At 28.6% G+C, this 72089-nt stretch overlaps 1 protein-coding gene and 2 long non-coding RNA genes across 3 annotated transcripts; all 3 read right to left on the bottom strand.

Annotated features, from left to right (window-relative positions):
* Positions 1-4293: 4293 nt before the first annotated feature.
* LOC129969931 (uncharacterized) lies at positions 4294-12575 on the bottom strand. The gene is made up of 3 exons (XR_008784732.1): positions 12406-12575; positions 8573-8762; positions 4294-4623 (listed from the first exon to the last, which is right to left on the bottom strand). It is a non-coding gene; the product is annotated as an uncharacterized LOC129969931 (long non-coding RNA).
* A 16571-nt stretch (positions 12576-29146) lies between these two features.
* LOC129970250 (uncharacterized) lies at positions 29147-33153 on the bottom strand. Its single transcript, XR_008784745.1, has 3 exons — positions 33064-33153; positions 31425-31581; positions 29147-29319 (listed from the first exon to the last, which is right to left on the bottom strand). It is a non-coding gene; the product is annotated as an uncharacterized LOC129970250 (long non-coding RNA).
* A 29066-nt stretch (positions 33154-62219) lies between these two features.
* Positions 62220-70814, bottom strand: LOC129969242 (uncharacterized). Its single transcript, XM_056083744.1, has 3 exons — positions 70607-70814; positions 64753-64946; positions 62220-62438 (listed from the first exon to the last, which is right to left on the bottom strand). Exons 1-3 carry the CDS (start codon positions 70722-70724, stop codon positions 62427-62429), a joined length of 324 nt encoding a protein of 107 aa, XP_055939719.1. The 5' UTR covers positions 70725-70814; the 3' UTR covers positions 62220-62426.
* Positions 70815-72089: the final 1275 nt, after the last annotated feature.

Raw genomic sequence — 72089 nt, forward strand, 5'->3', positions numbered from 1 at the left:
TCTTCCATTAGATTTTAGTTCCAATTAATCGGAAAAAGCGCCACATAAATTGAGAGTACACCTTACTTTTATTTGATAAATCCGACTTTCAATATAAATAACACATTACCGGGAAGTGCAGACATGTTTTTATTTTTACACATAACAAATGGTTTAATTTAGAGTAAAAATAAAGAAAAATCAATCAAAAACTTCTAAATTGAAAAGTTTCAGAAGCATTTTAAATTAACATACGTAGAATTTTGCCTCAAAAAATTGAGAATACACCAATGAAACATTTGCAATATCACACATAGAAACAAAGTGTCACCATTAAGTTGCATGTCTTTTGGCTCTTATAATGGTCTTTAAATGTGATGGTACCGATTCGACCAATTTTTGGTGGCATCTGAAGATATTTTACCCCATTCTTCTTGCAACACTTATTTTAAATGGGTTTTGTTTCTAATTTTGTGGTTTTGAATCACTTTTTAGTATGGCCCATGAGTATTCCATGGCATTGATGTCGGGGTACTGTGGTGGTGTGTGTAACTGCTGTTTACAATGAATAAGACACCATATTTTGACGTTACGTGTATTCGGTTTGTAGTCACTGCTCTGCTGGAAAATGGAATTTCCATATAAACCCAAATTTTTAACACTTTCCTTTAGATTGCTGCGACCATATGGTTCTTCCAACTTGCTGCAGAAACTTCTCAAATCATAGGCAAGTGTAAGTGTTGAAACTATGCGAAATGCCATTAGACAAGCTGGATATAAAAGTCGCATTATTAGAGAGAAACCGTTCATCAGCTTGCAAATTCAGATAACGCATTCAAAGTTTGCAAAAACTCATCAATTGAAGACCAATAACTTTTGAAATAAAGTTATATTTAGTAATGAAAGAAAACTCAATATTTCTGCCAATGACAGCCATCGTACTATATGAAAAAAGCCTAATACTGCTTTGGATCCAAAAAGTTTACGTCCTGCAGTTAAACATGATGGTGACTCCGTCATGATTTGAGGTTGCATGGCTTCATCCGGGGTAGAAAATTTAATTTTTATAGTGGCATTATAAACAATATGGTTTACTTGGATATACTTCGTAGAAATCTAAAGGTTAGTGCTAAAAATGTGGGTTTAGATGGAAATTTTAGTTTCCAGCCCAAACAGAATGCACGTAACGTCAAAATATGATGTCTTTTTCATTTTAAACAGCAGTTATACACACCACCACATTACCCCGACATCAATACCACTGAATATCTGTGGGAACTCGAAGCAGTGATCCAAAAACACAGAATTAAAAACAAAGCCCATTTAAAACAAGTGGTGCCAGAAGAATGGGGTAAAATATCTTCAGATACCACTAAAAATTGGTCGAATCGATACCACGACATTTAGAGGCCATTATAAAAGCCAAAAGACGTGCAACAAAATACTGACATGTTATTTCTATGCGAAGAATTTCATTGGTGTATTCTCAATTTTTTGAGGCAAAATTCTGCATATATTTATTTAAAATGCTTCTAAAACTTTTCAATTTAGAAGCTGTTCTTTGATTTTTCTTTATTTTTACTCTAAATTAAACCATTTGTTACGTGTAAAAATAAAAACATGTTTGCACTTCCCGGCAATGTGTTATTTATATTGAAAGTCGGATTTATGAAGTAAAAGTCAATTTTTTGAGCCACTGTACATATTTGGTATTCTGGTACTTGTGTAGTGAATCTGGTACTAATGATTAATCACCAAAAAAATTCACTAGAGAACATTAATTGGTCGTTTCGAAATCATCGTTTGCCGATGTTATGCTGTTAATAATACGCAAGTAATGATTTTCTTTTCTATAATACGAAGCTCACAACGCTCTTATGTGAAACTCTGAATATAAAAATATAAGCATTTATGAAATTTATGATTTTTCCCCAAATCCGCAATTTTATACTGGAAGATGGGTAACACGTTTATTATGCAGTACTTCAGAAAGTTTCTGAAATGCCCATTGCAAGTCCCACAAGCAAAAGCTCACAGCAAGCGAATCGGACCCATTTCCGCTTGCTATGAAGACAGTTGCACACATCTCATTTTTCCTTATTTCAAAGCAAACATTGTGAACATGTGCAATAAAAACCAACGAAATTTTTTCGCTCCGAAACTTTATCGCATATTCTTCAATAAAGGAGGCCTTATCCCCCTTCTTTCGCATAAAATTGTGGGCCTTGGTCGAACGTCAAATGCTTTGCATGTCATTGGTGAACAAGTTCCTAAATGACCATCTTTGGCGAAAATATAGCAGCTTCATTGCATATGTCGTGATGATATGTATTTTGGGTGTCATTGTTTCAGCAAACTGACATTAAAAGTTTGACACAAAACTACACTTGTTGTCACAAGAAACATACCAAAATCCATTTCATTGCATTTATAGATTACTGGATTTACATGTATGCGAAAGATTAGACCGAAAGATGACTAACTATTTGACGGATTCGGTTCAAAACTGGATAAATATCTATATTTTAGATGTCAAAATAAGGCACCTTTATCCACCTAGCTCTTTCCATTTTGTTGGTACTGAGTGAACCTCTACTCGAACAGCCAGTTAGATAGATTTGCTGTGAATGGGTTTCATTCAAAATTTGATAAAAATCTATAAATTTGATGACAATATCATATACCAAATTTCAACTGTCTTTTGCAAATCATTTTTGAGTTATCACGTACACAGAGATGAAGACATAATGCAAAATATACATTTTTCTTCTCAAAGAGGTCTGAAATGCGCAGATTCGTCAAACACTCGAATTCGGATATCGTCAAGTCTATAGATTTAGCCCAGAATTTGGCATAGGTTACAACAATTAGAGGAATGACACCAATCAGATTTCATTTATTTAACTCATTGGATTTTTCTGTACTCACAAATTTAAAGACCGACAGACGTCATTGCTTTGATGGATGGGATTCAAGATTGATAAAGGTTTATAATGATCAACCGATTTTAATTTGATCTTTTTATCTTTTTTTTAGTCACCGATTTCACACGAATGTGGACGTGAGTACAGACAGATAATGCAAATAGGATTAATACTTTCCCTAACTGATTGCTGCAAATGGATGTTTATAAGAAACTTTTCAATATCAAATTCCTAACATAGCACTCCTTCTGAATATGAATAGCAAAGAATTAAAACGAATTATGATATTTATAGAAAAAGATGAAAATGCGGAAAATTAGGGAACATACATGATGTAATAAAAAATGGCATGCATGCATATGCACCATTTTCCTTCGTCTTTTAGCCAAATAACAGCAATGACTTGATGCATGTGAATAGAGTTGTTGCTCCAGATAAAAATTTCAAGGGAAGGATTTAATCGGCTTTAAAATTGAGACATAGTTTCTCCTTATTACTTTAATATTTTTTCTCATTATTGACATAGTGAAAGACAGAGTATTATAATTGAACTGAGAGGGACACGGTTTTCTTATTATTCCCAGATGAAAATAAGTTCAGTCTTCCTTGGTTTATAAATGCCACTATAGGGAATTATTTGGAAAAAATAAAGTTAGAATATAGATTATGGAAAAATGTTGCATATTATTCATCAATTAATGAGCATTAATGAATGCGTATTGCGAGCAATGATTTCAGTATGCATTCATAATGAATGCATATTGCGCAAATCAATTCAGATGTGCGTAACATTTATTTATTCTCTGCATTTAATTTTTTCAATATAAGTTTATTTGTTTGCAAAGGATATTTTAATTTAGTTAATTTTTTTCATTAGCAGATTTTATTTATTGTGCTTTCTTTAATCAATTCCTGTATTTAATTTTTTTTTTTTTTTTTTTTTGCTTTTCTGTTAGAATGTTTCGGTCATATTAAAAATAATGACGTAAGTGCTTTTCTATGTGTCATTTAAATTGGAACTGAATGATTAAGAGAAAAATTATGCTGTAGCTTAATTACAACATTATTTAATCATCATATGTTTCTTAAATAATTATTATTCTGGAAATCTGATATTTTTACTTTTAAAGTTTTCAATTTAAAAAAAAATGTCTTAAAAAACAATAAGATAATGAAACAGAACACTGAAAAGAACTTATTAAGAATTGTAATGGGATTTGATAACTAATATATATTTTTAATAATGATTGTTTTTCTAGTCTCATATATATATAATGTGGGAAACATTAACTTCAAAAAAACTTTCGGAAAACTCCTATCTAATGTGCTGCCCTATTTCAATGGCAAATAAAAGACAATACATAATTATACTCTTTTAGCAATAAAAAAGTACACTGTTGTAATTTTTTATTTCTTTCTTTAATAATAAAAATAAAAACTTAATAAACATTAATTATTTACAATAAAAGTTTTCATTCGTGTTTTAAATGCAGTTTAAAATATATTCAACTTTACACAATTTAAAAATGAAAGACTTATTTACCCTTTTATTTACAGTAAATGCATTCATTTTTAATGCAGTTTAAAATTTATTAAATTAAATCACATAGAGTCTCCACAGACGTGAATTGGTTTGTAATATCTCTTTGAGAATATTGCCAGGGAATTATCGATTTACTTATTCTTTTAATCACAAGACATCATCATAGGCATCATCGTTCTGCAAAAGAAAAAAAAAGTGAATTATTTCATATTTTCCTAAAAATAGCTAAATTTTTGAACTGCATGAGTAATCTAAAATTGAATAATATCTTTGCGTTGTTCAATATTTTTATTAACAATTTTAATGTATTTAGCATATTAATTTACTTATTATATGATCTAATTATCTTTAATATATAAATTTTGGGGCGATGCCAACATATCGCTATCTATCTCGGCATAAAACGGGATTTAGTGAAAACAGAGAAAGTTTAGTTTAAAAAGCATTTTTGTCTACTATCAGAAGCCGCTTCAAATCAAGCTAATGATTGAGTTGGAAAATAATTACATTCTTTGAGGTTGCAGTCAAGACAAATATATCAGAATGTAAAAGAGATTTTTTTAAAATTTTGTGTCATGACTATAATTTTGAATGCTCTAATTCTAATGTACCTGAAAGTAATATGACCAAACTATCTCAAATTAAAACTAAGACATCTAATAAAGATGAAAATGAAAAAAAAAGCAGATAATTATTACTGCAAGTGTCTAATTGATTTTTTTCTAGTTTTGATTTCCATTTTTATAATTTAATTTACGCAAAACTGAAATCAACATCAACAGCAGATGATTTTTATAAAGTTTTACCAACTGTGTAAGGTACTGAAAGCTAGTGTGCTGACTTGGTGGTTCACCATTAATTTTATCAAAATCAAAGGAAAGAGTTTTTCCAGAAATTTTTCACATATTTTCTAAATAAAGTATTAGTCGCCACCCCTCCCCCGCATAAAATGGTGTGCATTAAGTAAGGTAGTTCATACCACGAGTGCTCAGATTTTTATTTTCAAAATCCCATATATGAGAGATTTTTTGCTTCGTATGTTAGTAAAGAAATCAAAATACTCATGTTTCATGCCGCTTAGTTGATAGAAACGAAATATTTTACACTAATTACAATACTATTTATTAGATCACATGCCATATTTCATATATTTAAGCAATTTTATTTTTGGGTTAACTTGTTTACATCATGTTAAAATGCGGAACGACAAACAGTCAGCATTAACGGATATAGTTCGAAAGGTTCATTTTAGGTGCTATAAGTGCGTAACCAAATTTCATTTACCAATAATAATATTTCGTTATCGCATTTGCAGACATGGAAAAGTATAGATATGCAGAAAGTCAAATTGTGGATGGATTTAGTTCAACATTTTCTAAAAGGCTACATTTTACATGCTATAATTTCATACCAAATTTTGTCATTTCATATTTTTACAATTTGAAGTTTCAAGTTCACAAGCACTTTGACAGTCAAACAGAGAGCCTTCATGTAAATGTATTTCTTTCAAAACTGGTTGGAAATGTACAGCATTAATGTTAGTAATTCATAAAAGTTTTCATTGATCTAGTTAAAACCTCTTTTGCATAAGACATTTTCAGACAAATAAAATCTAAAAATATGGTTTCCGAACTCAGGATGGAACATGGCGATTCGAAAAAATATGGAGTTCAAATTTTTTGACAATTTCGATAGTTTTTCCTTCCGTACTTCATATACGAGAAAATAAAAATGTTCTATTGTCTTGACACAATAGCTAAGAGTATGCTACAGCAGCATGCAGAGTTGGGGAAGTTCAATAATATCATTTGTGGACGACAAAATCATTAATATGTAATTCAGTATTTGTTTTGACATCAAAATTGTTTATCTTGTTTGTTTACATTCTAATTTTTGACGTAATCGATCAAAATAAAGAAAGAAATAATTAAACCTGAAATTTTTAACTAAACTTTTCTTTACTTATGAAAAATGGTGGAAGGGATCAATATAAGTTGAAGGGGGAATTCTACAACCGCTTAGATGAGTTCTTTGTAATCGCTGAAAAATATGTTTTTCAAAGCTGTTCGTTTCTTAGTTAAAGAAATTGAGCTTTACAGTTTCAGTTAGTCACTGTATTTTAGAATTTACAGTTGATAGTTCATCAGCTAAAATATCCTCCATCAGATAACTGAGGAGCTGAATATATATACTCCCAATACTTGTGCCAGTAAATAGAGTATAAGACAAGAAATAGAAGCTTTTATGGCTAAAAGCTGATTCTATAAATGAAATTTATTTCCAGCAGTTCACCTCTAAAATAACTAATAATCTCAATATGATGATCAAAGTTATATTTTTTGTAATTGTTTTACTTGTGCCATATTGAATGCGTCTCATATCCAATCATGAAAAGGCAGGCATATGTCTGAAGGAAATATAACAAAATAATTATATCCGATATATGTATCTGCAAATCTTACCATTCATACAAATGCATAGAAATGACTGAGATTTCAAAAGCCAAGTTTCAATTAATGAACTAAAACACTCATAACGTCATAACGCCAAACAGGCAAACAACAAATAATCATTATGTATTTTTTTGCCAAGAATGTGCAAATATTATTTCAGCTTCTTAAAACTGATTCCCAAAAGTTACTTGGAGTTTTCAAAATTCAAGATTATTTCTTATTATTTCAAGTAGGGCATCTATCAAGGCCAATATGGAATTATAATACAGAACTTCCCTTGCACTTTCAGAAGGAAAATTTAACTTCCATTTCTAAAGGTTTCACTTGAAACGTACAATCATGAATCGCCAAACTGATGCCATAGCCAATACTAACTAGCCACTTATGAAAATCTTTTCAAGGTAGAGTATTATTCTACTTTGGATAATAATTTATTGACAAATTACATAAACTGCCCGAACAGCTTTCTTGGTGCACAATTGATTCGGATATTGTATTTCTTAACCAAAAATTGATCTGATTCATATACGGTTTTGTAATACAGTATCCGATCTGTATTGTGTTTGGTAATATCTGCCAGAAATTTTATTTCAATAATGTTATTATCTGGCATTATTATCATAAATATTTTCTAGAGATTCCGAATTATTGTGCTTGGAGATTAACAGATACTGAATAATTTATTCGCCTGACCTATGATAAATGCGTTTTTATGATTCAGTTCCATAACATACTGAAGAATTTATTATTATAAATCAGAAGGCAGGATTCTGATTAGTAGGAGCCCTTAACTAATGCGAGATTTGGGTTGAAAATAATGATAAATAATGAAACGTTTAGGTGCAGATTATCATAATTAATTTCAACACACACGTATAAAAAGAATTTTAATTTGCAAATAATTTAAAACAAATACTAAACAAATTATAAACTAGTTTAAATGAATCTAAATACTTTAAAACTAAGTTTACCAGAGTTTTTGAGCTTTAATCAAGCGTCCAACTGCAAAAATATTTGAAGCACACCATGAACGAATTCAACGACATAAAAAAAAATACTGAAAATTATGTCTCAAAATTTACAAAATACTTGAATTAATTTTAAATAAGTTCGAATACATGATGCTTATAAATAAAGCGAAAGGGCAAAATTAGATTGGTTTGAAAACGACGTCTTTTAAATTTCTAATCTCATAGCCCGCTTTGCGGGGCCTCTAAGGAATTACTTAATTTCCAGATTATTTGTAGACCTTGCTTGATAAAAAGAAGTGCACAATTTTATCCCTTTAGCAGGGATTCTATAATCATAACATTTAATTTACCCCTCTCCAAGTATCTGATGGAGGCGGCTTGGGATAGCCATACAGAAGCAATATATCATATATGATTTATGGTTAGGCTGGACCCTCTCGCTATTAAACCGGCCCAACCGACCTTACAAGTTTTGTAGTAAAAGGGCCTTTGGAGGCAAATTTCTTTTTGAAGCAAGGAATCCAGAATGTAAAGTGAAATCCTCCTTTTTGATAACTTGCTTTACATCTTGCACCTCTCGTTTCAAGTCCTCCAAAGGACCTATTAATACAGAATTTTCTCGACCGTGTTGGGCTGGAATAGTAATGAAATAGTTAAAAAAGAATTACAAATGGAAATATAGTGTTCGACAAGTATACTTACAAATGTTGTTAAGGACAATCTTGTGGAAGTACGCACTTATGGAAACTTTTGTCAACTGGTATATAACCATCTTTGCAGCCACATCCTACGTAGTCCACATCAGGGCAGTTCTCGGGAGGATTCATTTGATCACATCTTTTTTCACACATAGAATATTCTGAAAATGTTTGATTCTCGTTGCAGTTTACATCTAGAAAAGAAATGATCAATTTATTCAATATATAATGGACATAATAAATATAAAATAATAATTCATCAAATGAAACAATATTATAGTAATCATTTCATTAAAGGATTACAATAATAAATACTTTTATCTTATATTGCGGCTAGAAGAAATCTGAAGATATCCTCTTAAAATGGAAATTCTGATACAAAAATATGAATGAGGTATATTTATTTCTAAGTACTTAGAAGAAAAAATTTGTCACCAGTAAGTGGCATTCTTCATTCTTTTTGTTCTGCAATAAATATGTCAATCACATATTGAACATGGATGCTTTAAAAAATGCTTTTCTGAATGATAAATAGTAAGCATAGTTTTCTGAATTGAAAAAAGATAGATCGATAGATACCATAGATACCATCGATAGATATATCTATAAATGGGCAATTAACTGATGGATTTGATCAAAAACTGACATAGACCTTCATTCTTATAACAAAACTATTTACAGAATTTTATCTTTTTATCACGTTGGAGTTTTGATTTGTGAGAAGATTGGTCAAATTTTCCTGAAAAAAATTATTTAATCATTATCAAAACTTCGCACATGAGTAAAATTAAACCCTTTATATAAATTACATTTCTTTTACAATTATGGTGCATACAATTAAAGTATTTGTGCTCATCTATTAAATATAATTTGACATATTTTGATCTAAATATTCATGCTTGATTAATGATGCGCTCATATTAATATGTTTTTTAAAATTTCAACCTTTAAAGAATTTTATTTCAAGCTTTTATCCTAGCTTTAATTTCAGGAAATTTATCTGTTATTTTACTTAAATTTAAAAATTCATTTTCTCGTTTCCTTTTGAGCCAGCATTTGTTGTTAGTGATTTTCAGAAATAAGAAAGAAAATAAAGAAAAATAATATTTTTCTTTTCCTTATTGATCTTTGATGAATGACTTGTTTTCAATGAAGACAAAACAAATTTTTCAGATTATCAATATATTAAATAGCATTGCGGTCTTAAAAAATGTTTGATATTCAATCTCCTCACATTAAATCAACATAAAAGCGTTGTTGGTGAAAAAACATGACATTATTCGAAACCCGAATATTCAAATAATTAAATTGTAAAAACATAATTATTTTAAAATCTGATGCTGTAGTACGTAACATTTGAACTTACAATATAATTTATAGTTATTTCTTAGATATCTAAGATGTAGTTTAATAATTATGGACTTCGGAATTCAAAAAATAAAATGGGTACTAATTCCAACAACAGTTTATACAACAGTTTTTTTCTTGCGGTGTTATCTTGAACTGAATACATCAGAATGACAGAATCCACGCATACGTCAATATGACCTAACTTTAAAATGTTAATATACTTTTATATAAAGAAAGAATGTTTAAGACTGGAGGCATAAAAAAGAATTTTATTTCGGTACAATAAACATTATTGATTGATTTAGATATTGAAAAAAAGTTGTTTTTTTTGTGGGGGGGCTAAAAAAAGCATAAAGCAACAATCTGATAGTTTAGAGGTTTATCAAATGATTTGCTTAAAATTTTGCAGATAGCTTAAGTTAAGGTTATTTAGTTCCTAAATTAAAAAATAACCTGTACTTCTATCCATTCTTTATATATTGCTTTTCTATTGATAAATAATACGAAATTTTCCTTTTTTTTCATATTGTTAAGCACAAAAAAACACAACCATAAAATATTTCTAAATAAATAGATTATTTATTCTCTAGATCAGGAAGAATAGAAAATTCTGCAGAACCCATTCAGAAATTATTATACCAAATTTAAACAAAAAATATGTATTAAATTTGAATTTTTGAATTTTTTCGTAAGAAAATTCTATTATATTCTATATTCGAGAAAATAGCATCTAAAAATGTAAAAAAGTATTAAAGTGTAAAGGCAAATATAAAAATATGTGTAATTTCCTCAAAAATAGACATTGAAACAAGATTATAACGCTGTTATAAAGAAATCTGCTCAAGCATTAAGAATATTAAATAAAACAATTCATAGTTTCGCAAAAATTCGACTTTTCAACATACTCATATATCTTAAATATGTAATAAATCAGCATTAAATTTCAATTAGAATTTTATTTTAAATCTATTAAGTACAAAATAAAATTAAGTACAAAAAAATCGACTTTTCAACATAGTCATCTGCCTTAAATATGTTATAAATCAGCATTAAATTTCAAGAAGAAAGTTTTTTAAAAAATCAATTAAGTACAAAATTAAATTAAGTACAAACAAATCGACTTTTCAACATAGTATTCTACCTTAAATGTGTAATAAATCAGCATTAAATTTCAAGAAGTTAGTTTTTTTAATCAATTAAGTGCAAAGTAAAATTTTGAAATGTTGCATTTATAACAGAATTTGTTCAAATTCATTTTTAGCCGTTTTCATGCAAAGAAAATATTTTCATATTAAACAATTTTTCGTTCATTTTCATATTTATTGAAATTCTCCCCTTATTAGTAATAAGAAATAATCGCAACGAATCATTTACACTATTTTAGCATGTGACAGATTTCTATTTACACGAGATAATTCAGGTATTTTTATGCGAATCATGCAAGCGAACATGAGTAATATTTAGACTTTATAATGAAAACCTGCATTATATTCCAAGGAGAACCGGAAATGGCTCTGAATGAACATGGATAATGCAAAATTATTCCTTTCCTCTTTTTTTTATCAGCATTTTTTGTGTGTGTTTGTGAGTGTTGGCAATGCATTTTATTTTCTGTTAATAGATTATCATTTTTTCCAATTATTTTTAAAATTATTCTTAAATTGAATGTTATTGAACGTTATATACTCATGGGATGGCGTACTTTTAATACATATAAATATAATTAAGTCTGATTCCTCAAACTATTAAAATATTATTCATATTATTAGCTGTTCCCATTTATGAATTTTGAAATTTTGTGTAGATCGCTAGGCACTAAAAATAGATTTAGTACTCCTGACAGTTTAGTTTCATTCTGTATATATCTGTCAGTATTGTGTATATCAGGAAAATTTTCATTCTTTATTGCCAGAGAATAAATTTAAAATTCGTCTGTAAGTTGAACGGAACGGAATTGTCATGTATGAAATATTATAATGTTGTTTTTTATATTATAATGAAATAAATATGTTATTTAGAAATTTTAATAACGATCTGTTATTTACTCATTCTTTTTTTTAACACTTTCAACGCTACCAACGAGATATCTCGTCTTTCAGATACTTTCAATTACAGTTTAGAAAGGTTGAACTTTCTAATACATATCTGAATAATACCTTTAGTTTTATCGAAACAGGCATAAGAGACAAATTTTAGCCCACAAAAAACCTGCAATTGGAAGTATCTGAAAAACGAGATATCTCGTCGGTAGCGTTAAAAGTGTCAAAATAATTTTACTGTTCGTTTTATAACGATACCCTTTTTTTAAATTAAATAATTTAAAAACAAAATATAATTTGAATATAATTATACTATCGCACACCTTTTTGTGCTTATACATACATACATACATACATATATATATATATATATATATATATATATATATATACAGCTGGAAAAAGCTGATTCACAAAATTTTAAGTACTATTTAAACAAAATACATACCGTATCCAAAATTTTTATAAAAATTTTGATCAATTTTGAAATCATCCTGAGCGTCTATGCTGATCACCAAAAGCACACAACACAAAAAAATTGCAGCCTTCATGATTTCCGTTTCCAATGCAACTAACTGTCAGATGTTTCAAGATAACCGACGATTCCTACACAATATCCGGCTTATAATATATCTTCGGGATCGGTCGTAAAAATCCCATCTTATTTGGATTAGTTATGGTTTTGTCAAATCTTAATGACAGTTGAAATAATTCATTTTTAAGTTGTTTTTGTTCTATAAAATATTTTATGTCTAAATCAAATAAAGAAGTGCTTTCTTAAAAAGTCCTTAGAATAGTCGTTACATCAATGTTTTGTGTATAAAACGTTTAAACGAATTGTTCGAGAGTCGACTTTCTAAAGCAGTATAATTTTTGATATCGAGATGAAATTAGAATCCAATCATCTATAGAATTTTTATAGTATATTGAATCGTAAAACGGAGTTATACACAAAAAACATTCAAACCGCAATGCAGCATCCATAACATAAAGACGAAAATAAATATCTAATAGTAAGTCTATGTTTTACAAGAGGTCTTAACCTCCTTCTTCAGTAAACAAAAGAAAAAGAAAATTTACATAAATCATTTTAAGATTCATTTCTGTATTAATTATATTTCGAATTTCAAAATGTAATTGATTTAAAGATAATAAATTAAATAATAAAAAGTAAACCAAAACAGTTTTGCTCACATTTTGAAATAATCGTTTCAGAAAAAAAATGTATTTATATTTTCACTTATAAGAGCAAACATTTATGTTTTTAATGGTATCGATATATTTGTTACACGTTCCCCCCTTATTTTCAATAAATGTTTTCAAATTAATTGCTAAATCAATCTGTAATGTTGCTTTCTATTGTTTTTTTTTAATTCAATCCAAGACATAATTTTTCATTCTGCTTTTATTATCGTTTTACAAACACCATTTAATTTGCATGCATGCCAAACCAATAACATATAGGTTTTTTTTGTTTAATTTTCATAACGTTTGAATGACTAATCAATATGTAAAGTTATTTAAGATTACCGAGACTTTTTTTCAACATAAGAGGAAAACTTGGAAGGGAAGGATAAAATGCAATGTTCTTTCTTCCACCCCCAGAAATACAAACAGGAACGAGGAATCTACTTCTGTAAAAGAAGAGAACTGTGGAAAGACCTGAATGTCGCAGCCTTTCAAGACTTCCATAAGAAACTCTCAAAGTTCTTATGGTTCTTTTGAAAAATCGACAGTAGTGCGTTTAAAGGAATTCTACGGCTCAAAAATTGAAATATTAGAATTGAATTATACAACTCAGCACTTCCGAACAATGCTAAGCGCCCTCACCATTTTCTACATGTCAAAAACATCACCTTAGCTTTGCCATCTACTTGATTCTGGAACCAATTTTACAGAAATTTATTAGTGTGAAATTTTCTTCTTTATATTCTCCCTTCATATGTTATTATTAATCTTTATTTTTTAAGTAAATCTACAATTTTCTTGAATAATCCCTTACTAAGTGATCTCATTGCCATGCTATTACTCTATTCCCCTTATATGTCCGGAGGTTAAAACCTTTGAGTTCAAACACTCCGTGATACTCCCTTCAAATCGACAAAACTGTATGTGCCGTTCAATGTTGACAAAAGATTGAGAAAAGTCTAGCCCTTAGACGAGGGGTGAGATGACATGGGAGAAGAGGAAAAGTGAGAAAAAGTATTCATCGAAAATAACATTTCTACCTTCCGCATAGCAAGAAAGAACGTTTTATAGATATTTCTAAAGGAAGATGAATGGATAGCGGGCCAAAAACATGGCGATATATGAGAATCTTGGTGATGTCTTTACTAAACATTAAGATAGCGTATCGCTGTAGATGTCTTCGATGCCTTGTTGGGGAGCTATAAAAGCAAAGGCGAGCACATGTGAACTGTTAATAAAGTGAATTCTCCCTTTGGAGATGTGATTTTTCGATATTTTTATAATGACTTCTTGCTTGCTTGTATATTAATGATTTCTGTATTTTCTGTGAATGTGAAAGCTTCATGTTTTTAACTATGTTTTTGCTACTTATATTCCTGTTGTTTTTCCGAATAATTCGTGGTTATCACTTACTAAGCGAACTTTTTACCACACTCCCAAAAGACAGATTTCCCTCTACAACATATACATATATATCCATATATCTACATATGTATATGTATGTGTGTACTCAGAGTAATCCTGAAATTATTGCACAAACTTTAGAATTTGCTGTAGGATAATGTAACAATCAGTTTTTGTACATGAATGTGTGGGCTCAAATGACGCAGTGTGACTCGAATGCAGGAAATGAATGAAACCGCCTTTTTACGCAATGAATTCAAAGTCCCTTAGCCCCTCCGATCTTAGGATTATCCAGCATCTATTACATAATATAGTTATGTTTAGGTGGCTCCTTTTGACATAGATGAGGACATCGTTGCTCGAATATCCATTGCTGATGCATCATTAAACATTTACTTAAATCAATTTACCAACGTTATCAATCATGTATCACTGTTGATCGATACAAATTTGAACAGGTTTTGAAAACATAGCACTATTCAATGAAACTGCCAATAAACACTTCACTTTTTTCTTTCAAATCTTATTTCCTGTATTTGAGCCTCCTCTTACTATTAAACAATTAGATGTATATCTCAACTTATATTGTCTAACAACATTTTTCTGTTTTTAGATGCTTATAGAATATTTAGCGTTCCAAACAATTTAAAAAACTCATCTTCTTTGGGAGTCTTGCAAACAATTTTAGCAATGGACAGATAGAGATAGGACCAGAGCAAGGTTAATTTTTTTTTTTTTACTGTGGCGTTTGATCAAGTTTAGAGGTTTTTTTCTTGAGGAAGTAACTTCAATATAAGTCTCCATTGACTTCATTAGAGTCCTGCTGTTTTTCTTCGCAGATCTCTGTTGCTTGGGCTCAACAAAGATTTACATTTCAGTATACTTATCTGAATGTTTTAAGCAACAGTGATCTTAAGTACGCCAAATGAAAAGTTATTTATGCAATATTATAAGGAATTATTAAAGCGATCCTAATATTTTAACTATTAATATTTCTATTAATGGCAACAAGTAATAACATTCTACTTTAATCTTGTTATACAAATATCTATCAAATGTTAACTAGTTTCAGCATGTTTTTCAGTTAAAAAAATGAAACGAATCTAAATGTCAGAGATTCAATTTACTGCACTCTTAAAAGAATAATCCTCGTTTTTGGGAAAAAGGTATGATTCCCGATAGATTGATGCATTAATTATAGATGCGATTAATCCCTATGGATTAATTATGCTGCATATAGAAATTGAAAATCCTTTTAAGGAAAGATAAAAGCTTTAAAATGAAATAGAAAATTAGGATAAAAGCTCAAATCATTTTAAACAGAAAAAGCAAGAATGGAGAATGAATCTACATAGCCTGTTTGATAATGGTCAGCTCAATCCTTTCCCAGAAATCGAAGAAGCAAAAGATGTTTTAAATTCTGAATGGCAAAGGAAACAATCTTGTAAAATGTAAGATAAAGTTAAAAAAAAAAAAAAAAGACGAAAAAGTTCATTAGAAAAAGGCTCGTTCTGGAAAAAATAAAATGTTCAGAAGAAAATAAATAATTACTGCACTAATCAATTAACAATTTCTTCGGATGAATATGAAGAAAAAGGCAGCTAACTTGCAGATAACAATATCTGTTTAAATGAAGAATAGCAGAATTCAACCTGCAATCACTCGCCTCCCCCCAAAAAAGTAAGAAGAATACTATAGATAATAATATCGCTAAAAATCTTGAAGCATTCAGCTAATGGTTTAACAACAATGCTTAAAAGAGTAAAATGTGAACATATTCTTTATAAGTTATCTCTGACTGAAAAATAAAATCCAAGATTTAAAAAAGTATTATATATATATATATATATATATATATATATATAATTAGGATTTTTTAAAACTTTCACTTTCAATTTTTCTGGTGCTCGAGATGAAATAACAGCTATGATGTCATAGTTCTACGTCAACCTTTTAAAAACACATCTGCTGTCAAAGAAGCAATACGTAATAATGAAGTAATAATGGTAAAAGCAGGTCAACCTTTTATAAACGCATTTTCTGTCAATGAAGCATACATAATAATAATGCAATACTGGTAAAAGCAGGCAAAAATATAAATGCGATTAAAAGACGATGATGAAAATTGCTATTTATGCTTTATTCATTACCTACGCGATTTCGAGCTTCAAAACCCCCTAACCAAAACAACATCGTGTTCTTACATAATAATATATATTACTGTAGGTACAAAACTCATTCGATTCTTATCAAATTTTTACAGCGATGTAATTAACGTTTAGGTATTATCACTGTACTTCGAAACTATAAGACTAAAAGTTAGATTCTGTGTGGCCTTTTTAAAGAGCACAGATTTTAAACCCGCAGTGTATACAGATTTAGTGCGCATTAAATATGTCTATGTCAAAAATTCTATTGGCATTATGTGAAAGCAATATTGTAGGAAAAATTTTCCAAAATGTTAAAAATTGAAAAAAAAATCATAAAAATGAAAATTTGCCTCTATATGATAGTAAACGTAATTATATTTTTACTATTTTTAACAATGTTCTAAAAATTATATTTAATGATAAAAAATTAAACATTTATAAATTTAGTCATTTTTCATTTCCGAATCTTCAAATTAAAGTTCAAATGTAAGGAAAGACTTTAAATGCAATATCCAGTATAACTTTACATAATATTTAGATGAATACTTTTTTAAGCCAGCTTTGTCAAAGAAGTCTGCATTAATACTATAATCATCACCAATGACCAAGCTGACCACTAAAACCATACAACACAAAAAGAAGACAGCTTTCATGATGGCTTCTCGAACTAAAATCGTTCGGTGCTCCTAGATAATCTATGATATCGTAGCATGCGTGTCTTTAGATATATACGTCGTTTAATGTAAATAAATTTAATTCAAAAGACATAGGCTGCAATAGAATTGTAGCATCCTCCATTTTTACGATGTACTTCTGGTTACAAAGAATAGCATTTATTTTTCTTCGAAAAAAAATATGAAAAAAGAAATTCTTCAAATGACTTTTGATTGCAATGCCTTGCTTGAAGTATTGAATGGTAATCAAAACTGACGACTCCGACCCTCCAGAAGACACACGGAAAAACTTGAATGACAAGACCGCAGTTACAGCAACACTGGCTGGAACTGTGATTGAGTTCTAAGGCCAACACCATCTACGTCAAACAAACAAACCTTCCCTAAAGAAGTATGTCCTGTCATCAATTGGAGGAGCCATACCCCCTCCCCCTTTTCGTGTAATCACAGGATAGTGAGAACCAACTACCTGAAGGTTCTCATCCTCAATTACGAGGTGCACCCCTCAAGGGACTGAATTGTAAGTGAACTTGGGTTTCAACAAAGACTGATATATTGGATTTGAAATGAAGTAATCGGTAGTAGAATTCAAGCGATCGCAGTAATTTGTAAACTGTAATATCAGATGCCTCACTTCATGAAAGAGATTATCAATACTGCATCAAATATCTTTGAATTTGATAAAAATTAGCTTGAAAGGTTTTACAATGGTGACAACTTTAGATAATTTTTACAGTTCACAATCATATTTCTTTGAAAGATCAAGAAAAAAAGAAAACCCGATAGAGTTCCAGATTTTATTGATCAATGGGTGAAGAAGGCAAATTATTCACTCAATAAATATTTATTCAGTTACACAATTCATACTTTCCAACCAAGAAGAGTCTAAAAACTGATGGCATTTTTTCGTTTGTTCTGACAATTGTTTGTTTTGAACAGCTGAATTAAGGTCAACTCTTTTTCTTTCCTTTTTTTGCCTCAAAAAATGATTTACAGGTCTTAAAAAATCCAATAGAAATATGAAGATATCAGTCGTAAAATTTCAAAGTGTCCAATGAATGAGTTAATTGAATAGGTGAAATAACTATCAGAATAATTTGTTGCCCTTCGCTTTTTTCGACAAACTATGTTTCTTAAGAAAGGAAAGAAATGTAATGCATGCTTTAAAAGTATAAAAGAAATAGAATCCATGAAACTAAATAACCCTGAATTTATTAAAGATAAAGATATAGATGTTTATTAAAGATAGATAAAGCCTGTTTACAAAAATACGTTCAATTTTAATTTTCATTGAAATTTAAAAAAAAATATTGAAAATAATAATCACCCTAATATTAGATTAACAAAATTACAAAATTTTTTATAATAAAGATGAAAATGAAAAAGATTTACATAAATAAATTTTACACTGATATAAGGGCCAACGTATCTTTTACGTATATATATACAATGTAATCAAAACTATCCGGACGCTTTGGATTTCAGAATTTTTCTAAATCTTCTCTGAAGATCTGGACTAATTATCTAAGAATTTTGGCGATGTAAAATATATCGGATGTCACAGAATTCCAACAAGCTTTTATTTCCTTACATATTATCTCGAGGAGTATACATGGGTATTTAATGAAAATTTATACTGGGTTACAAATTTTCATTAAATAATGTAGGTAACTGCATGAAAAACCTAGGGCTTCAGTGGAGGTTAATAGTAAAAAGATTTTTAAAAAATTTATATTTTACATGTCTCCCATAAGTATCAATTAGTAAAGTCGTCCTTTCTTACAATTATTTATTCATACGCAAAGCTTCATATTTCTATCTTCTTAATTTGAAAATATATGCATATTTTTAAATTTAGAAACATCATAAATTTAGAAGAAAACATTTATTTCAGAAATTCAAATTTGTTTTAATTACAGTAAAACTAACATGAGCAAATATCTGTAATGGTAATACCGCAAGAATCAAAATGACTCCAAAGAAATTTGCTAATCTCGCATAATGTCGTTTACTTCGATTGGCCAACTGCTAACACTTAGACTTTATAAAGAAAAAAAAATGAAACTTGAGAAACTGAACATTTAAAATAACTCAGAGAAGTACTGAAATACCGCGCAAGGAAATAAGTTTCAATGTTGTCATTTATGCTTCTAAAAGAATATCATATTTCTATAAAAAAACCATTTGAATACGCAGATGATTCATGCTAAACTTTAGTTATTATTCCGATCAAAGTTGTACAAATTGAACACAAACATCATTTTATAAATACCAGTCATCTTTCTAGGAAGTAATTCTTCAGACCAGTATGGTAATTATTAGGGTTTATACAAAAACCGACTTTTCGAAAAACCGGTTTTCGAATTCGATATTTCCAAAAAAACCGGTTTTAGCCGGTTTTCAAATTTTTGTCCAAAAAAAAAAAATTGAATAGGAAAAAATAAAATATTTTCCCTATTCAATTACTTAATTTTATTTTTATTTATATAAAATAACAAAAAGACGAAATCAATATCAAAGCCAAAATTACATATACATATTACTTACACAAAATAACGAAAACTCAAACCAAAATTTCAAATAATATTTATATTATTTTCACTAATTTTAATTTCTCCTAAGAAAATGGAATTTTAAAAAACATAAAATATCCACTGAACGGTGGGTAAGTCTCGTTCTTTTTTTGGACACAATATTGCCTGAAATTGAAAATACTCGTTCACTAGTTACTGAGTTTGGCATCAAATTACAAATCTAAGTTTTTTGTTCTTTTATTCGTTTGTTCAAATAATGAAAATTCAGCTTTCAGTGTCTTTAGATTTGTAAGTTTTTCTTCAGGGTCTTCAAGAAACTAAACAATTATATTATTTCCGAAGATTATTTTATGAACTGCTTTCAAATGATTATGTAGATTGCTCGTTTTTCGAATGTGACAAATTTACTTTAAAAAACGGTTTTTTAAAACCGGATTTGAAAACCGACAAACCCTAGTAATTATAAACTACAGAAATCTTATTCCCCTTAAGGGAACGCGGTGTATGAGGCATTTTATATGTGATACAGAAATTAACATTTTAACTTATTTCTCAACTTGCCCTAATGCTACTATACAAATAATCAGTCTAGAACTCAACATTCCAAAACCGGAAACGCAATAACTGACATCCATATAATATTCGTCAATTCTATAGAATTTCACAATTAAGAAATTCAATAGAATTTCACATGTCTAGAATTCCACATTTGAACCGTATACCTTAGGTAGAAAAAAATCTTTCTTTTCTGAGAAATGTAGATTAGACAGACAAATGTTGCATTCATCGAGACAGTAATAATAATCGTTAAAATTGTGACTTTTGGAACGTAAAAAATCCATTCTTCGTTCAAGAGGTCCATTATTAATGAAAATTTTCTATAAATGTAGTTTTTTCATCGAGACAGTAATAATAATCTTTAAAATTGTGACTTTTGGAATGTAAAAAATCCATTCTTCGTTCAAGAGGTCCATTATTAATAAAAATTTTCTATAAATGTAGTTTTTTCATCGAGACAGTAATAATAATCTTTAAAATTGTGACTTTTGGAATGTAAAAAATCCATTCTTCGTTCAAGAGGTCCATTATTAATGAAAATTTTCTATAAATGTAGTTTTTTCATCGAGACAGTAATAATAATCTTTAAAATTGTGACTTTTGGAATGTAAAAAATCCATTCTTCGTTCAAGAGGTCCATTATTAATAAAAAATTTCTATAAATGTAGTTTTTTCATCGAGACAGTAATAATAATCTTTAAAATTGTGACTTTTGGAATGTAAAAAATCCATTCTTCGTTCAAGAGGTCCATTATTAATGAAAATTTTCTATAAATGTATTTTTTTCATCGAGACAGTAATAATAATCTTTAAAACTGTGACTTTTGGAATGTAAAAAATCCATTCTTCGTTCAAGAGGTCCATTATTAATGGAAATTTTCTATAAATGTAGGTTTTTCATCGAGACAGTAATAATAATCTTTAAAATTGTGACTTTTGGAATGTAAAAAATCCATTCTTCGTTCAAGAGGTCCATTATTAATGAAAATTTTCTATAAATGTATTTTTAAAAACTTTTTGGTGTGCTCCATTTTACCCAAAAGGATACTGACCGAGGGCAGATGAATTTAGTTAGTTTTTAATCGTATTATGTCCTCGCTAAAGGATGAATTAACTAATTGTAACTCCCTGTAGATCTTTGTCGATGAATTCAAAATACTTATTTATGAGTCATATGAAATGAACTCGGTCACGCATGTGCAATATTATTAAAAATAAGGCACCTTTGTCGAAGAATCGAAAGAATTCATTTGAAATGAGTTTTTAAGAATTATTACTTATTTACTATTTTTATTGAACCATTTTTTAAAATCTAAATGCTTTTCTATTTTCTGATTTTTTCACTTCTTATATTATTTCGTGATATGAATATTAACCAGAAGAATTGTAGTAAAAGTTCAGCAGAAATACCGGAGATATATGAAAAACCGAAATTCATAATCAAAAATTGACTTACTCTTCTTAAACTGCTTCGTAAATATTATCTTTGCAAAAATTAGTGTTACTGTATTATGAATTGATAAGACCAAAAATAAGTGGCCTGGTTGCAATGCCGTTTTACAAATACCGTTAGTTGACACGTCTTTCACTATAAATTATTCTGATTCATAGTAAATCTGTTACTCAGAAATGTTTTTCTAATACGAGTTATTTATGATGCAGTATCATAGAAAAATATCATCAGAAACTCCACGAGAATCTATTTCTATTCAATTGTGAAATTTATTTGTATTTTGATATTATCAATGCTACTTGTAAAAGCCTTTTTACTGTTGAACACTCAATTATTATGAATTTATTCGCTTCGCTTTAGAAACATTGAACTGAAATCTAATTAAAAAATGAACTTTAAATAAGACAGGAAAGTTTAACCATCCATAATATTTAGATGAGTTTAAATCAGCTTTATCGAAAAAATGACACTACAATGATACTATAATTATATTACAAGCTAACCATGGCTACCATAAAACTCAAGAACACAGTCTTCATAATTACCGTTAATGAAGTATTGTTCAGTGTAATCCTCTGATATTGTGACGATGTAGCGTTATAATCATAATCTCATTCAAACAAATTTTATTGGAAACACTCAGATATTGATCAAATGAAAAAAAAAACATTTTTACTGCGTACTTATATTTGTATTTTATTGGCATAAAAAGTTGACTATTGGAGGTTTGCTGAATAAAAAGAATCAGGATAATTAATATATAATTTATCTCTTTAAACGGCAGGTTGTTAAACAAACACACAAAATCTGTAAATGTTTGGGAACATGTTTTTTCATTTAACATGTCCTTAATATGGATTGCTTATTTTTTTTAATTGAAACTTTATTTTTATTTTTAAAAAACAAAACTAGTCATTTATTTCTTTTCTTGGAAGAAATTGAGTTCTATTCTTTAGTTACCAAATTCGGGCTATAGATTAATAGAGAGATTTACTTGCTATTTATCTCTCTTTCAGTACAGAAAAAAAATAATCTTATGTTATACTCCTTTCTGTGTATTCTTATTACTGTTGAAAAAATAATTTTAAATGCGTATCTAATTTTGAAATCCTTTTATGCTTTGAGAGTAAAAAGGGAAATCTATCAGGGAAAAATAATTTGTTTTTCTCATTAGTTAAAAGTTAGTTTTCTAGTTAGGGTTTTTACTCGGTGGATAAAAACTTTCAAGCTTTAAATCAAAATCTTATTTTTAAATTCTTGAGGTTTATTTAATTACTCTAAACTGATTCGTAATACGTAAATAGTTATTTACTCAAACACAGATCGATATTGTTGAAAGCATTATTATACTGTTTTTGTCATAGTGTTTGTTGTTTTTCAAATATTTATAAAGGAAACAGACGAATTTCGTATTTGATTTAAATACACAATTTTCAAAATCTGGATAAACTCAAGTTCGTTCAATAAAATTAACCATTTTTAACAATGGAATAGTCACGAAAGATCTAAATTATTTAAAATACTCTAAAAAATGGTATTTTTGATTACAATATTTTTTTTCTATATTTTGTATGAATGAAAATATAATATTGCCAGTTGCTTCCCATAAAATAACAGCATATTATTGGAAAGAAAGGCCAAAATCTGAATCTGAATGGTTGGTTCTCAACTCCTTATCACTTTTATCTCTAAAATCAATCCCCATTTAATAACTAATGTAAAATTAATTTAAAATATTATTAATATTTTTTTACAAATGTCTAAACATGATTTTGGAAAAAAAAATCGTAATTTTGTAAAATACTTCCTTGAAGAAAGGTTAAAATACTCTGAAAAATGATGGAATTAAAAATTTTGAGTGCTAATTTTGGATTGAGTTGTAAATATTTTATTTTAAAAAATAGAAAATTATAACTTTACAATTATTAAAAGCACAGTAAAAAAATACTTAAGTAATGAAAGGTAACATAGCTTAAAGTGGAAGCTAAATTGTTATCCTAAAATAACAGGATTTATCAATATACAGATTACCGACAGTTATACAATCATTAATCCTCTAATATTTTATTTTTATTATCAGACAATTTTTGCATAAAAAGATTGTGTTTCGTTTTTAAAACTTGCTTTATATTTCATAAATATTCATACCATTTGCTTTTTTACTGATACAAAATAAAATTTATAAAAATTACTGATACTGATTAAAATTACAAAAATAGAATTTTTCATCAGAAATGAGAAAAAATGTTTTCATTGAATTAGGTTTTTTGACAAATAACATATTTTTATATAAATATAACCGCAAGCATAAAAACAAATCGAATTTTTTTTTGTCTTATATAGTTTCAAATGTAATCAAGTTTCTTTATTCATCAAATTAATGTCGTATGAACATAGTACGCTATAATACATACACTGTACATAGTAGACTACTTTCAGTATTTATAACACAAATTTTCTCTGACATAAAACATACTTTAGAAATAGTATTATTCTTTATTTCTAGGATAGTTATTTCATTTTTTTTTCAAATATTGGTAGATTTTTTCTTCCCGTTTCCGTTGCTCCTTTTGATGTTGTGTGCTTTTCTGAGGGAAAGTTCTATCATGTTAAGAACGGCTGGCATAAATTCTAATTAATATTTTAAGCGTGATATCTGTTATAATATCTGTTAAGATTTCTAAAATAAGAACTTTTTATCATGCTAAGACATATGTGGTATAATATCTGGGAAATATTGTTTTTCTTACATTAATTAAATTGAAACTGAAAATTATTAGAAAAAAATTATACTGATCATTGTATTGTTCTCAACAATGACGCTTTCTTTAATTACTATTTCTACACTCATGAATTTTAAGGTATTTTTAAATATCATAGTAAAGAATGTGATAGTAAAACATAACATTGCTCCTTTATTCTTTTATTCAGTTGTATTACTTTTTTAATATTGAATAGATGATTTTGGAAATATTAAACATTAAAGCGAATTTAAGGAAATTACAATCTAATGCACTACTTCATTTCGATTATGAAAAGGCAATCGATAACAGCATTCTTTCTATAACTATTTAGAATGTTCTAGAAACTCGGTTATGAATAGATGTGGGATTCATAAATGATAGAAGAAAAGTAATGAACGGTAAATTTTCATTATAATACTGAAAATATGTTCAATACAGGTTAAAATATTCAAATTTTGCTAAAGTAGTCTTTACAGATATGTGCAATCATTTAGAAAAAAAAAAATCACTAAACATTTTTTGCAATTGATTTTATTTCTGAACTCCTCGCAGACTTCACCTGAGATATTCTCCTGAAAAAGAGAAAAAAAATAAGTTATTCCACATTTTAATAAAACTAGCACCAAATTCTCAGTGGCAAATCTAAAATTGAATAAACAGTTAATGTCACAAAATGCTACTTTTAGTTTAGTTTAGTTATATTAGTGTCCCGTTGTAAAGCAACACTAGAGCTATTTTAGGACGGACCTCGTAATTTTGAACTGCGGTCAGATGACGAGGGCGACACCTGAGCTGGCACCCCCCTCTCCACACCACACCAAACCAGCGGGAGGACGTTTGGCATGACGGATTTAACGTGCAACAGGCCCCCTTACACGACGGTGCTTCGGTGGAATCGGGGCTCGAACCTGAAACCCTACGGCTCACAAACCGAGACCTTATCACCAGGTCATCACGGCTTCTACGTTTAGACAGTGTTTACAATTTAAAATTAAGATTCTGTTTTAATACTCGTATTTCGGAGTTCTCAGCGGAGCTCATACCAAGACACATGCCCACAGTTATCTTCCACTCGTTTCTCAAGTTATTATTCCTTCTTTTATTCCATGAGACCGGAGTAGCTGCACGGTGGTTAGCAGAATTTGCAGATGTTAACGGTGAAGAGCCCAATTTTATCCTAAATTCTCTAAACCCAATGTCCCAATGTTCTCTACTTTCTTATGTATGAAATATAGATGTATTGAAATCATTAAAAAAATTCGAACTTGCGATCTCGACGAATCTGCGTACATTGTCCAAAAGGCACATTTTGAGCCTTATGTATCTGTCTGTCCGTCCGTCTGTCTGTCTGTGAATCCGATAACTCAAAAGTGCTTCGAGCTGATGGCTGAAATTCGGGATATGAAATTACAACCGAATTTGTCGACTTGGATGCAGTTGAACGAAGTCTATTTGTAGGAAGTCTGTTTATTTAGCTGTTGGAAATCTGTTTATCTAGAATATAAGTGAACTCGATAACAACAAAATGCAAAGACCCGCATGCATAAAATTTACTACATAGATTTAACATCTAAAATATAGATACTTATCAAACTTTAAAGCCAATTCGTCAAATAGTTGAAAGTCTGTCGATTTGCATTTTCGCACACTTTTAAAACGCTTAAGGGCGCTTAAGGGAAATGACTGAAAATTTATGAAACTCTCTATATTATTTCGTATTGCAGTTGTAGTTTTGTTTTAAATTCTCGTTTTAATCCAAATATATATTCCCACTGACTCATTAACGTTTACTCATGATGTTAACTCATGACATTAACTCATGACGTTTACCAATGCTATGTAAAGCATTTGCGGCCTTACCCTGGGTCTCCAATTATTGAGGATGAATAGAGATAAAATATCTATTGGAAGTTATGCGAGGTTTTGAGACGATCGTTCCTATTATTTTTGGTTACTAATTGATTTTATATTATTTATGAAATGTCTCATTTTATGAGTAACACAACACAGAAAGAAATGAACAAAATAATTTTTAACATGATTAAGAGCTTTCATTGAATTACTATTTTAAATAAGATTCGTTTATTAAGATTGTAATCCATGTTGACAAGATTATAATATCGAAAGCACAAACATAATTGAAACTTCGGGAAGATCTTGGATACACTGTCCTCAGATGTCCCAACAAAGACGTTGTTATTATCATATTAAACCTAGTTAGAAGAATCAGCAATGATTAAGTAAAAGTGTAAATAAAAAGAATTAAATCACCAAAAATAATGCTTCATAAGAATATTACTTTTCTGTTAAGGGCACCATATTGATAATCATATCACCAGTCATCAAATGAGAAGATGTAAAAAAACACACGGAAGAACGAAACTAAAAAACACATGTCGATTGATTTGATTTTTTTTTTTTTTTTACTTAGTGTCTTGATAAAAGTTGTGAATGGAATTAATAAATTGTTACACATATTAAGGCAAGCAATTATAATAAAACAAATACAATAATACATGCTTTAATATGCAACTAAGTTTAACTGGGTATGCAAATTCATCCTACAGGAATAAAAGAATCTAAATGAAAACGTAAATGCGGTACTGCTTCTAGCCTTGTGAAACTCTTCTAGTGTGTAATCACCAATATTAAAGTTGACATGTGATGATGGAACAATTAAAGTAAGTGTGAGATGCCAGAATGCCTGTTAATACCGGAAATGAAATTGGAAACTTCTCAGAAAAGAAATGAATAATCGGGTAGTGAGCATGTAGTAGGCCAATATTAAACATTTGAGTATCCGAAATGGCAGCTGTGTAAAGCAGAATTATGATCAGATTTTATGCAACCCGTTAAGCAAAGACTGAACTTCAGCTAAATTGTATCAATAAGGCTTTATTCCATTTTAATATGCAACATATTTAATAGATTGAATTGTATGCATTATAGCAAGTGTTTCAATTATTATTATACAATTCCCTATGCTTTTAAATCTTATCTGCGGATTATTTAATCCGATATAGGTTATAATAGCTCAGTAATATGAAGAATAGGGCACCCACGATCTGTATTTTTTTTTTTTTTTTTTGCTTTTTGCACCACAACTGGAATATTTAAATACATGAATTGGTACATTTTTGTCTTAGGTACATTTTTGTCTTAAAAATGGCAGATTTAGAAGAAATATCTTTTCATCATTGGATTGATAAAGTTTTCTCTTCATCAATCCAAGTTATTGAACTTTCTAGAGTGGAGTCAAAACAAACACGAAATCTGCATATAAATCAAAACAAGTCGAATATAAATCTTCACTAGATATATTTATACACCCAGACAAAGATAACTATGTTCTTAATGACTAAATGGACCATGTAACTTTCTTCCATTTATCACTCGACTAGAAATTACGGTGACTGCTTTTCCTGAAACAATTATTTTAATTTCATCATTTAGAATAACTAACTCTGTTTATCCTGTTCATTTTTAATCGCATTTTCTACTATTAAGTAAGAACATGATTTTGGTTTGGCTTAGGGGTTTTGAAGCCTCAAAATTCAGCGACATAAATCTGGCGATTTATCGCTTTTGAGGCATCAATATTTCGCTTTTAGGGTTATTAGAAAATGATAAAGAAGGACTTATCACCAACAAAATGTTACAACTTGGCTTCAAGGTCCATGTACCCGATTCTTCTGTCTGGCCTATAAAGGGCAGGGTAGTAAGAAGTCATCGCCCTATGAAGCACATAGAAGAAAATGGGAATCAACACGAAACAGTGACGAGAGGATTTGAAGGTACATATATATATTGGAGCTTGAATGGTTTTGAGAGGAAAAAGATCCATTGTTTTCTAAATATCGAAGCACGCGTAATATAATAGTCACGTGATTGTTTAAAACCGGTTTCTACCGATTTTACACGGTCTCGAGAAAAATTTTTTATAACTGATTGATTTTGAGATGGTCAAAAACCATCGCTTTTGTAAGTATTGGTGACTGCGAAATATGATTCATGTGAGAACTTGATGTTTTTCTGTCGGTTTAATACCACGAGACTTTAAAAAATCAGTGTTTTCACATAACTTGAAATTTGAGCTAGAGTTTTATTTGTTTTTTTATAAGAGAGGCAGTAGAATTAATTCATTTTTTTACAGTCCCTTTCTTTGCCAAATGCCATAAATTGTTTCAACATCCGAAAAGATCGTTCACTCAATTACAAAAAAAAAAATTACTAGGTCAGGAGTAAAATTACAATTTGCGTTTTCTTGGAATTTATTAAACTCATATTTTGCTTCAAAATAATCCTAACTTAGAAAACATAATATTCATAAACAAAAAGGATGATTTGTTAGTAATTAATACTAAAATCTTACAAATATATTAATCGTATTGATTTCATGAATATGAAAAAATCCTCTACCTCAACAATCAGCATGATTTAAAAATATCATAAATCAAAAATACATACATGTGCTGTTATGGGCAATCCGCTGGAAGTACACATTTATTGAAGGTATTATCAATTGGTACATAACCCTTTTTGCATCCACATCCTACATATTCCACATCAGGGCAGTTCTCGGGAGGATTCATTCGGTCGCATCTTTTTTCACATGCAGAATAGCGGGTAAAGGTTTTGTTGCCGCGGTAGGCTCGACCTAGATATTCATGGAAGTTACACATATATAAGTGAAATCATTGGTAAGCCATTACTACGATAAAGTTGATTATGAAATGATTTATTTAAGTGGGAACCCTTAATAATAAAATTTCATGTTAAAATGCCCTCAATTCACATAATAACAGAATCAGAATGAAAAGGCAAATGCACCTGTTCTATTTAGTTTGAATGTTGCATTATTTGACCATAACTGAATCATGTGTATCACATATTATTCTGATTTTACATTCCGAGTTGCTTTTCAAACAACAAAAATGATTTTTTTTCCCGAAATTTCAAAGCGGAGTGTGCACTGGGATTAATTAAATGTCGACTTTCTAGTAAAACATTCAATGCATAGGCAATATAGCGGTGCATTTAGAAATAAAGTAATAAAGTATATATATATATATATATATATATATATATATATATATATATATATATATATATATATATATATATAAGCATTATTTTATGTGAAGCAAGATGCAGTTTTGAATACATAAATGAGACATTTTACATTTTTAAATTCTTTTTCATCCATCTGAAAAGCATAATTATTTACAAGCAAAGACACGGACATTGCGCTTCCGCCACAGCGCAGCACAAAAGCGGAAGTCGGGAAGAAGAACGAAATAAATTATCCTTAGTCTTATATAACCTTAGATTTTGATAGGGAAAATATTTCTTCACAGTGCTAATGTATTATTGAGATTCTGATAGGGATTTCTGGCGCATGTCAATCACAGGTAAAGGAAACACAGGGATCTTTTAAAACGAATGTACTTACTGGACAGTTTTCTATCCCTTCGCCCTGAGCGTGTGAATATGTCGGCGTTTAGCCGATTCAGCAGTTTTATAAAGCTTCTCTTGAATTAATTAAGTAGAGAAAGTGGAATTGGATCACGAAATAAGAGAATATTTTAGAATGAAGTTATTATGGGCTAAATTTAGATAAAATCTTGGAAATTAATTAAATTGAAATTAGAATTAAAATATCATTACATATATTATTTACTTGATTACTTATTTTAAAGATTCTTTTATTCTAAAATAACATGTAACAAAGTAAACAAAAACAACAAGTGAGTAAACAAAAATTATTTTTGCGAGAAACTTACAGAAGGTATTTCTGCATATTCAAATTTCTATGCAACAAATTCTCCCCTCATTATTCAAGTTCAATATATAAAGATTTGAATACAAGGTTAGTGTATAGAGATTAGACTGCATTTTACCTGATAAAAAGATTACTAATAATATTATAATGTTTAATTATTTCTATTTCAAAAAAAATAAAAAAATAAACTCATAAAGAGTATTTATCTGTAATCATATTGTAATATTTCGCTAACTTTAATTATTACTTAACCATTGTGGAGCAGCATTATATATTGAGTATATATCAAAGCAATATTCTTCAATTCTAGCAAGATGGCCATTTACAAATGTGAAAAACGTTGAAGGAATATTTTCGTGATGTTTCATTTTTACTTTCTAAAAAATCTCATTCTTTTTTTTTCCTACGATATGTTGAATTTGAAGGAATAATTACTGTCTATCCAAATACCGGATTCCATTTTTTGAATTCCTTTTCAGTTTTAAGAGGGTGACTGTTTTGATAAAATCCGGAATCAAAACTCATTCGATTCTTATCAAATTTTTACAGCGATGTAATAAGGTATTATCACTGTACTTCGAAACTATAAGACTAAAAGCTAGATTCTGTGTGGCCTTTTTAAAGAGGACAGATTTTAAACCCGCCGTGTATACAGATTTAGTGCGCATTAAATATGTCTGTGTCAAAAATTCTATTGGTATTATGTGAAAGCAATATTGTAGGAAAGTATTTCCAAAATGTTAAAAATTGAAAAAAAAAGTCATAAAAATGAAAATTTGCCTCTATACGATTGTAAATGTAATTATATTTTTACTATTTTTAACTATGTTCTAAAAATTATATTTAATGATGAAAAATGAAACATTTATAAATTTAGTCATTTTTTATTTCCAAATCCTCAAATTAAAGTTCAAATGTAAGCATAGACTTTAAATACAATATCCAGTATAACTTTACATAATATTTAGATGAATACTTACTTAAGCCAGCTTTGTCAAAGAAGTCTGCATTAATACTATAATCATCACCAATGACCAAGCTGACCACAAAAACCATACAACACAAAAACAAGACAGCTTTCATGATGGCTTTTCGAACTAAAATCGTCCGGTGCTCCTAGATAATCTATGTGATCAACTGAAAATGAATAAAACTGATTCATCGTAACTGGGCAATGGCGTTGTAAATTATTGGGGTTTTTATGTAGAATAATTTCACGATATAAGTGAAAAACCTCATAAATGTTAAATGTAGACAGATACCATTTTTGTAATAGTTTAGGTCGCGGTGAAAAACCATGGATAAATACGTCTGTAATTCATCGGTATCGGATCAATCAATATGGAATCCGTCAACACATTTATTTCAACATTTTGATGCAAATCATGTGAAAAAATTTCCTTCTTTCTATAAGATTCTGCTTCAATATACTGATCCAAATCCAAAACAGGTTTTCAATTTTTCAATCCGTATTGATTTTTCATCATACCAGTTATTCAAATTATATTTAGTAAATAAATTTGACAGCATCTTCGCCTGATTTAAATCTTTTAGACAACTAAATTGAGGAAAGGGTTAATTTAGAGACTTAAATCCTCCCCCTTATGTCGGAGTATGCAATCTCGCATTAACTAATCCGACCTGCCTTGATGCACAAGGGGAAAAAAATCTGAATGACCAGACAGCCGTGACAACATTGGCGAGAACTGAGATTAAGTCCTAAGGGCCATCACCAGCCACGCTACAACCCTTCCTGTTAGAAGAACACCCCGCCATCGGCAGGGGGTATTCGACCCCACACCATTTGTGTACTTATCCGGGGGGGGGACGAGAACCAACTATCCTACCGAAAGCCTCCTCACATCTGATATGCTCCCCGGTGGAAATAGAGTTTAGACTCTCATAAAATTTCCATTGCCGTGAAAGGAGCGGACTACTTCTTAAATTGATTTATAATGCAATCAGACAATGGAGTAAAAAATTATTTTTTGGCCTTGGAAAAGTTGATGATTGATAAGAATAATTTTATTTCAAGTCAACTGTTATTTATGACGTTCATTATATTCATGTGTTAATCATTTTCTAATTTATAGCAAAGTAAAACAGTTACATTTGTATATTTAACTAGTATTCAGTAGCTACCCTGCAATTATGTTGACATTCATGTTAGATTAATCACAAAAAAATAATTAGCTGTAATTCAACAATTTCCCAGCTTTTACCCTCATTTATCAGGAAAAAAAAAACCCATAAACACTCCATGTAAACTTTCATGATGGGATAAATATTCATAAAATATAGAAAATATTTCCCGTGTGAGGATGAGGAACTGAATATATTTTGGAAGTACATGAAGTGAAAAATACGGTAGAAAAGAAAATATATTGACCTCGTGAATGACGTTTTTTATATTATGTCAATTATTGATTGGCATTATTGCAAATTGTTTAAAAATATCAATGAATATCTTTTAATGTAGATGCTCATTACAGGATGGCATAATTTCTTTAATTAACATAATATGTCTCGCAACAATTGGTAAGCAAAAATTGGTCAAATAAAAGATTACGATGCAAAACTTTCAACATAGGTTGTCAAAATTGGAATGTAGATACTTACTGAATTACAGATCGTCACGAAGAACAGGTCTCTCACTATTTAAAAAGAATTTCAATAGAAAGGAATATTCGAAATTTTAATGTTCTTCTCAATACGTTCTGAGCATAATATTATTCGAAATCTCTTTAGAATTCAAATATATAGTTTTTCAAAGATTTTTAAATAAATTTTCATTCATTTTTTTAAAAATTTTCCATGTGTTTGTTTGTATTTGATTTCCGATAAATAAGTCCTATTAAACATTCGATAGGAATAAAAACTGTTATTAACAATTTATAGGAATATTTAAATAGCTCTCCCGTAACCAAGCAAAGATAAAAATTATATTTTAACGCACATTTCTAACAAACGATTTAACATATTACAAAACACTGTATGCTTATTTTAACAATATATATTTTGTAGCCAATAAAAACAAACATCTGAATGTCACTTGAAACATCATGATGCTATAATGCTTTCCCCAAAGATTTGAATGACTTGTCTTTTTTTTTAAATGGGAAACTATAATCTGCGTAAACATTTGAAAATTCAAACGAAAGATAAAAATTCTTGGAACTATGAAGGTGAAATGGGGAGACATCGTAAAATTTACTGATGGCTCGATCAAAAATTATATGCGTTTTTCTTAGAATACGGAGTAATATTTTATTTTCTGTTATTTCTGATGCAGATGCCCAAACATCGTTTTTATTGTATATCAACATTTCGTGAAATTCTCAGTATTTTTCATCGTAAATATTTCTTCGATCGTTCTAACAGGTGTCATGCAGGAATTTTTATAGGAGAATCATGCTCTTAAAAGATATGAAGTCCTATCAAAGATGAAGAATAATAACATTTTTATGTAAATATCTGTAAAATGAAATGCCTAATATAAAAGACGACTGAAGACCTATTTATTCCTTATAGGCAAGTCGATGCATATGAGAATATTTCCTCACCGGCATCAAGGACACCATGACAATGTCGGATATTACCTTTACCCATATAACTGAACATCTGTGTCTAGTGCTGACCTGTCCCTACTTCGCGTTGTCATCTGCAAATATAAAGAATGTGGGATTTTGATCGTATCTTTTTACCTCTACTGGTCACAATCAATTCAATGATATTTTAAATCGGGAATATTATTTTAGATGAAAAAATATACACGCAATTTTATATTTTCAGAAATGAAATATTTACCCCCTCATTCCTTACTTCAGTTCAATTCGGGTACCTAAGAACACGGGAACGCTCGAGTTTCTCTTTCAAAGACAGTAGAAAATCCCTCCCCCCCCCCGGTTTATGTTCCTTTTATACAAAAGAGGCTTCCACTAAGTTGATAGCTATTAAGCAAATGTACATTCAGTCATCCTTTGATTGTTATTAGAAACCTTCTTATCCTAGAAATCTATTTAGGCGAGCATCTCTGATGAACAAAGCATGTTCCAAGAGTTTTCAATCACATTTAAGGAGGGGGGGGGAGATTTCACAGTGGTATGCGGGCGACTCGAGCGGGGACCATAGTTTCATTGAGCATGCATTTGCAGCCTTTCCATATTGATAGAAATAAATGACAATTAAAAATTACCTGTACATAATATGACGAAGAGAGTCATAAGATATAATTTTAAATATGTGTTTTTTTACAAAATTGTCATATTTGTTTAAAAATTGTATAGTGTTTGTAAAATATTTCTTCATGACAATATCCGTATGCAAAGATGCATTTTCTTAAATTGATCAATTTATTGCTTTTTGTTGTACGAAATATGCAAAGAAAATTTAATAATATTCAAAAATTCCAACTTCAGAAATTTGATATATCTTCAGGTTTTAAAGTTAAATGAAATTAAATCAAATGTCCTTGGATATTATATAAGCTTATCGGTTTGTCGATTAATTTGATACATAAAAAACTATACTCTGGATTAAAGAATTCTGTATGTGGGCTCACTACCTAAACCGTAGATTTTTAAGAAATGTGAGACAAATCCATCCATGATTTATCGATAACTTAAAAATATAACATGCTAGACAGAATAAATATAACATTTGTTTTATCATTGCACCTGTCAATGAATGAATTTTATATCAAATCTTTAGTTTTAATATTAAATATTCAGTTTTATTGTATTGTAATAGATGGCACCATAGGTTCTACTAGTCCAAAGTGCTAAATCACATGACCATAATTTTGAATAAAAAGCGAGCTGTTGGCATTCTCCCGATAAAAAGAGAAGAGAGAGAAGAGAAGAGAAATCCATTAGTAGTTAAATTTTTAATGATATTATTTGTTGCTTCAATGTAAGAAATTTTGTTATTACAAACTCAACAAATAATCTCATTAAAATTTTAACTACTAATGAATTTCCCAGAAACTACTGCAATATTAATATTTTAATAAAAAAAGAGATGGCAAAGTAATGATCTTTTGACAAAAATATAAATATACTTTCCGTTACATATTAACTAACTCAATAGATGGCGCTGTGACCCTCCAATTATTTATTACCTTAAATAACGAAAGCAGAAACAAAATGAAGTGGGAAGCAAGACAGAACACGATGGGACACTTTTGTAGAAATAAAAATTTTTTGCCTGCTAATGGTATGATCATTTTCTTTTTGTTTTAATAATTGGTTGTGAGAGTTCTTGTATAGTTTGTATGATGTTATTCTATTTTTCGCTTAAAAGTGGAGATTGTATTCTTTTGTGATTTATTGTGTTATTTTTGTATAAAATGGTGTATCTCTTAGGCCTTAAATTCAGGGGATTTTCGGGTCACGAGGGGTCAATATTGTTGGACTAGAAGTCTGACCCGTTACAGAAAAAAATCCCTTGTTTTGAATTCTTGCCTGAGGGTGACCCTTGAGAAAGTCTTCAAGCTAGATTCTTTTTATTTTTATTTTGGTTTGATTTTGTTTTTATGTCTCCTTTTTACTTTATTAACTTGATATTTATTACTAATTATGTTAGTTTCATCTGTGTTTTAGAAGCAGCTGCATTAGCGCTCTCTAAATTGAATCTAAATAATCTAAATAATGCATCTAATTATGGAATAGAAATATAATGATAAATCTACTAAATCACGCACATCGGGAAAATAATCTAGAATTCAGAATCTATATGCTTCAGTTTTAACTTTTATTATATAAGAGTGCAGATAACTTTCTAACAATGGATTATGTGGATCTGGGGAATGATTTAGGTGAGAATTTGTTGCGGGTATATGCATGAGTTTGCTCAGAATTCAGAAAGTTCTCTTGGCATTTCTTTCTGAATTTGAAATTTCTGGATAAACTCTAAACAAATACAGAGTGTTTTTATGTCAAGTAAACAATAATGTGTACTCCCTCAATACATTTTTCATCGCAACAATATAAGATTCATCTACTTTTTATAGATGAATTAGGATTAAAAGTGGCAAATGTTGTAAGTACTAAAAAATAATAGGACATCACAAAATTTTTGCGCACTAGCCATTGGAACATTCACAATAGCTATTTTTAAAAACTCGTTGTCTCTTTTGAATCACCTAGATGATTTTATTTACCACGCTTCAACATTGCACTTTTTTTTTTCATTTCAAAGTGAAAAATGGGTTAGAAATTTTTGTCCTTTATACCCTTTAGTCTACACCTTGTTTATTATTTTAGTCTTTAACTGAGATTCGGTAAACGTGTCTTTTCTTAGTGTCACTCCTTTAAAAGAAACAGTGAGTGCCATCCCACTACAAGGGAAGTCAGGTGTAAACTGAGCTACCTTTTGAAGGGTTAATAGATATGAGTAAGCTATGAGATGTTTCCTGTTTTATATTTATTTTTCTTTATGTTTGTGTTAGTTTGAGCATATGAATAATTATGGAAACAGATAGATCCGGAATGTAAGCTTTGAGCTGAAGTTCCTTCCAACATCAAGGAAAGGAACTACTTTGGTTTAAGATTATTCCTTGGGAAGATTTATATAATTATTTTCGTTAAATTATTCAAATCCGGAATTTTATTTCGTTATGGATTGTATTGCTTCACTAATTTTGAATTAATTATCCGCTGCTGGGTGAATTCATAACTATTTTGATTGTTTTACCTTTACAAATAAAGTTTTCTTTCTTTTAAAATTTAAAATTAACTATTTTATCGATTTCTTATTACTTTTACTTTTCATTTCTTTTATTCAGACATTTCACTGTTGTAGCATATCATAAATACTTTTGCACTTTGAAACCCACAAACTAAATTAGTGGGTTCAAGATACAATAAGTTTTAAATTTTCTACTTGGCATCATGTTTATTTTTTTTATTTATTTATTTATTTTTTTGTGATAATTTCCCTTTCGAAAATTATGGCACATATATGTAATCTTTCTGGTATATCCCTTTTTAGCGGGTTACCTGACATTAATCCAGACTCTTTTCTGTTTGTTTCAGCTCTAAAACAATATTACACCTTCACATGTGAGTCGCTTATTTTGAGCTGCTGTGAGCCAAACTATATTCCATCATCTCTTTAGGGTGCATTTAGAGCATCGGAACATTAAAGAAGGTTTCTAATTTCCTCCCATTAATATATAAAAAAATAGTTAATATGAAGCAAGAATAAGCGGGAATACTTTGTCTGAGAAATTAATTACTGCAGTTATATTAATATTCTCAATATTTATTATGTAACTGATGACTGGGGAGGGGGGGGGGGAAAGATACATAATCACCTTATCCCAACTTCCATGGTACAAGCAAGCTATACGATTAAGAGATGCATCAGCAGATATAAGGTTTCGGCCCGTTCATACACCCGCTACCCTAATTTATACGCACTCTTGAATTAGAAATTGTGTGTTCAAAAAAGATGAATTTTAATACCTAATGTTGAATCAAGAAATATCTGTACTGGTATCCCGTATAGACATTTTTTCCCCTGACAGCTAAAATTGGATGAATGAAGACACATGTTAGAAACTGATATTGAACTCCTACGTTATTTTAATTTCTGTTGTGATATTAATTACATTGTTGTAATTTCTGTAATTTCCATACAGTAGAGCTCTGAAAAATGTATGTTATGAACAATCATAGCATTTGTTATGTCAGAGGAAATTTAGTTGGAAACCATACTCAAATCCTCATGAATCTCGACCATAAATCAAAGTTTAGCCCTTATTAATATTATTTTCAAAGAGTTTTCATTATTACCATACATTCAAGTAAACTTTTCGATCTTCTTCTTGATTTGTAGAGAATAATTTCAACATAAATTTGGCATGAACATTTGTATCATATCCAAATCTCTAGTGAGAAAAGAAAGAAATGTCTTATAGTTAATTTTGCATTACAGTGTGGATTACTCACAAATAGTGATTTCATGGCTTTCAAACAAAGTTGACACATATCTCGGATGTTTTGAAATTTATCAATATACCAGTTAAAAAACCTGAATAACTCATAACCTCTTAAGAGGCTCATATAATGAAAAAAAAATTCTCATCAGAATTTGACAGAAATTGGCGAAGATTCTTTTCTCCGGTTTCTTCGCCATAAACTAATGAAAGTAATCCCCCTCCCCCCCCCCAAAAAAAAAATTAACCATACTCTCTAACAAAAGTGCTTTTTTTCCCTCAATCAGTCCCATAAAAAACTACAGGCATTCGGCAAAGCTGTGAATATCATGTATGCTGATATATTTATTTTCAGAATCCTGTATATGAGCGTTGCATGTTTTACAGATAGTCAAGGAAACCGATACTTATGTTTTAACTGGCGCATGCAGTTACGAAAGAACTTATTAACATGCAATCTTTTGCGATTAATCGCTGTCATGTGCTGCATACACAGCAACTAGTAATTACTAGAATATTTTAGGGGTGTCTTTTCCGACTGACTGTCATTAAAATTTAACATAGAATTACAATTGTAATCATAAAATCCCATGCCAAATTTCATGCATTTAGATCATTTCATTCCTTAGTTACCACGTTTACGTGTGAAAAAGTTTAGAGACCGATAGACAGTGAAGTTTTAAAGAGATTTGGTTCAAAATTTGATAAGAATTTGCATGCTATATGCCAGATTTGTGTAACACATCAGCTTATGCTCGAACAGCTGGATAAACAGACTTCCTCTACAGAGACTTAGTTGAAAATATGAAAGAAATCTACAAATTTTTCCTAAAGACAATACATCAAATTTAATGCATTCAGCTCAAAATATTTCTGAGATATCACGTTCAGAGACAGACAGAGATACATAATTCCATAAGTGTGTTTTGGATTCTGAAATATGGAAAATTCTTTCAAATTTCCATATTGAAGTTTTCGCTGATTGCTATACTTTCTCGTTGTAAATTTGATACGTGAGAAAGTAAAAATGCACCAAAAGGCAAAATACATATAGTATGGTATATCGTCAAAATTCTAGTGTACAAAAATGGCAGTAATGTGTGAAGGTTCAAGGTCGACGTGTTTTATAACGTGTTAAGGTTAGGGTGATATTTCCGATATTTATTTTTATATCTCGCATGATCTATGAGCAAATCATTAAATATAGATTTACTATACATTTTTAGATCACTCAAGTATAAATGATGCATAAACTAAATATCGACACTCTCGATTAGCAACACGATTATTTTCCTTTAAAATCGATTATTTTAAAATTTAACAAATCCAATATTGTTTTTTTGTTTTTTTTTTTCATTTTGTTTATGTGCACAGAATGCATTTTAAATTTGTACATGTAACGATGATTAGTAAAAACATCAAAAAACATCAACTCATATGTAGCAATTTAATTCATTAATAGAATCTTAAGAAATTTATTTACATGATTAGAATATTTCACAATTTTTCCCCTAGCTGCTGGTTTTGAGTCAATTTTTAGTGGGCCCCTACAGTATCTTAAATGTAAATGTGTCTTTCCAAATTTTGTAAAAACGTATATATTCAATACATGCAAAGAAAATATTTTTTACTATATTATATAACTGTAACTGTATTTAACTCTTTAACATCCAAGCACTTTTCAAGTGGCACTCCCTTTAACATCCAGACTTTCTCAACGTGTCTCTGAAAGACATGGACTCTTCCTAGCTGAGGGGCAGTTTAACCCCGCACTCTGAAGTAATAAAACTGTCGACGCTCTACCTTGAATAATTGCAGTAGTATATATATGCCTGTTCTGGCACACCTTAAAAACCATCAATAATTTAAAATAACATCAAAATTTAGAGCAAAAATAGTGTAAAAAGGGCATAATTAGCACACCTTAAAAATCCATCAAATAACCTCAAAATTTAGAGCAAAAATAGTGTAAAAAGGTCATAATTAGCACACCAAATAACATCAATAATTTAAAGTATCAAGTCAAAATTTAGAGCAAAAATAGTGCAAAAAGGTCATAATTAGCACACCAAAATAACATCAATAATTTAAAATATCAAGCCAAAACTTGGAAAAAGTTAACAAATTAACCGAAAGGCTATCGTCTTAAAATCAATATAAATTCATGCGTTGTTCACATTATTATACACATTAAAAGAAATAAAAATATAAGAATAAAAGCTTTTTTCAGCTAAAAAAGAAAAAATTATTCATAAATACTGCACGCACCCCATTGAAAAAAATCTTTATGTTCTGTTAAAGGTTCGCCGTTTAATTTTATACATTGAAATCTAAAACCATATCGATCTACTTCTGTTATTTTAACAATAAAAGGTTCACCATATTTACAAATAGGTGTTACAGTTATTACAGGATGAATTCTAAAAGTTTCTGTAAAACTAACGTTTATTCGATCACTAGTACAACTACCTGTTAATATCTTTGTTTGCTTACCACCCATTTATAAAGATTAAAAAAAGAATTATTATTTATTCAAACACGTTCTTGCTATATACCATAATTTCATCCTTCTATAAAGTTTATTAAATTCTTCATCTGAAAGTTTCAGATTTCTCATAACTCTACAATCTGTTATTTTTTCAACATGTTTCATTATAAATTCAGAGGTTAAATTTTTCTGATATGAATAAATTTTATTCCAATTAACAGTTGTTTCTAGTTTTTCGATTATATTCATACTCATTTCATCTTGATACTGAGAAACTAAATCCATATCTAGTTTTCCAACATTTTCAAAAATAAATTTATCACTTAAAGTTTGATATTGTGAAATTGCAGGCCAGTGTACTTTATGATCATGCATTAAAATAAATTTTTCTGTTAATTTTTGAAATTTCGATATGATATCCCATTCAACTAAATGTTCATTTTCACTTATAAATTTTTCTGATAATTTTTGATAAGCTGATATATTTTTCCAATCAACTTTATCTTTGAACTCTAAAATGAAATTTTCTGATAATGTTTGATATCTAGAAATTAAATCCCATTTCACTTCATCTTTTAATTTTCTAATCAAACTTTCAGGCATACCACGTTCTTTTGAAACTTCATCCCAATTGACTTTTTCACTCATTTATTATAGGATGAAATTCTCTAATTAAATCTTCACTTAATTTTAGTTTTCGGGATATATAATACCAATCTACTTTATCTTGAAATTCTCTTATAAAGCTTCACTTAATTTTTGATGTTCTGATATAAGTTTCCAATCTACTTTATGTTGAAATTCTCGAATAAAATCTTCACTTAATTCTTGTTCCCATGATATACCTTCCCAATCTACTTTATCTTGAAATATTCTTATGAAATCTTCACTTAATTCTTGTTTCCATGATATATTACCCCAATCTACTTTATCTCGAAATACTATTATAAAATCTTCACTTAATTTTTGGTGATATGATATACCTTCCCAATCTACTTTATTTCGAAATTCTCTTATAAAATCTTCACTTAATTTTTGGTGATATGATATATTACCCCAATCTACTTTATTTCGAAATTCTCTTATAAAATCTTCACTTAATTTTTGATATTCTGATATAAGTTTCCAATTAACTTTATATTGAAATTCTCTTATAAAATCTTCACTTAATTTTTGATATTCTGATATAAGTTTCCAATTAAATTTATCTTGAAATTCTCTTATAAAATCTTCACTTAATTTTTGTTTTATTGGTTTTATTAGCTTTGCTGCTAATATTCGTTTTTTATAGTCGGAAAGACTATCATCTTTAAAATAGGTAGATGAACTCATTTATTTAGAAAAAAATTATAAATCAATTTCAGCTAATTTCTCGATATAAAGGTAAGGTTTTACATAAAATATCATATCTTCTGTAGAAAATTTATGTTGTATACTTAATGTTAATTTATCATCACGTTTACCATAAGCAAACAGGACAACCATTTTACTAAGATCATCACTGTATATTATATTATCATTGAGTTGGATATATAACAAATAATTATCATTATTTACAAATCTATCAGTTTTTAAAAAGAGTGTAATTTTCATCAACATATCAGTTGTAAGTTGCAGTTCATTAGTTAATAAAGTAGAACTGAAAACATTAAATTCAATCAAAGTACCCTCATGGTCAAATTCTATCTGTTGTTCTTTATTAGTTGCTAAAAATGTTGATGTTTTAGGAACATATAATCCATCATGATCTCTCGTCAACATATTATCAGGTTTTTTATCATTTATTTTTGTTTTTTTATCAACGTATTGTTTAGTAACTGCATCATTTTTATCTTGTGGATTAGGAAGATGTTTTAAAGGAATACCTTTCAAATCAAAAAAATTGTTAGCTTTTTGTTGTCTAAAATCTTCATTCAAAATTAAAGCATTATTTTCTAAATATTGTTTATTAACAACGTTCATAACATGAATTGGATCTTTAACATTTCCTATAATTTTATCTTTCGCATCAAAATCTCCATGTTCTGAATGAATTAAACTTCTTTTTTGTAATTCAACAATATGCGATTTTAAGCCTATTTGAACTGAATCAACATAAGATTTAGTCGCTGCATCACTAATTTCAACAGGTTCATCAACACGTTTTAATTTCTTCTTTTCCATATCATAATCACCATTATCTGTTAATTTAAATCCAATTCCTGGAGGTCCTATACGTCCTTCTGTCATTTCATCATCAAAAAGTGGATAATAAGCAGCCATTTATTATAGGATGAAAAGCGACTATCACTCTGAATGATCTTTTATACTAAACGTAAATTTATTCTCACGCATATTTAAGTAACATTTATTCCTTTCCTTCAAAATAAAATAAAATATATAATCTTTTTGGGTATTATTTTCTAATTTCCAATGAAATATTAATTCTCTGGAAGATACAGAAGTAAGATTCTTATGAGCAGATAAATCTATACAGAGAAATGGATATAATTCTCCAAAATCTTTATATCCAATCATGCAACCTGTTTCTGTATTATTAGCATTATATCCTTCTTTTAAAAGAGCTGTATATGCATTATTATAATTTTTATCCGAAAAATTTACTTTATAATGATATTCAGGATAATCTTGTCCATTTACAGTAACCCAATATTCAACTATCCCTAAATTATCAAATATTAGATTATTTTTAGTATAATCTCCATTTCTATCATTATATTGGGGAATTGCATAAAATGCTGAGACTTCATCCCATTCAGTTGAAAGTTTATATGATCCATATTTTACTTTTAAGTTTATACCAGATTTTTCTATTCTATAATGATCCCAATATATATCTATATATGAATTTAAAACTTTCAATTCTGTAAATTTCAAATTTGCGGCATTTCTAAACTTTACATAAGGTAAAAATAATGATATTTTCTCAACTTTTACTTTAAAATCAGGGTTTGCATCATCTGTAATAATCATATCCTTACTAGTATTTCTCGTAAATTCCATTCTAACATGAAATCCAGTCAATACTTTTCTGTATTCATTAAAGAAATCGAATATATATTTCAAAGGAATCCATATATTAACGGTTTTACTATTTTTTGTGAAATAATACCTTTTATCAAAGCCTTTGTTATAATTCTCATTTATTTTTAACTTATTAAAAAATTCAGTTATTTTAGTTGTATCTGTTAAAGTTCCATCATATTTTAATATATTTATATCCTTCGTATCTGCTGTATCTGAGTAAAAAAACATATTTTGAGCTTCAGATTTTGAATAATCACTTGTAAAATGAATATGTCTTAAAACTTGATCTAGAATTGAACAATTTTCATTAATCGATTCGAGTGTAGTTGAGCCAATTTGCAGTTTTTTACCCTTAAAAAAACCTCCTCCATTCTCAAAAGTTGCTTTTCTATTTCCAATATTTAAATCATTTTTATCAGTAATTTTCATTTCCAGATGAATATAGGCTCCTGAATAAAATATATTATCATTTTCACCTCTAATACTAAACTTATACGTTGCATTTTCATCATAAGCATAACTTGGATTTTCACATTCTTTTTCCTGATATTCAAATTGTTCGAGATCATTATTTTGAAAATAATGAGTATCTGTCAAATCATAAATCTTTTCCATTTATTAAGGATGAAAAGTGTAAAGGTGATAACCTGTCGGTTAAAAATCTCACTTGGAATACTTTTTAAAGCCTCCTCCAATTTTATTCTTCGATAAAATTTCTTCTACTTTATCATGAAAAATTTTCTTTGTTTTATCTTCTAATACTGGTTTCACTCCTTTAATAGCTGCTAGAAACAAATCTTTAAAAAATCCTTTTCCTTGAATTTTTTTAGATGAAAAGCTATCTCTTTTACTTCTACGATATAATCTATGTTTATTCATTTATTATAGGATGAAAAGACTATCATCTTTAAAGGTGATAACCTTTCAGGTTTATCTAAGTGGATAATCTTTCATGCATCAAATTGTAAATTTTCTTTAAATAATTTCCCTCTTCTTCATCATATACAGCTACAAAATTATATTCAACTCTTCCTTTATTCAAATCTATTAGTTCATTATTTTGATTAGTAATTCTCATTCTTATTCTATATATATTCTTCTTTTCCACAGCTGAAAATATCCAATTATTAAAATCTTTAGTTATATTACCACCATGAGGAATTTTACTAACGAATGAATGAATAACATCTGAATCACAATTATTAATTAATGAACCTTTTACGATGTCACAATGAATATAAATATTATCGATTCCATGTGTAATATCTGCAATATATTCACCAAATTGATTTTCCTGATCTAATATTTTAGATTTAAAACCTAATAATTGATGAAGATTTCCTTCTGTTAAATCCATTTTAAAATTTTTCTTCAAATTAACAGAAATTAATTCTCTTTCTTCAATAATACCAAATTTAATGGGTGAATCTATTCCGAATAGTTCAATCATATAACGATTTAAACTTTTAACAGTATAACTACCATTTGGAATTTTAATGATCCTTTCATTGTTTCCTTCAATCAATTTAAACTTATTATTATTAAATTTTTCACTTATGTTATGCCAAGTCTTTTTAATAGAAAACGACTCTAAAGCTAACTTTTTAATCTTCAAAGGAGGCGAATATTCAACTGTAAAGTCTTCAGATTTTTCATAATTATCTGATGTCAATTTTAAACGACTCATTTATTATGGATGAAAGTCGACTAATTTCTCATTATAAGCACTTGGTTCTTGAGTAAATGAATATAAAACTTCAACAGGTGATTTTCCTTTATTTCTTTCAGTTATGTATTTCATGCAAAATAAACCACATTTTACAGAAGTAGGTTGTTGTAAAAAACTAGAATTATATCTGATTTCTTTCTTAGATGTTTTAAGATAATTTACAATATTTTTAGGAATATCACCTTCTTTGAATTTGATCCCTTCATATTCATATTCACCAAAAGAATCAAAATATTCAACAAATTTATATTTAGGATCATTATAATAACAGACCCAATGAGTTCCAGATCCAGTTGAAATATCAAAATTAATTATCCCATTTTCAAATTTTCTCATTATTTTGGGTAATGTATCTATTGTAAAAACTCCTCGAAATCCTTTCTCTTTTATCATATTTTCATTAATCATTGCATCGGATATTCCCTTGGTAGATATACTCCCTTTCCATTCTTTGGTTTTCGATTTTTTTTTTTAGGGTGCCAGCCCTTCAGTCTAGGATTACCAGAGCCTGTTACTTTATCTAATACTTTTTTAGTGCCCCAGGCTCCTAATCCTGTTGCTGCACCAGTTAAAAGAGGAATAAGAAATTGTAAAAATCCCCCATTTTTATTCAATTGAGCTTTACTGATTGTAATTCTTTTACCTTCATTAATTCGATTAATATTTGTTTTTGTTAAATACAATTCATAATTCGGTGATTTAGATTTATCGATTTGTAAGGTAATTTCCTCATTTTTTCTATAAGCCGATTTTAATTTATCTTTCTGCCCATCACTTAAAAAGACTTTCTTTTTAATATAACTCATTTATTAAGGATGAAAAAAAGCGTAAAGATGTTAATTCCTTTTATAAGAGAAATTTATGATAATATCGTATTACTTGATCATTAGTCATAAATCCTTCTTTATGTAATCTATCTATTAATATAACAACTTGATTATATATTTTTGCAGGAATATCACTTTTAAATTGACAAATTTTATCTGTTAATTTATCTAAAAGCATCTTTTTATCTTCTAAACCTTCTCCAATATAATCTTTACCTAAGTTTATAAGACTCAGTGCTTTTATGTATTTTTTCATATTATTCATCTTTTTATCTGCATCTTGTATTTGATCTGTTTTCCTATGTTTAGACGCATTTCCTTTTGCTCGTTTATATTCATCTCGTCTATCTTTTGCTTTTTTTATTATTGTATTCAGTTCATCTGCACTTTTATTTACTAATTCTGACGGTAATTCAAAACCTTCATTTTTAATAAAAGATGTATCTAAATCTTTATTAAAATGCATCTTAAATATATCGTCAGCTCTCTCAAACATATTTGTAATATCTGACGAATAATCAGGCTCAATTTCTAAAGGAATTTTGGATGATTCATGCTGTGGAATGATTGAAAAATCACTTACAACATTTTGTATAGCTCGTATTTGCTCTTTCGTATTTATTTCTTGTTTCTGAAATTCTTCTAAAATAGGCTTATATTTTTTCTTTAAAGATTTTTGTATTCCAATTTCTTCTTCTAATTTTTCTTCATTTATTCTTCTTTTTTCTTCATCTAATTTATTTATATGTAATAAATCTCTTATTTCTGAACTTTTCTTTAAAGGGGTAATCTTTTTATTCGTTCTATTTAAAGGTTTAGATACCTTTAAGGTGATAACCTGTCGGTTTAAAGCTTCTTCATTTATTCTTCTTTTTTCTTCTTCTAATTTTATGATACGTTTTAAATCTTTCAAGTCTTTTTCATTCAAGTCTTTTTCATTCATTTATTATAGGATGAAAAGCGTAAAGGTTTGCAACGAGCAGAGCCATATTTGCAACGAGCAGAGCCATATTTGCAACGAGCAGAGCCGGAGGATTTAACCGACAGGTTATCACCTTTACACTTTTCATCCTATAATAAATGATAAAAATCAAAAATTATAGTGAAGAAGAAGAATTTACAGATGAAAACCAAAATCCATATATACCAAAACATCCATTTCGTTTATTAATTACAGGAGCATCTGGTTCAGGAAAAACGAATTTATTATTGAATTTAATCTATGATTATTTAGATTTTGATGCTTTATACGTATGTGCTAAAGATTTATTTGAACCTAAATATTCTAAATTGCAAGAAAATTATACATTGTTTCAAGATCTTCAAAAAGAAGATATTATTAGCAATATTAAAAATCATAAAAAAAGGGAAAGGTTATTAAAATTGTACAACAAATTCAAAAAGAAAGAAGTCTTATTTTCATCTGATTTGAATGAATTTATTACAGTGGATGATTTAGATCCTGCTATTAAAAACTTGGTTATATTTGATGATTGCGTTACAGAAAAAAATCAAAAATGTATAGAAGATTTATTCATAAGAGGAAGGAAAAAAAATGCATCAATTATTTATTTATCACAATCTTATTATTCTACACCAATCAATATTAGAAAAAACTGTAATTATTTCATTTTTTTCAATCTTCAACCAAGAGAAATGAAACAAATTATTAGAGAAATAGATGGTAAATTAAACACAGAAGAATTTAAACAATTATATAATAAGTGCATTCAAAAACCATATGATTTCTTTATGCTAGATTTAGTGAATCCAAAAATGAGATACAGACAAAATTTTGACTATATTAAATGGACGAATATTTAGAAAAACGGATCTTTATTTACAGAAAGAGCTATAATTACTTTCACAAGATAAGCATTTCTTTATCTGTCAGTAAGTTTATTTTAAGTGGAACAGGCTTATCAGCATTTGTTTTTATTCCTTTAGCAGCATTAAGTTTAAGTGCTGGAATTGTTGAAATTATTGAAAAATCGTTAAATATTTTAGAAAGAAAAGAAGAATATAAGCAATGTTATAGATTTTATAAACAATTGTTAAATTTATGGAAAGCTAAAGCAATTTCTGAAGAAGAAATATATCAAAGAGAACAAGATTTTATTAATAGTTTAAACTATTTTCCTGTCGAAAAATATGTAAAAAAGACTCAATTGAATGGATATAAATATGTTAATAACGTATGATTTTTTATCCTTAATAAATGGTTTGTGATAAGAAAAAGACACCTTGCAGCTGTAAAAAATTTGTTATTGAAAAAATATCAAAAAATGGAAAATTTAAAGGATATTGTCAAAAATGTGAACAATTAGGTTCAGGTTTATTCAAACTAATAAGTAATCCGGAATCAGTTAAATATGGAAAAGGATTTATAAATTCAGCTATAAATAATTTACCATTCGAATTGCATTTACCAGGTCATAATTTTACTGGTCCTGGAACTCAATTATTATGGGGAAAACATAGATTAAATCCAGATTTATCATATAAAGATTTGAGTAAACCGATTAATAGAGTTGATAAAGCTGCTTATAATCATGATGTTTGTTATTTAAAAAATAAAGATACAAAAGTAAGAAATGAAGTATGTGATTCAAATATGTTGAAAGAATTGGATGATATTGAAAAGCCAACTATTAGAGAAAGAATTGAAAGAGCAATTGTAAAACCTATTATTAAAACTAAAAAAAGGTTTGGAATGGGAGGCGTTTTCATGATATATTGTGTAAAATGTAAAAAGGAAACAGAAACTAAAGATATGAAAGAAACTGTTACTAAAAATAATAGACCAATATTAAAAGGAATTTGTATACAATGTGGATCTAAAAAGTGTCGTTTTTTAGGGCGCCAGCCCTTCAGTCTAGGGCGCTAGCCCTTCAGTCTAGGGGGCAATCTAGGAAAGGAGAAAAAGCCTTAAAAGTCCTTGAAAAAACATATTATAATCCAGAAACTGGTTATTGTGGAATTAACGAGATAAAAAGAAAAACAGGGATAAAACAAAAAGAAATTGCAGATTTTTTACATTCTCAAGATGTTTATACTAGATATAAACCTGTTATAAGAAAATTTAAAAGAAGAAGAGTATATGTTTCTCATATTGATGATCAATGGCAAGCAGATTTATTATTCATAAAAAAATTTAGTAAATACAATGATGGAACTAATTATTTATTAACTGTCATTGATATTTTTAGCAAATATGCTTGGGCTATACCAATTAAAAGAAAAACAGGAGAAGAAGTTACTGAAGCATTTAAAAAGGTTTTTAAAGGCAGAATTCCTGAAAATCTTCAAACAGATAAAGGAACTGAATTTATTAATAAACATACTCAAAAGTTATTCAAAGATAATAATATTCATTGGTTTACAACAGAAAATGTTGAAATTAAATGCTCTATAGTTGAACGGTTTAATCGCACTATTAATACTAAAATAAGAAAATATTTAGCAGCTAACAATACTAAAACGTATATAAATGTATTACCGAAATTACTAAAAAATTATAACAATTCTTACCACAGATCTATAAAAATGACACCTATAGAAGCAAGTAAAGAAGAAAACGAATCATTAGTTTATAAGAATTTATACCAACAAAAAGTGATTAGAAAACCGAAATTTCAAGTAGGTGATAAAGTTAGAATATCTAAATATAAAGAAACTTTTACACGAGGTTATGATCCTACATTTACTGAAGAAATATTTCTAATCTCAAAAATATTAAAAACTGACCCAATAACATATAAAATTAAAGATTTAAATGATGAAGAAATTAAAGGAACGTATTATGAATCTGAATTGGTTAAATATAATAAAAAAGACAATGACTATAAGACTATAAAATTAAAAGAAAGGAAATAATCGAAAAGATTTAAATTATTAGAAAAAATCGCAAAATAGCCCGCCAGATTCGATGTATGGAACTTCAGTTCCCACAGCTGTTTAAGAATTCAAGGAACTGAAGCTCCATACATCGAATTCTGACCAACAGGGCCTTCTTTTAACATCACAAACATAACATAACATTTAGGACTTAGAACCACAAGTTCTATCCCACCTCTTTTCTTTTTTTTAATCGTTGAAGCATGCTATTTTTATCGTTGAGATCGATCGATTATTTTTATCGTTGTTATGACGTCATTTTTTTAGGCTTGGTAAAAGTTCATAGGCCATCAATTCGAATTATTCGAATAACATAACTCGAAAGAGGCTTATATTCGAACCCGGGACCTTTTGTTTCGTCCCTGCGCGCAAACCAATTAAGCCATGGATACCCGGAAGTAAAACGCTTATTTAAATATTTAAACTTAACTCCGAAGCGAAGCTCCTTCATATGCCATAGTGGCGCCATCTTTTAGTTAAATTTTCTTGATTGCGATTTGTATAATATTCAAAACACTTTAAAGCTGAAAAAATCTGGAATGAATTTCAGGGAAAACATTTAATAAATTGTTATGTAATAAATGGAGCTCGATTTTAAAACGTGTATAAAATGTTTAAACACAAAATCAGTAAATGAGTTTTATACTTATAATAAAAAAGGAAAAATTTATTTCCAAAGTCGTTGCAAATGTTGTGATTCTTTAATGAAAGGTAAGAAAATTACCTGTGAATGTGGAAAACAATATACATATTCACATAGAAAAAGACATGAGAGTTCAAGTTATCATATTAAGCGAACGCAAAGTAAAAGTGTTTAAAAATTTTTTTCTAAATAAATGGAGCACGCCTTGAAGTCAAAGACTATCGGTGAACTTAGAAAAGCTGTAAAACAGTTAAAAATTAAACAACCTAGAGGTTGTAAGAAAGTTGAATTGATTAGATTATTAAGGAAATACATTAAAGAAACAGGTGAATATAAACCGGTTTTGGTAGATTTATTAAACTTGGATGTTACTGATTATTTGAATAAATGTAAAAAAATATTTAACAAAAAACCAGAAAAGCGTGATAAGATTAAAAAAATATTTGATTCTTTCGGTTTTAAAGTTGAAGGTTACTCCTTAAAAAATTTATATGATTTTGATAAAGGTGAAATTGAAGGCCAGTTTAATCTTGATAAGTTATTTACAGTGGAAGAAGATAGAAAATGTTATATATGTGGCAAATATTACAAAATCGAAGATATAGAGGAGCATATAAAAAAAGACTTAATGAATAAAAAATCAAAAAAGAAGAGAAAATGTATGATTTGTGGTGAATATTATAACATAGCACATTTAAGTAATCACATATCAAGTCGAAAACATCTAAAAGCATTATCAAAAATAAAAGATGGAGAAATTATAGAATATGACACTGCTTTTGAATCTAGATTAAGATCTTATAGAATTAATAATTATAATAATATTATAATCCCCTTAGAGTTTTTACAAGAGAAAAGAAAAATTGTAATTGATAAAATAAGACAAATTTTGAATGAATTTAATGGAATAAAAGTCAATTTAAAATTGTTTTGTTTGTATAGGTTAGATGATGAAATTCAGGAATTTTCATTCAAAACTGAGAATCAAATTATATTAAATTCTAATGATTTACATACTTTTTATGATAATGCTATTGACAAATTAATTAATGAATCTGATGAATTTATAGCAAAAGGCTCTGGTTGGAGTCTTGAAGAAATTAGATTTTTGGAATTGAGAATAAATAAATATCAACCTTTGAGTGGATCAAGTTATATTGATTTACCTGATGAAATTAAATCTAAAAAAGCTATAATAAATGTTAAAAATACAGATAATAAATGTTTTATGTGGTCTATATTATCAGCGATTCATCCTGTAAAAAAGAATCCTCAAAGAGTGTCAAAATATGAACAGTTTAAAGATGAATTGAATTTTAAAGGAATTAATTTCCCTGTTTCATTAAATAATATTAAAAATTTTGAAAAACTGAATAATATATCTGTAAATGTTTATAGTTATGACAGTTCGATTTATCCACTTAGAATAACTAACAATAAATTACAAAATCATGTAAACTTGTTTTATATGAAGGATGAACAAAATGATCATTATTGTTGGATTAAAGATATAAATAAATTGGTCGGATCCCAAATTACTGTTGATCATCGAATATTTTTATGTGATAGATGTTTAAATCATTTTTATTCTGAGGAAAAATTAAAAATGCATGAAGAATACTGTAAAAAGAAAGAAGCTGTCACAATTAATATGCCAGAAAAAGGTAAAGTTATTCGATTTAAAAAATATAATCATAAAATGAGAAATCCATTTACTATATACGCAGATTTTGAGTGTCTTTTACATAAAATGGATACAAGTGAACCAGATCAAACTAAATCGTATACTATGAAATATCAGAAACATGAATCTGATAATTTTTGTTATTATATCAAATATGAAAATGAATATTTTAAACCTCCTATTCATTATAGAGGACCTGATGCAATAAAAAAGTTTATATCTATGTTAAAAGAGGATACTCTCGAAATTGAAATTTTTATAAAAGAGAAAACTGAAAAATATGAAAGTCTTAAATCAATGATAGATTTCGATAAAAATCATTACAAAAGAACTAATATTTGTCATATATGTGAAAATGAAATCTTAAAGGATTCTCCTGTTGATGGGGAAAAAAAAGTAATTGATCACTGTCATTTAACCGGAAAATATAGAGGTCCAGCTCATAATATTTGTAATTTAAATTATAAAATTCCAAAATTTATTCCAGTAAAAATCCATAATTTAACAGGTTATGATTCTCATTTATTTATAAAAGAGCTCGGATTTGATAAATCAAAAATAGATGCTATACCTAATACTGAAGAAAAATATATATCTTTCAGCAAAAAAATAGGAGGAATGAAATTGAGATTTATTGATTCATTTAAATTTATGTCATCCAGTTTAGATGAATTATCAAAAAACTTGAGAAAGATGCCTGAAAATGAGTTGAGTAAATATCCGTCAAAAATAAGAGAAATGAAATATATTAATTATTTAAAATCGAAATTTAGAGAGACATCATTACATTTTCCTGATGACAAATTAGATCTCATAACAAGAAAAGGTGTATATCCGTATGATTATATGGATTCTAAAGATAAATATGAAGAAACAAAATTACCTCCAAAAGATAAATTTTATAATAAATTGAATGAATGTCATATAACTGATGAAGAATATCAACATGCTCAACGTGTTTGGAAAGCATTTAATATAAAAAATTTGGGTGAATATACAGATTTATATGTTAAAACAGATGTATTAATTTTAACAGATGTATTTGAAAATTTTAGAGATGTTTGTTTAAAAACTTATAAATTAGATCCAGATTGGTATTTTACTGCTCCTGGTTTATCTTGGGATGCAATGTTAAAAATGACAAAAATTAAATTAGATTTATTACATGATTATGATATGATTCTTATGTTAGAAAAAGGATTAAGAGGTGGAGTTTCGCAATGTTGTAATAGATATGGGAAAGCAAATAATAAATATATGAAAAATTATGATGAAAGCAAAGAATCCAATTTTTTAATGTATTTAGATGCTAATAACTTATATGGATGGGCAATGAGTCAATATTTACCTTATGGAGGATTTAAATGGATAAATACAAATGCAATACAAAATGCAATACAAAATATTCTTAAATGTCCTGATGATTCAGAAAAAGGATATATATTGGAAGTTGATTTAGAATATCCAAAAGAATTACATGATTATCATACAGATTTACCATTATGTCCTGAAAATAGAATTCCTGAAAATTCTAAACAAGGTAAGTTATTAACAACTTTATACGATAAAGAGAAATATGTAGTTCATTATAGAAGTTTAAAACAGTATTTGAAAATGGGTTTAAAAATTATAAAAGTACATAGAATATTGAAATTCAAACAATCGAATTGGTTGAAAAAATATATAGATTTAAACACTGAAATGAGAAAACGAGCAACTAATGATTTTGAGAAAGATTTTTATAAATTGATGAATAACTCAGTATTTGGAAAAACCATGGAAAACATAAGAAAACGAATAGATATAAGATTATGTTGTAATTATGATCAAGTTAAAAAATTAATTGCCAAACCTCATTTTAAAAGTCGAACTATTTTTGATGAAAATTTGGTTGCTGTTCATATGAAAAAGACAAAAATACTTTTTAATAAACCAATCTATGTTGGAATGAGTATATTAGATTTGTCTAAATATTTAATGTATGATTTCCATTATAATGTAATGAAGCCAAGATATAAGAATAATATTAAATTATTATATATGGATACAGATAGTTTCATATATGATATTAAAACAGATGATTTTTATGAAGATATGAAATCTATGATTGATTATTTTGATACTTCTGATTATCAAGAAAATAATCTATATAATATGCCGAGATGTAATAAAAAAATATTGGGTAAAATGAAAGATGAAAATAGTGGTGTTATTATGGAAGAATTTGTAGGTTTAAGAAGTAAAATGTATGCAATCAGACTAGAAAAATGTGAAATTAAAAAATCGAAAGGAGTTAAAAAATCTGTAGTTAAAAATAGAATATCATTTGATGATTATAAAAAATGTTTATTTGATAAAATTCATCAATATAGAACACAGAATTTAATTCGAAGTATGAAACATGAGCTGTATTCAATTCAAATAAATAAAATAGCTTTATCAGCAAAAGATGATAAAAGATATATTTTAGAAGATGGAATTCACACTTTAGCATTGGGTCATTATAAGACGATAGATTCTTAAAGGTGAAACCTTTCGGTTTTAAAAATAACTTTAAATAAATGGAGGATCTAGAACAACTTACACAAGAACTTATGAAACTAAATTCAAAATATTTAAGATCTGACTTGCATGAATTAATAACGAAATATGTCAAAGAAATAATTAATTCATATACAAATAAAATATCTAATGCATTGGAAAATATCGATTCAAACACACAATTAATCAACTCAATTGAAGAAATAATCGATTCATAAGATGGAAGTCATTCAACTTGTAAAATTTTTTTCTAAATAAATGGAAGCTTTCAATAGACTTAAGCCACTTGTAACATATAGATTAAAAGATTTAAAGAATGGTGAATACACTCTATTATCTTTGAAAAAAATTCAATCTGCTAAATATGGATATATAGTTATTGCAAAATTACAAGTTGAAGGGCAAGAAAAAGAATATTTTCTCCCTAAACATAAATCTAATATATCTGATGAAGCAATTGATATAATTAATGAAGGCTCATATATTTTTGGTTATAGAGGTAAGGTTGATGGTAAATATGATGATTGCTATATCAAGAAAATTGAATAGTGAAACCTTTTATTCTTATATTTTTATTCTTATATTTTTATTTCTTTTAATGTGTATAATAATGTGAACAACGCATGAATTTATATTGATTTTAAGACGATAGCCTTTCGGTTAATTTGTTAACTTTTTCCAAGTTTTGGCTTGATATTTTAAATTATTGATGTTATTTTGGTGTGCTAATTATGACCTTTTTGCACTATTTTTGCTCTAAATTTTGACTTGATACTTTAAATTATTGATGTTATTTGGTGTGCTAATTATGACCTTTTTACACTATTTTTGCTCTAAATTTTGAGGTTATTTGATGGATTTTTAAGGTGTGCTAATTATGCCCTTTTTACACTATTTTTGCTCTAAATTTTGATGTTATTTTAAATTATTGATGGTTTTTAAGGTGTGCCAGAACAGGCATATATATACTACTAATTGCCTTGCGGTTTTCGACAACGAGATTCATTTTCCATCGGCTGAAGAGTTTTATTCTAATGTATTTATATTTTTTAGTGTGAAGTGTTTCGCTCATCATCTTTGTGAGGTTTTTTTTTTTTTTTTTTTTTTTTTTACAAAAAATTTGAAATTTATTCTATAATTTAGAAAATAGTTTTTTTGTTTTTTTTTGTAAGTTTCATGTTAGGCTTCCAAACCATTTAAATAAAAACTGGCTTTACTAGCAATTTCAAAAACATCTTTATGTTTCATTTAATTCTCAATAGGCTTTTACATTTTTTTTTGTTGCCAAAATTAAATAATATGTCATATATTACCATGTAAAAAATTTTTACATAGTAATGTAAAACATACATTATACATATATCAATGCAATTAGTACATTTTTTTACATAGTATAGATGTCAATGCTTTTCAGTGATAAACAAGATAATGTTTTAAATCTTCATTTAATACCGAAATAAAAACAATCGTTGGATAAAAAAAATGTTATTGCTCTTTTTGAAAGATGTTTCGAAAATAATATGTTCTTTCAACACTCAGCTAAGATTTTTTCTTTTATTGTCTTTAGCATTTTTTTTTTTTGAGTATAAACGATTATCTTTATTGAATTTTTAAATATAAAATATTATTTTTCATTTTCGATAGTGATACTAAGAGAAAAGTTTTAGAACTTTAATTAAATTTTTAAAGAAGTTTTCACATTTTTTTCCCCAAAACCTTACGCATTCTTGCTTTTACATTAAATAATCGAAAAAGAATGTAGGGTAAATATAAATTCCAAAAATATCTTTATTTTGCCACTCATTTTTACTAATCTTTTAAAATATAACTATTAAAAATTTTTTCTAACCAAGGGAATATATTACGTCAAACGTTATATATCTCATCTATCGAATTGTTTCGATAGATGAGATAACATATTTTTAAAACTTCATTTAATAATGAAATACAAAAATTTATGAAATAAAATTCGGGGGAAAAATTACTCAGCGAAATATATTTCGAAAATACATTCCTTCAGTTTTCAGCCTGAACATTTTACTAAAACATTACATTCTTCATAAACTAAATATGAAGATTTAACACATTTAAAATTACATTAATCACAAATATTACTTTTTTAGTATGAACTGTCATGTTGAATTTTTCAAGCTGAATTTCTGATTTTAAAATGTTATGTGAAGTTTTCTATAGTATTGTTAAGACAAGATAAATTTTTGAACGAGAGCTTCATATTAAACTTCCACAAATTTAACACGAGAGAATCATTTGCAAATGTTTGATAATATATACATTATATAACATTTTTTTACTCCTCATCTTTATCTCTCTCGTTCACCTGACACTCGTTAGTTTCATCTCCTGTTTCTTTGCTTAGAATAAATGAGAGATCAGATAAAGTATCATTTTTTGGCCAACCATCATCTTCGCTGATAGATCACTGTCACTTTCATCAGAATCAAGTAAAATTGCTTTAATTTCTTCTTTAGTGTGTTCACGATTTCTTTTACTCATAATGAAGAAATAATAAGCGTTTCCACAGAAAAATTACTCTGATAATCCAAACACCCGATTCACAGTACATAAAATAAAGAGTAGAAATTCACAACTGAAGAGAAATTTTCAGAATGGCATTCTAAAAAGGAACTCAGTATTTATATAACTTATCTCACTCTTTGAAGAGAGCGATAAAAAATACTCCGAATCTTTTTTTTTTAATTCTATTTTAAATGCGGTAGTTTGTACACGGCCTCAGAATTTCCGACAGTCCTTTGATGAAAGAATAAGATGCTTGGAGTGTAAAACGACTTCCTTTCATAGTAACAAGTGTCGCTACCCATTTTGTGAGAAAACTACGATGTGAATAGGCCGCATTGACAATGCAATGGTTTGTCTTTATATCATTACAATAGTCTTACTACTGAAAAGGGCTTCTGATGCTTGTCCGAAAAATAAACAACGTGTCGGTATCCTTAAATATCATTCATCGTTACCAGAAAACTTCAGTGGAAAATTTCTTTTATAAATGGCCATAAAATCTTTCCAATTTTGAGCTAACAACACGTGAAAATAGAAACTAAAACCCTTTCAAAATACAAAATGTACGCCAACAACCTATTTAGTGAATTCCTCCTCAACCCCTACCGCCCTAAGGCAGAGGGGAAACTACTGTGAAAAAGCCGCGATTGTCGAAGATAACGAGGACCTCCTGGAGTGTTCAGTAGAGTAGCCTCTTTTAATACCCATCTCCCCTAAAACGGCTAACAGCCGCCCCAAACCGCCCCACGTGGATGTTATAGGGTAAATTCTCAAACCGCCCCAAACCGCCCCGCTGGAATCGAGAGGGTTAATTACTAAACCGGTTTGTTTGGGTGGTCTTTTTCATAAAAGCTTTTTTCCCCCCTAAACTATATAATTTCTTCCAAAAAGAACGCGTGTTATTTGACTGAAAAAAATCTCGTGCACCGAAGATGAAGTGGGTAGCTACAGAATTTGTTTCTAAAAAGTCGGACCCATTATTTAAAATTTTGGGAACTCTTAATTTAGAGTATCAATGAAGAAAAAAAGTAATAAGAAATAAAATGATGCATTTATACTAGCGGCTATTATAATGCTTTTTAAATTATGTGATGACAGAATTTTAATATTTTTTTTAATATAAAAAAAGCAATTTTACAGTCTTTCGTATTTGAAATAATTTATTTCACTACCAGTAATTATATAATAGAAATTTACTAATGACGATATTTTTTAAGCATTTAAAAATATTTAAATAAAAGCCTTCCTCCAAGATTTAATCTATCAGTATCAATTGATTATAATGGCAATGTAATATTTTAGATGTTTTTTGTAAAGACTTAAATTGTATTTCTATAATCGTGCAGAAGAAAGATGGGGTTATTTTCATTGTGTTCATGGGTTATCATGTTCTCAATGATGATATTTTGGTTTGAGGTTTTTGAAGCCTCAAAATTCGTAGGCAACAAATTGGCGATTTATCGCTTTTGAAGCATCAATTTTTCGCTTCTAGGGTTAATAGAAAATAATGCAAAAGTTTGTCACTTTTGGCGATTTATCACCAAATAAAGTTCCGACTTGATTGCCAAATTATTCATTCTCTGAATTCTTACGAATTGTCTTAATTTAAGTCATTATTAACCAGTTTAAACCATTTTGAAACAATCACGAGACTATCAGATTAAGCAAACAACGATATTTAGAAAAATTATAATTTTTTTTCTTTTTTTTTTCATATCTCAAAATCGGTCGAGCTCTAAAACTTTGTTTGCTAGTTAGAAAAATTGAAAATGAAAATTTAAAAAAAAATTATCAGAAACATTTAGAAAGATAGAGACCGATAAAGAAGTCCCGTGATTGTTTCAAAGCGGTTTAAACTGGTTAATGACTTAAATTAATTAAGACAAATAATGATTTAAAAATAATAATGTTCTCACATGATAACTTGAAATTTCAAATCGTAGATTTCATTTTTTTATTATCATATATTTGTATTAAATATTGTGAAGTCGCTAAGTATATTATTTTTGTTCTGTAAACCAATCTTCTATCATTCATAGATCATAAAATAAATTTAAATCCTATGCTATTTTAGTCAAACTATGAGAAATATATTTATGACTTTTTAGAATAGAAAATTTTTATTTGCAGATATTTCCAGCATATATTAATTATTTATTTTAAATTAATTACTATCATTCTTTTATAACTGAATATAAAATTTTGCTTAACACATTTCCTCTTAAAATCTCATTTTAGGACTATCATAGCATTTTTTAAAACATAAAAATTTTTCTGAACATATTCCTTGATAAAGTCATCTTCTAAAAGATTGGATTAATTGCTTTTGTTTGTTCATAAAAGTTTTAAATTTCTTGGGTTTCTTGATCTAACTATTATTTGATTACTTCATTATTTTGATCCTGAAATATATTTTATTTGGTAGTATAATCACAATAAAATAGGATTATTTAAAACAATTGAAACAATAACAAACGGCTATGTTTTTTTTTCTTTGAAAATTGTGATAAAAAGAAGTTCTTTATATACAGATGGAAGCTAAAACTTTTGTTTGAATGCGTGATATTTTCAATATGTGACTTCCTTTGATCACGCAAGCAACATTTGTTATATAGTCCATTTATGAAGACAATGAATATTGGACAATATGATAATATATCCACCTGATATAAAATATCAGATACCCAAAAATATCGCCTGACACAGACTAAAAGTATCAGGTATTCAGTATCAGTTTTTGAAACTGGACTTAAAGCGATCGATATAACCTAGTCTTCCACAGTCTGAAACTCTCCTACCTCGATATCACTATGAATATTAGTGATGTTTTTTTAACTACATATATTTCATCTCTTCCCATTACTGCACTTTATCATAGGTAATGGTGCACATATAACTCAAGAAATCCCAACATCTTCCATACTGCCTGTAACATCAAATACTTACCTTCCAGTTTTTCGCCCATCTGTCAATAACTGTCAAAATCAAAATAATCGGAACATCACTGAGAAGTGGAGCACTTCTTCCTATGAAGCGAAATCCTAATATGAAATCAGCATTCGTTTCAGCCTCAGCTATAAGTCCCGGTGCAAGTATGGGAATAGATACCCATTGAGTATCCGGTTTCAATCAGATGGGGAAAGAATCTTTTACAGACCGTATAAGGCACAGAAGTATCAAGTAAAGATATCAAGTATAATCAAATATCAAGATAGATCAACCTGTACTTGACAGAATAGAACTGCATATACACCCATCCCTACACTGAAAACGTGTTGACAGCCACTGATGCGAATTCGATAGCTACATCCATTTTCTGCTTGTAAGTATCTAAATTATCTTGTATATTCATTCCTAGAGTATGTCTTGTTCAAGTCATAGAGTCTGTCTCACAACCTCTTCTGAATTAGCACAGAATGCACAGAAAGTTCGCACTGATTGATTGATGGCTTAGATGTCATCCATTTCTCATGCGATCAGAATGATCTATTTTTACATGAGATTGTTGAGAACAGAGGGTATTTACGTGAGGAAACTGAGAATCTGCATAGAAAATATTTCATATGGTATTGAAAATGTCTCTCATATTGATGTGTCACATGTCTCCATGAGAAATTAAAAAGGGCTGTTTTTGTTCAAAGAAAAGCTTACAGTTTTTTTTCTGTATTTTGATCAAAATACTACCTCCTATCATTATTGACAAGGAAATAATAATTATTTGTAATTAATACAATTCTTTTGAATGATTCTGTGTTTATACTTCAGATCATTGAAGTCTATTCTAGAGAGTTCAAAGTTACCCAATGCACATCCTTCCGTATTCAATGACACATTATCTTATTCTATGCCGAGAGAACACCTCTTGACTCATCCAGCAACAAATGCAAGGGATTATCAAGTCATTATAATATCCAAGATTTTTATCCCGTGATCATGCGAAGTGACTTCATATCAGATTACTTTAAGGTTATAAACATAGATCACATGTTTGCTTTGTTGTTGTTTTGTTGTGACTTACTGCACTTTTAAAGCCTGTTGACAGTTATCTTCAGCAATTTAAGCTGAGTGAGCGTCTCTTGTTTTTTCAGTAGCGCTAACTAGGGCCAAGAGTACGATTTAGCTACTTCATGCGTCACATTCGCTTGCACAACCCCTTTTTACAGCGGGACATATTCACTTACCTCAGGGAAGACGCGCATATTTGCTTTAAAATGGTACTTTAAAACAGGAAAGACGCGCATATTTGCTTTAAAATGGTACTTTAAAAAAGAGAGAAAAAATAATGTAATTTTTTTTATTTATTTCATATAATAATTTCTAAATTATGAAAATTTTAAGCTGAAATTTCAGTGTGAAAAATATTTCATACATACACTGAGTAAACATTAATAATAGTTGAGTAACACAAAAACATATCATGAAAATACAATAATTCCATCTACAAGATAAAAAAAGGACCAAATACAAAGAATTTAAATTTTATTTCCCTCAATGACGAAGACTTTATTTGTATCTTAAAAACTTCTAGTAACTACTTGAAACGTAGTTTCAATACAAAAACTAGAAACATGCCAATTTTTACCTACATCACATTTTCTATTTCACGAAAAAGTTCCACTGCCACGCTCCTCTCAAATATTTTCCATCTAACTTTCTTTTGGCACCACTTTTAATGGTAAGTCTGTTAAAAATACAAAAATTATAACAGTAAATAATTTCTCATGAAAGTAGAGTAAAATAAATAGAGAATCTTCAATAACAAAGAGGTTTTTGAATTAAAACGTATTTTAAGTGCATAGTATCATAAAATATTCTGACAGAAATCCAAACTCAGGGAATAAAACAAAAATTGCTTTGCTTTAAATAACATAAAATAGTGAGAAATATTATATAGTTCATATGCATAGCTCCAAATATGTTTATAATAACTACATATACTTTAGTTACAGCTAATGAAAGCAGATTTTTGTGAAGCTCTATGTATTAATTATTATAAACGTAATTTTACTTCAATATAAATCTTTAAATATTCATAATTACTCACATTTGAAAGTAACTGGCTCACGAGATTAAATGTCGCTAAAATTTTCTATAAAATATTTTATGAAACATGGCTCTAACAGCTTCTTCAGGCAAAATATTTTTAAGCTTCAAATTTCGATAGTTAAATATTAAGTAATTTTAGTAACATTACACCGTTATGCTCATTACATTTCCCTAATTTTCTGTCATCTCTCTTAAAATTTAAACTTTAAAAACAAACCAGAATGATTAAACTTTAATTAATCCAATAATTATCTCACTATATTTAACATTTTCATTGCAGTTATCTATTGTGTGTCATTGGACGTGGTTAAATGGTCATGAATATGGTTTTCATACTTATGGATATAAATAGCCGCCTTCTGCTATTAGATATTCGTCCATGATATTGCCGCATTGAAGAAAGACAGTCGAATCTCCATGGCCGAATGGTCATGGCACTGGTCTCATGATCGAGACCTGGGTTCGAATCCCGCTGGAGTCAATGCGATTACTAGTATATGTAAATACTTAATTCCTCGATTTTTTGTTTTCCTTTATTTCATGTTCCAGATGATACTAGACATTTCTTTAGTTTACCAGACAGGTGTTCTGGACTTTTCTTACTGTCTCCAGAAGAGTATTCTGGAACTTTCTCTGCTTATATAAAAGCAGAAGATTTGTCAGTTACTTTATTCTGAGTTCAGTTAATAAATTGGTTTAGCTCTACTTCTTGTGTCTGTCATTTAGTTCTATACTAAAGTATCTACGTGACAATATTAGTAGCAGTTATTTACACTTTCGACCAATTTTTATGAATTTCATTTTATAAGATCAAATTATCCTTTGATTTCGGAAACGTAATTCCTAGCCATTTCGGTGCATAATTATTCATCTAATAAAAGTTTCTATTTATTACTGCGAAAAATAAATATATCACATTATTTTAAATTGAATTTCTCCGAAAAATTAATCTACATCTTTACTGGTTGGTAGATATTTTTAACAATCAAAATCAACAAATGAATAAATATAACATAACATATAAATAAACCCGCCTTGAATAATGCCTGACAAAGACATCCGAGAGCAAAGGATTTAAGCGCCATTTTAAATTATGCTTGCACAATAAATATAGAGCATTCTGACTTGTTTATTATGCGCTCATAATTTCAAAAATCAAGTGAAGAAAATGGTCCAGTTGTTCAGATTGGAGGTTGTGCAAAAATTATATTTTACAAATTCTGTAAAAATGAAGGGTAGGGAAGGGCAGGCGACCACTGACGATGCAATTGTCATGAGCTTTCATTAGGTCAAATGTTTGATAAAATTATAAATGTTGAAATCAGTTCAGTAATTGTGACTAGTGAACTCATCCTCAGTTTTCCCTATTAAACAGTTAAACTTTGTTTTTGACACTTTTTTCCAAAACGCAGATAGGTGGCGCAGCCACGTAACTATTGATGATGTATCAATGAGTTATGAAACTTCATATGAAATGAAATTTTTATAATTGACTCGGTAGTTATAGTTGTGAAATTCTGCTGTAAATCTTTCCCATAAAATGTAATAATTTCTTCTATATGCTGAAGTAATGGGCTATTTTTCAAATCTTCCTGTGAAAACGAAAGACAGTGGAGAGCAGCTTACCATTGATGATACATATTGAGCTAATGAGCCTTTCATATGAGATAAATATTGGAGAAATTATACTAGTGATTAAGTCTGGGAGGTTTGTTCATTTTTTTCAGTATATAAATTCTTATATTTTAACAAGATTTAACTAAGTAAGTAGAAATAAAGTTTATTCAAAAATATTTTTCTGTAACTTTGTATTCAGAACTAAAAGAATTCTTATAATTGTCGAAGACATTAGAATAACTTTTGAAGTCATTCTGAGGAAAAGTTATATCTTACAATTGTTAACGTGAATTGACCCTGACTGTAGTAAAATAACTGAAATGTATACTTACTGCTGCTTTTGGCGGACAATCTGTTGGTAGAACGCAAGGGCTCAAGTATGTGGAATCCAATTGAACGTATCCCGTTAGGCAACCACACCTCAGGACTTTGGCCTTCTGGCAGAATATAGGATATTTGTGGCATCTCTCGCCACAATCAGCGAAATAGCCGTAAGTCTTGTTTCCTTGGCAATCTCCTCCGAACTCTGCAACAACATCAACAGACATAATCACTTATGTATGTAATAAAATGCAGGTAGATTATAAAGGAATTTGCATGTTATCTTAAAAGAAAACAAGACAAAGCACAGCTTTGCTGATCATCGGAAATTAATCACAAATCCACTACTTCGACCCTCCTAAGGCACACAGATAAAACTGAAAGACCGGACTACCGCGACAATAACACTGGTGGGAGCAGTCCTAAGGGCTATCACCAGCCATGGTACAATCATTCCCGAGGAAAGTACGTTCCATCATCGATGGCAGATGGCCAACCACCACCGTTCTCTGTCGAGAATCAATCACCATACCGGAAGCTTGTCATCCTCATTTTTGCGGTGGCCCTGTAGTGGGAGTTTATCGGAAATTTAAAAAAAAATAAAAAGTTAAAATTTAATCTAAATTCAATTCAAATTATGCGTGTTCAATGTGGGCTCATTGAGAAATGAGAAACATATGGAAGTGGTGCTCTAACTCATTAGATTATATTTTCCGTATGTCTGGTGTAAAGATTTGTAATAATGTATAAATGCCTTCATGGAGATGCTCGATTCTTTCTTCTGAGACTAAATCAATCAGCATGAGTTTGTTTCCTCAAAGGATGTTAATAAAACCAAAGTATGCATATCTGCTGAACATTGATAGAATATAAAATGAATTATCGTACTACTTCAATATTCTTCATATTTTTGAGGGGTTCACAGTGGACACTTATAGTATGTTGAATGTTGTGTTTATGTTGAATTTAAACTTTCAACTATTATGTTTGATTCCCGATGGATAGCAAGGCTGTACAGCTGTACATATGTATTTGTTTTGTTTCCTTTTAACAGAACTGCAAATTTGGGATATTCATTTATAATCGTCCTATATTGAACAATTGAACTTATCTGGATTTGCTAGTAACACTTTGATGTTGGAATAGTAATAAAATTAGTCTCTTCACTTCTAATGAAGACAGCAGTTAAAAATAATGAAACATTTATTACAGTTTTAAAACTAAGCATTTATTGCAATTTTAAAAAGTGAAAAAAAAATAGCATTATCAAATATTAGGATGCAAATAATAAAAAGTTAAACAATGATTTTAATCTAACTGTTTTGGAATTTTAATCGCATTCATGTTTTAAATGACTAAATGCGAATTATCTTCTTGTAGAATTCGGGGATTTGACTTCTTTATTGTATTTTCAGTCTCTTTGTTTTGCCTTTCGAATTAAATAGTGATAATTTCTGCTCTTTAGTATTTCAATAAAAAATATTTATATAAAAAAACTCTTAATTTCATCAGCAATTAATTTTTACTTTTTAATTATTAAGAAGCATTCATGATTCATTATTACAAATTACTATGAAATCTTGCAATCAATATTTTTTCCAAATATCTCTCAAATGGTGCCTCTCATATGGAATCTATACAAGTAAAAATTAATGCATTAATTAAAATAATATAAAAAATTCATTGTCTTTGAAGTAATTGATTCATTTCATGAATCTAAAATAATTGGAAGGGAATGCAAAATCAATTACTGACCTCTGATTCAGAAATTTAAGTAAAAGCATCTAGGAAAGAATTGTTCTAATATCAATAAAATTACAATATTCACATTTAGATATGGTATTTCTTAAGTAGTTTCAATCCATAGCTACAGTTGATGTTATTACCTCTTTGAGTGATTTTCATAATAAATGAGAAATTAATTCATGGTTTAAACTAAAGTTAATTCCAAAATAAGATAACCCAATCAAATATTTTGTTATGTTGTTAAAAATTTAAATTTGAAAAAAAGAGCTGAAATTCTTGACTGAAAAATCTGTCATCCAACTGCAAAACAACGAACTTTTGACAAGGAACGAGAAAGAAGCATGAAACAAAAAATTTCAATAAATAAGAAGCGTTCAAAAAGTTTTTTAAAAAAAATGTAAATCAAGTTTTGTTAAGCAAAATTTTAATATACAGGTTTATATCTCAAAAAAAAAGAGGAATTATTTTCTTAACTATTACAGTTAAACACATACTTGCAACTCAAAATTTCATCTCGAAAATTACTCAAAATGTAAAACTGTATTTCAAACATTTTTCAAATAAAGTGATGAAATGTGAGAAAAGGTTTTCGATTGTACAGAAAAAAATTCAAGCAAAAGACGAATGCTAAAAAAATATTTGAATGTTTTTACTCTATGAGGGAAGTATGAAAATTCAGTTTTTAAAACCTTTTATTATCGATTTTCACAAAAGCTAAACTTATTTCAAACAACTTTTCATTTTAAGTCATGAAACTTCGTAACTGGAAGCACGTGCTTAGGCACAATATTAAAAGAAATAAAAGTTTGTTCAACTCTTTTAGGACATTCTGCATATGTAATCAAGGTAATAAAAAAGTACAAAAAATTAAAACATAACTTTGAATGCGCATATATTAAACTTTAACTACATATGACATATAAAATTTTGAAATAAGCATATTACTTGAAATAAGTATTATGATCCCTCAGTTTCAAAAGCATAAATTTAATTAAAATTCTTGAGACACTTTTTTGTCTTTTTAATCAATTTAAAACTTTATTTCACACTTTTCGTGCACAGTTATAAGTAGATCATACATTAATTATGTTATATTTATATTACACACTACAATTTCAAATGGAATTTGCTTTAACTCCACGATTTGTTTCAATAAACCGATTTGTTGCAATTTACCGAATAAAATATTGCTTGCTTCAAAACTAAGATGTTAATGCAGTTTCCATATTTACGTCCTAAAATTTTCCTATAAGTTATTTCATTTCTTCTTTGTGCAGGATTCTAAAGTAAATTGAATGATTTATTGCATCGATAGAAAAATTATGTGATTCTTAGAGTCCACATAACTGGCTTTTGTTTATGAAAGAGACGAAATAGTTCACCAGTACGCATCTTTGACGTCTGAAGAAATCCAATGAATCATATTTTTTTTATCTGTTTACGTGATCTACAGCGTAGGTATGCGCATTAGATCACGAATCTAGTAGCAGCGCATCTATGCGAAAGTGCTTCTCTACGCAGGTAGCTAAGAGAAATACCTGCGCATCAAAATTATTTGATGGTATTAAAATTGGACTCACAAAGAGTAAATGAATTAATAATATCAGATTGCGAACACATTTCATTTTCAAAATGTTATTTTATAAAAGAAATGAATAGTTTGAAAGTTACTTTAGTAATAGAAAATTATTTCAAATCATAAATTTTTGTTGAAGCCTCATTAAAGTGACAAACTTTATGGGATAATAAGATTTTAGAATATTTAATGAAAAATTCTAATGAAGCTCTAAAAATGAGTGATATAACTTTCTGATGAATCAGCAAGAAATCAGCAAGAAATAATGTAAATATTTACGTCTATAGTCCATAATCTTTTAGCGTAAAAGCCATTTCTGGTTTAAATAGTGGATAATTATTAAGAAAAAAGAAATTCTTAGGAATAATTTTGCTTGAGACTAATAATATATATATTTGCTTAAATAATAGAATTTCATTTACTTCACCTTTCTAACAAGAAATTCAACAATTTTTATGACCCATTTATTAATAATTTACAGTTTTTAATAAAAAAAGAAGTAAAATGGCTTATTTTTATACATCTGTTATCATTGTACAGTTCGCAATTGAATTATACACATATATATCACATAATAAAACATAAATATAATTTTCATTCCACATATGTACATAATTTTAAAATAATGTGCATATAAGTATTTCTTTCTCTTTATATATAATTGCAAAAATAACATTTTAGAAGGTTCACATTTTGAAACATTCCGTTTTTCCTCTCTCTTTAATTGTTCTTTCTGAGTTTTATGTATTTTGGATGTCACATTCAACCATAAAAGAAGAACAAAAGTTTTGCAACCACTTATGTAATCAAATTAGGTAAATAAATTATAAAAAATATGTAATACTACATTGTCCTGGACAACAAGTCTGAATCTTTTTAATTTTTTTCATCAAATGTTTTAGAAAAATAACTGAAATTTAGATGTAATAACAAAACTTTATTTCTTAAATAATACGGTATTATTAATTTAATTTTGAATTAGCATTATGTAGTATTACGTTAAAAATGATATTTCTTTAAATCAAATTAAGTGTTTGTATTAAGATATTGATTTGATGCATTTATGGCACTCAAGATTTCGATTCTGTCAGGATTCGACTTCAAAATTTATATGAAAATATGAACCAAATTCAACAATAATCATTGGGAGTGAGTGCACAGATGCAATTCAAACAAACATGAAATATCTCAAGCTCGAAAAGAATGAGAACAGTTGGTTTGAGAAAGATGTATCTTCATTTGAAAAGTATGTCATACTAATCACTTCGTAGAAAGATACTATAATATCCTTTTAAGTATTTATATATTAATAGGAGATAAAGTATAAAAAATTACGATTGCTGCCACTTTTTTTCAGATTTTCAACATGATTACTTCTTTGAGCTGATCGCTATGTTATTTGTAACATAGAATTCTTTTGAAACAACACATTTCTTCCAGTACTATCATATCAAAATATTTATGGAGTTGAGACTAATATAAGAAGTATAAGATGACTAACTGGAGTAATCTCCTTAAAACTTGCTCGAATTCTCTTATAATGATTTTAGCCCTTTCCAACCACAGTAAATTTAAGATCTTGTTGGCGACATTGGCGAATGAAATATTAATTTTTGTATAAATCCAGCATTTTTACTGAATCTATTAAGCGATCTTACACAATTTGTTTTGACTATAAATCCCTGGCATATGATTAACATAAAAATACCCGAAAATTTAATATGCACTTTGAATGTCTCTTTCCTGGCCGATTAAAATCAAATTTGACATAAAACTACTATCATAGTCACAAGATCATATACAAAGTTTTATTTATCAATTCGTGGCATTTACGTACGTGCCAAAGCACAAACTGACACTATCAACCTTTTGACAGGTTTGATTCAAAATTTTATAAGAATTGACATTTTATATGCTAAACCTGTGCACCAAATTTTATGTATCTAGCTTTATATGTTTTATTGTTATTGCACTCAATTGTACTCGGAAAGCCGGATAGATTTCCTCTAAATGGGTTTCGTTTAAAATTTGACAAAATTCTACATATTTAGCATTAAGTCCATATAGCAGATTTCGCCTGCCTAGCTCATAGCTATACGACTAGTTTTCAACTATCGGGTACATAATAATTTTAAAAACGTGTTTTTCAGATTCATATCATTCCAAAACTTGGAGATATATCAAAATCTTATAAGTTCTATGTGAAAATGGTTCCAGCTGAAATTGAAACATCTATGTTTTTCTTTGAAAATTTGGAGTACGCAATTTTGTTTCCATAGCTGGTCAATGCATTACGATCACAAAAATAAATTTTAATATTAATAAATTATTTCACCTTTAATACTGTAATACCATTATGTAATCAGAAGATTTATTGATATTGTTTTAGATTTCGAAAACTTCTAAAAGAATAGTTCCTAGTAGAAGTGATAAAAATAACTTTATGTGCATTAAAAATTCTGATGATTTTGATAATATACATTTTCACCAATCTTAAAAAGAGTTTTTAAAAAAAAACTCTTTTAAAAATTAATAATACTTACTGTGTTCTACATCTACCGCTGAATAATTCTGTAAAGGTAGGGTTGGTGGAGTAGGTGCTTGTTTTTCTGATGAACCTGCTACAATGACAACAATCAAACTTAGAACAAGGAGCTTCATGACGACCGGTGCGCTTTCACGACAGAATTTTAACAAATACTACACAGAACACATTTCTTCCAGCTATTCAGTTCTATCAACAACCATAAAAGCAATACATTACGCCATCAAACGCTATAAATTCCTAGATAAAATGATAACATATTTTTTTTATTTCCTTCTTCAAATTAATTATTTTTTTCACTCAAAATTACATAAAGTAACATCAGAAGAAGAAAAAGAATATTGATTGAATAGGCAACAAAGCATAAGCAAAGAGTTTTAAGTGCCTATACTAGCTGAAAAGTTCATATTCAATATGCTAAACAATGGATACTAAATTTATTTTGAATTTTAAACGTGAAGATTTTAGCTCTTAATAGTCAACTTAATGGCAACAATAAAATAACCAACCAAAACACCGCTTCTACAGATTGTAAAGTCTTAGATAAAAAAAAATATTGATATTTGCTCAGAGGTCATAGGATAGTAACAAAAACAATTAGGATATAAGTCGGATTATTAATTTATTTTTGCTTTCAGTGAATTCTGTTTATATTTAAAACATTTCAGCGTTTGTTGTTCTGACTTATAGCCCTTTACAAGCCCGCTGACAGTATTTTTTTTTGGGTGGAGGCATGGAATTCCACGAATATAATTATAAATGTCACCTATTGTATGAAAATTTAAGGGAAATTAGGCCTGTTCTATTTCTTGCGCTCATTCACATTGTAATTAAAGTTTTGCGATCAGTGCGTTAATTTTAACTATAGTTGTTGTTGTTTCTAATGGCACTTTAGAAGTCAGTGATTAAAAGAAAAGGGTGCATCTCTTGTTTTTTCAGCAGCGCCATCTAGGGCCAAGAGTACGACTTAGCTACTCACACGTCACAACCTTCTTTACGGGGCGGACTTCATTCATACATTTCATTCACTCATCCACACATCATAATTTAGACTTGAATCAGAGAACGATCACCTCTGAACCAGTACCTCCAGTTGTATTACTCTCGACATGGAGGACTTTGTGGCCACGACAGATTTATGCGTGTGCAAGCCACCACATACAAGGAGAGTCTTCGGCCGACGAGGTTCGAAATCGCAACCCAAGGGAATCCGAAGCCCTACCAACAAGGCTATACCGGCCTCACATTTCAGGGTACAACTAGGAATAAATTTTCAACGAAATTTTCTCATAGTGATAATTTTAAAGCAACAAATGAAATCTTACTATTGAATATTCCAACTTTTTTAGCTGTATTTGAAAATTCCTACCTTTTATGTATTCTTATAAAATCAACGAATTTGTCATTATCCTGTGATTAAGTTCCTGATCTAGAAGTACATTTTATGTAAAGGTTTTGATAGCATATTAATATTAACTGAT

Source organism: Argiope bruennichi, chromosome 1, assembly GCF_947563725.1.
Source record: "Argiope bruennichi chromosome 1, qqArgBrue1.1, whole genome shotgun sequence".
NCBI lineage: Eukaryota > Metazoa > Arthropoda > Arachnida > Araneae > Araneidae > Argiope > Argiope bruennichi.

What these genes read in the sequence shown, in the direction of transcription:
- LOC129969242 (XM_056083744.1), bottom strand. Translation starts at nt 70,724, where the DNA reads ATGAAGCTCCTTGTTCTAAGTTTGATTGTTGTCATTGTAGCAGGTTCA. An exon ending in AGCGGTAGATGTAGAACACA is followed by an intron (nt 64,947 to 70,606) that starts GTAAGTATTATT and finishes ATGTTGTTGCAG; the next exon opens with AGTTCGGAGGAGATTGCCAA.